General features: G+C 40.6%; 5 protein-coding genes across 5 annotated transcripts; 1 reads left to right on the forward strand and 4 right to left on the reverse strand.

The window, feature by feature from the left end:
* Positions 1–473: 473 nt before the first annotated feature.
* On the reverse strand, positions 474–1,846 carry LOC128255423 (uncharacterized). Its single transcript, XM_052985025.1, has 2 exons — positions 783–1,846; positions 474–722 (listed from the first exon to the last, which is right to left on the reverse strand). The coding sequence occupies exons 1-2, from the start codon at positions 1,807–1,809 to the stop codon at positions 526–528; spliced, it is 1,224 nt and encodes a 407-aa protein (XP_052840985.1). The 5' UTR covers positions 1,810–1,846; the 3' UTR covers positions 474–525.
* A 5,021-nt stretch (positions 1,847–6,867) lies between these two features.
* LOC128262830 (uncharacterized) lies at positions 6,868–8,377 on the reverse strand. Its single transcript, XM_052997377.1, has 3 exons — positions 7,887–8,377; positions 7,486–7,608; positions 6,868–7,424 (listed from the first exon to the last, which is right to left on the reverse strand). The coding sequence occupies exons 1-3, from the start codon at positions 8,272–8,274 to the stop codon at positions 7,012–7,014; spliced, it is 924 nt and encodes a 307-aa protein (XP_052853337.1). The 5' UTR covers positions 8,275–8,377; the 3' UTR covers positions 6,868–7,011.
* Positions 8,378–11,288: 2,911 nt separating this feature from the next.
* LOC128261896 (uncharacterized) lies at positions 11,289–14,475 on the reverse strand. The gene is made up of 5 exons (XM_052995837.1): positions 14,257–14,475; positions 13,709–14,047; positions 13,099–13,536; positions 12,359–12,511; positions 11,289–12,298 (listed from the first exon to the last, which is right to left on the reverse strand). The coding sequence occupies exons 1-5, from the start codon at positions 14,462–14,464 to the stop codon at positions 11,289–11,291; spliced, it is 2,148 nt and encodes a 715-aa protein (XP_052851797.1). The 5' UTR covers positions 14,465–14,475.
* A 2,189-nt stretch (positions 14,476–16,664) lies between these two features.
* LOC128266539 (glutaredoxin domain-containing cysteine-rich protein CG31559) lies at positions 16,665–24,377 on the forward strand. Its single transcript, XM_053003125.1, has 3 exons — positions 16,665–17,459; positions 17,500–17,803; positions 23,508–24,377. Exons 1-3 carry the CDS (start codon positions 16,843–16,845, stop codon positions 23,979–23,981), a joined length of 1,395 nt encoding a protein of 464 aa, XP_052859085.1. The 5' UTR covers positions 16,665–16,842; the 3' UTR covers positions 23,982–24,377.
* A 30,691-nt stretch (positions 24,378–55,068) lies between these two features.
* Positions 55,069–57,028, reverse strand: LOC128266506 (V-type proton ATPase subunit F). Its single transcript, XM_053003078.1, has 4 exons — positions 56,875–57,028; positions 56,738–56,819; positions 56,047–56,252; positions 55,069–55,991 (listed from the first exon to the last, which is right to left on the reverse strand). Exons 1-4 carry the CDS (start codon positions 56,926–56,928, stop codon positions 55,959–55,961), a joined length of 375 nt encoding a protein of 124 aa, XP_052859038.1. The 5' UTR covers positions 56,929–57,028; the 3' UTR covers positions 55,069–55,958.
* Positions 57,029–63,416: the final 6,388 nt, after the last annotated feature.

Genomic DNA, 63,416 nt, shown 5'->3' on the forward strand with positions numbered 1-63,416 from the left:
AAACATTCTGCTTTGTACCTCCGTCGATAGTAATTTAAGCATTGACATTTGTCATGAACTAAGAGTCCTGCAAAACAAATGAAGTGGATTGTCCTAAATTAATTCCAAGCCAACTAAGCCCTCAAATGTAATCATTATTGACATTTTAAATTGCTTTTTTATTATTGATATTAAAAATTCGAAGTCAAATCTGGATAAAGACTAACAGTCATAATCATTTTCTATTTAATTATTGTCTTAAAGTATGCGCAAAAAAAGTGAAAGTATGTTCAATCCGTATTCGATCTCTGTCTAAAGACGTTTCCACAATTATTGTCATGAAATAAAAGTCCTGAAAGATTGCTCAAGTGGATTGTGAACAGAATTAAACCTTTATAATTACAAATTTATTTCGTTAACATATTTATTCAGCTCCCAAGCAAATATCTAGTCTACAATTAAAGGTACAAAATAGAATGGCTAATGGTCCCAAATCGTATTGAATTATTTTTTGTTTATTTCTTAATACAAAATACCCGTCTTAATTTAATGAGCTTCCAAGAAGCCCTTGGCATCGAGGATGGGTAATATTCTGTCAATCCTTCTCTGAATCTCTTTGCTTTCGTACATCGAATCCTGGAACTTAATGCCTTCTGGAGTATCCTGATAGAGATTAACAAAATCACAGTCCTCGCTGCCTTGGTACACCATAATCGGTTGAAATACGTTAGCAATTATAACACCTTTAAAAAAATAGATGTTAGAAAGATTGAGGGCATGAGGAACTTTGTTTCTGAACTTACTCAAGAATCGACGTCTTTCGAACTGAAGCTGGTACTCGAACAGACTGGGAAAGACCCCCTTATACGAAAGAGCTTCCAAGGTCCTTTTCAGAGCGTAGTAATGATACTGCACGAGCTCTGTTTCCTTCGCCAACACATCGATCTTCAGCGACGTGCTGAAGAAGTAATGCAGATCGACTACCGGAGATGTCCAAGAACTGAACTGGAAGTCAATGGGCAGGACTGTGGTGGGGTTGCCCTCATCGTCGTGCAGGTACATCACATTGGTGGTCCAGCAATCGCCGTGCACCAGTGTCTGCAGGTCCTTCTCCCCGACATCGACAGATCGGGCAGCATAGCCCATCAAGTTGCCGATGATGTCCTCCAACTTGTCCGCATAGCGAGTTCTCAAGGTCGGCTTGGTCTTCACGTATCTGATGAATGCTCTGAACAAGCCGACAAAGACCTCTGCGTAGCCCTTTTTTCCCCGCGAAAAGAAGTGCGATTCGTAGTTTCGGCTCAGGAGATCTGGCTCGCGTTGGTTCAGGATAATGGCAGAGGCATGGAACTTGGCCAGCATGTCCAGGACGAGCTTGGTGTGGGCCATGTCCAGTTGCTTCACTCTGTCAGCATTCGTGTAGCGCAGCGGAGCCAGATCCTCGAGGATCATGATGGTGCGCTCCCGGTCAACGATAATGGCCTCGGCCATCAGCTTCTCGTTGAAGTCAGCCTCTCGGAGTATCTTGGCCATCTTCGGCAGGACGACATCGTACATCTCCAGTTCCCTGTTGTAGACATCGTATTCCTCGAAGAGTTTCGCCTGGGGAGCGTCCGACGATACGGCTTGCTTCAGGATGTAGGACTTCTTCTGCTCAGACCCATCTCCCTGCACGAAGTCCACATAGACACGGGTCATTACGCCCACGAAGTTCTCGCCTTTCTCCGTCGCTGGCTTGGCCCATACTTTCTGGACTCGCAGCTTCGGGTCCTTGAGGAAATCCTGAAGGGCCTTCTGAATGTACTCCTCTGTTAGCCAACTCGGCAGCATAGTAACTGTTTCTTGGCTGCTGCGATATTCTGAGCTTTTATATTCTGAGCTATCCAGCACCAGTTTTTTATCAGTCAAGTCACGATAAGCTTGGTAATATTATAATATGCCAAGCACAGCCAGGGCTAATTACTATATAGTCTCCTTTTAATCAGTTCTCTGTTCGTCTGTTCAATGGCGAGAGCAGCTTTATGGCCAGATGACGGAGCAAATTTTATTATAGCATTTACCTACTACTAAAATCTGGTGGGCAAGATTTGCAAATGTTTGTTGTTTATACGAATATGGCTATACTCTCCCCGAAATTTTTTAACATTATTCTCCTTTTAAAAGAAAGGAGAAGAACGAACCCCTATGTTTTTATAAAATCAACACATCAGAATTCGTCGAGCTAATGGACATCCCATGGCAAATACATAATAACATTTATTTGCCTTAGGATCATCATGGCTTTTTGGAAGCATTTACCCTAACAAGATTTCCAGAAAACGTAACTTCAATATATGTATAAAGTACTGGTACTGTAGGATTAATTAAGTCAACAATTATACTCTTGCAGAGCGTACACTTATTCCAGACAGAAGTTTTCAACGCAAACGCAACATTTTTGACCCATTAACGTATATTCTTGATCAGCAGAGAAGTCGACCTAGCTATGCTCGTCTGTCCCTCCGTCCGCTTTTACGTAAACTAGTCTCTCAGATTTAAAACTTTCCTAATCACACTTTCAAAAAAGTATTCTTTCTATTGTAGGAAGTACCATATATATTTCGGCACGGGCCGGATAAGACGATTATAACATAAAGCTCGAGTGGAAACCAACGGAAAAATAATTGACAAACAATTAAAACTTTAATATATTTAAAAATATTAATATTAATATTTCAGAATTTTGGTTTCAATTTGATTATAATTGGTCAACGATATGTTAAAGTTGCCATAGGAATATTCAAAAATTCCTCAAAAGCTCGTCATAGCTTCATTGTTAAAACAAACACGCATAAAAATCGAAATATAGTTGCTCTTTAGTGAGTGAATAAAATTATTAAATCTTCTCAGATTTATTAGTTTATAGTCGTAACTATATTATATGTATATATGTATGCAAATTGTATTATAAATTTGTTTTTTTTTTCTTAGCAATAATGTAATACCTATTTAAATTATTAACCTCATACTTTTTGGTAGGCAAAAGCCTAATGTTCTAGTGTTTTGAGTTTTATGTACGCACTCATGACTAAAAGTTGCATGACCCAATAGCCTGCCAATCGTCAAAGGTCATTGATTTAGCGCGTATTTCCCGGCACCCTTTTTTTTTAACCAATGTATTAAAATGTATACATATATCTGCCAGTGGTTGGAGCGACACTTTATTGCAGCCTTTTGTCTGGCTTTGCATCAGGCCATATATGAGAGCAAACAGATGAATGTGCGCACCGATATTTGCTGGGCTAAATCATTTACATGTGTTGTCGGGAGATAGCAGCCAGTTGGCCCGAATCGGACTTAAGTGGCATTAGTTCGTCCCATGCCGGCGAAATATTCCAATTGATTACGGGGCGTGCGTAGTTGGCTGGCTAGCAATCGGCATGGCTTCTTGGGAGTCCGAGGCAAATTGTATTGCAAACAAAGGCAGGCCTCTGATAAGGAGCTGGTAAACATCGGGCCAAAAAGAGCCGCCCGCACATTTTTGGTCCGCGCCAGCTGTTCGAGGGACGGAGCTGCAGGGCGCGTCTGTTTGCGGCATAAATAAAATGTAAAAATAACAAATAAATCTATGTTGGAAGCCAATGTGTTTCATTGTATTCGCAAACAGGGAAGTTATTCTTGGAAATCTATTTAACTTGTGAATCGATAGTGCTGGAAATGAAGATGATGTTACTTTGGGGCTGTGAACATAAAAATGCGTACAATAAAACCATTTGGTTTCATAAATTTAGACTATTATGTAGTTTACTTTTTTTGGGTCCCATAAAATGAGAGCCTTATTTTTTTTTTTTTTTTTTTAATTTAATTTTTATTTACAATCTGTCTAATGACAATAAGTAAATTGTATCACTAATATTTACATAACAGGAAGAGCAGATTTCCAGTGAAACCTGCTATTAATTTAATTTCTCGTTTACTTAAATTTACCTATCAGGGAGATCAAGAATGTGGAATCTTTTGAGTCTTCTGAATGTTAATCTATTGTCTACTAGACCTAGGGCTAAATTATTTACATGATTGTGAAGTCTGTCTGTATATTTCTTACTATATTTTTTTATCTTTTCTTTAACAGTTGGAATATTTAGATCGTTATGAATATTTGCATTGGTTATATAATATGGAGCGTTAACAATTTGTCGCAAGGTTTTTGATTGGTAGCGCTGAAGTATTTCAATATTTGAATTGCTAGCTGTTCCCCAGAGTTGGATAGCGTAGGTCCAAACAGGCTTCAAAATGGCTTTGTAGAGAAGAATTTTGTTTTCCAAAGTGGCTGCTGATTTTCTACCTAGTAACCAGGACATTTTCAGTGTTTTCAGTTTGAGTTGTTGTCTTTTCGCTTTTATGTGGTGTTTCCATGTTAGTCTGCGGTCGAGGTTTTAAATTTTTAAATTTAGGTATATATAAGGAAAATATAGGTATTGGAAAACAAGACACCTTTGCAGTCATATTAAAAACTTAAGAATTTTTGCCTAGATCATTACCGATCGGCAATATTTTTAAAAGTTAAATTTACAAAAATGGCGGTAAAGAATGAAAAAATCATCGTATTAGCTAAGAACAGCAAGAAAAAAAAATCAATTTTGGGACGTGTTTTAGCATATCAATTTATATATTACAAATACGATTTGGAAAGTTTTATGATGATAGCTTTTACACAATGGTGATAATCTGCAAGATACTTGTCAGCTATAGGATATAGAAAAGGATTAGATATCATGCATGAACTATGCATTTAAGAAGACGAAAGCGAAAGTTTCATGGCTGTAGGTTTTATTCTTAGTCGTCTCACGCTTTCACGCGATATTTGATTCGTTTAAAACTTATGATTAAAATGCCAGAACATGCTAGACTTTTTGGCATAATTCTTTGTGAAATTAACTTATCAAAGCATTTTAATTTTTTTTTTGTTGCTCAAACACATTAGCGGTAATTGTTCTATCAGCTTTCCTTTCAGCTTTACTCAATTACTACAAGCGTACTTCAAATATTTATGTAAAGTGTCAGCCATAATATCTAAAGTTAATTGCCAATTCCAAGGGCTAAATATTTATTTCCGAACTGTATAGTTTTAAGCATTTCTAGACACAATTGAACTTCCATATTTTGGCCCAGGATTGAGCGTTAGTAAACAAATTGATTCGACCAAATTGAAATGGCTTCTCGGAAGGCAAATCCCCTTTGTTTGGTAAACAAAGGCAATGGCACTGATAAGAGCCCGGGTAAAAACGAGTGCCCAGCGCCACTCACACGTTTTTGTTTTCGTTTTTATTTGGTCAGCAGTGTTTGTGGGAAAGTGCTTGTTTGCTTTCATCATAAACAAATTGCTTTATGCCTATCCGAGAATTGTTTACGTTGGTGAATCCAAGGGGCCAGAAGGAAAATTATCTCAGGAAAAATCTTTTAAACTTGTAACATAACATCTGCAAGAATTTAAAACATTAATAATCTCGTAAGCAAAAATCGTGTGCAAATGTACTATTTTGATTTACAGGGGATGGCTTTCAAACAATTATATATGTTTTAATTTAATGTTTAGTTTTTTAGGTTTTTGGTTTGTCTGAATTAAGTTTAAAGAAATGTTTGATTACATTATGAACAGGGAAAGAAAATAAACACTACTTTTTTTTAACTCAAAAATTAGGCACTTATAATATCAGCAAAACTTATAAATGTACCATTTGGTTGCTACTTAGATCATCCTTTGAAGAACGCAATTATCTATTATTTGTATACCCTTGCAGAGGGTATTATAATTTCAGTCAGTTTGCAACGCAGTGAAGGAGACATTTCCGAACCTATAAAGTATATATATTCTTGATCAGCATCACTAGGCGAATCGATCTAGCCATGTCTCTGTCCGTCCGTCTGTCCGCCCGTCTATCCGTCCGTTTCTACGCAAACTAGTCTCTCAGTTTTAAAGCTATCTGCATGAAACTTTCCCAAAAGTTGTCTTTATATTGCAGGTAGTATATAAGTCGGAACGAGCCGGATCGGACGACTATAGCATATAGCTCCCATAGGAACAATCGGAAAAATAAATGAAAAAAAATTTTAACTTTGCTGTTTTTTAATTTTTTTTTAGTCCGTCGACGTATAGTAGTCGTAAAATATTTCAGAATTACGGTTTAAATTTCATCAAAATCGGACAACTATAGCATATAGCTACCATAGGAACAATAGGAAAAATAAATGAAAAAAATTATAACTTTGCCGTTTTTTAAATTTTTTTTTAGTTCTTCGACGTATAGTAATAGTTAAATATTTCAGAAATATTACGGTTTCAATTTCATCAAAATGGGACGAATAGCATATAGCTCCCATAGAAACAATCGGAAAAATAACGAATATTTAATAGCTGCAAGGGTTCGGTTTGCCGAAGATTGCTTCCTTTCCTGTTATTTTTATGATTAATGATTATTTTTGAAGTATTATTATATTAACTAATGACAGAATTGGGTTGCTCATTTCCAAAAACTTCTTCAAGTGTTTTGATAACGAATTTTTAGTATTAAACACTTTGCTTACCCCAAGCTCTCCAGATTTTTATTTAAGCTCTGGATCGATTAGGGTTGTAATAATTTTTGATTGTACTGACTTGAGTTTAAAGGAATTTTTGATTACATTATGAAAAGGAAAGGAATATATTAAATTTCTTGATTTTTTTTAACTTAAAAAGGAGGCCCTTATAATAGCAAAGCAATTTTTAAATATATCATTTGGTTGCGATTAAGATCATCTTTTTAAGTACGCAATGATCTTTTTTGTTATTTTTATTTATGAATTCATTTCCCAAAACCTCTTCTTTGTTTCCCCCAATTTCTCCAGATTTTGATTGTAGCTCTAGATCGCTTAGGTTTGCGCGATAAAAATGTAATAAATAACTTTATTAGGATACAAATAAATTACCTAAGCTAATGACGATGTCGCCGTCGGGTAACAATTCACTAGGTTTCAATGTTGCTGGCACAAGTCCATTTGGCTCCCTCGGACCCCCTACTGTATTCTCTTGCTGATCGTGTCCAGATAATTGTGGGCGTTGTAGGCCTTACTCGTGGCCCAGTCCTTGCTGTAGCTATTGCCGCCGAGCTCGTGAGGAGACCCGGATCCGGAGCTGTACGGGGAGTAGGAGTTGGAGTAGCTGCTGCTGCCCACGAACTGGGAGTAGTCCGTGGGATCGTTCTCGTAGACGTGCGAGTGCGTCTGCACCAGGTGCGGATGGATCTTGCACATGGTCTTGTACTTGAGGTAGTGGATCAGCCAGCCCACGCCGCCCACCAGCAGCACGTTCATGCCCAGCACGCCCATCAGCATGCTCACCAGGGTCATCTTCAAGTGGGCGATCTTCATCAGAATGATCAGCGGCAGGATGATGAGCCACTTCTTCTTCTTGCGCTTCAAACGGGCCTCTAATGGGGGAAAATATCTAAATGAATTCGGGGCTGGAAATGGTATTTTGTCAGAACCCACCGGATTCCTCCATGACCCGCGCTCCACTCTCGCTGGACAGCTTCAACTGCAGTCCGTGATTGCGCCCGAACGTCTCCATCGCCCTCTTCAGGAACTTCAGCACCAGCGTGAGCTCGCTGTCACCTGCAAAACAAACACGGCGGCGGTTAATTAACCGCACGAGAAATGCGAAAGAGCCAACGGCTATAATTGCTCAAATTAATTTACAGCCGGATGGGTGGTAAACATCCGCGCAGTGGGTTATCCATTCAAACAAGCGGTGAGTGCTTCGGATACTGACCAGGCGCAGGTGATCAATTACAGTCCCCGACCGCCGCACAGAGATCCGAGCTGTGGATTGGCCCGAAAACAACTTTCGATTGCGGACCCAGACGCAGACGCAGACCCCGACTAAGACCCACCTTCCAAGCTCTTGGCGTCGTTGAAGACGACCACCTCGTCGGCGGGCTCTCCCAACTGGACCAATCTCAGCCAGCGGCCCTTTTCCGTGCTCAAATCGCGTCCGTACTCGTTTGGGAAGAAGCCCAGGCTGTTGGTGGCCAGCTTCCAGATGAGCCTGCTGGCCTTGTACTTGATGCAGGACACCAGGCTGCGGGTCTCAAAGCACTGCTTCTGGTTGCGGGCAATGTAGGCATCGCCCTGGATGGCCCTTGCCGCCGAGGATCCAGCCGACCTGGCCATCGATTCTGCCAGGGAAACAGGCAATTGCTTTGTGGTTTCTTCCTCGGCGTGGCAGTAGTGGAGCAGCACCAGCAGCAGCAGTGCCAGCACAATGCGACACAGCAGCATGTCTTGGATGTGATTCGATGTGACCGCGTTGATATGACTGGGATCACTGGGGCACCACCGCACGGCTGAGTGGACGAGTCGCAAATGGCAGCCGAGTTGTGCTGGCTACTCCTTTTATCGCGCAGCCGCAACCGCAGGCCAACTCCAGCTGCAGCTCTAGCTGCTGCTCTAGCTGGTTTTCCCAGCTAATGTTCATGTGCATGTGCAGTGTGCAGTGTGCACCGGAATAGCAATTCCTGCTGCCACTGCCAATGAAACTTTCTGGGTCAGAGTGGCTCCAAGAGGCGATTGCTCCGTGGCGATCAGCTATCAGCGGTCCGCGATCTCTGATCAACGCTCGATCGGCAACAAATTGAATCGCATTGTCGCGGGATTATGAAGCCAATGTCGAGCAACAGGCAACCGCCAATTGACCGCCTTCCCGCTGCGTGTACGTAGTGCAGTGTAGTGTAGTGTAGTGAGTCGTCCCAATGAAAGCCAACGAAAGTGAATCGTGGTGCAGAAGCATAACCATATCGCTGGCCTGGCGCCACTGGCAGTGACAGGCAAACAGGCGATCCGACGAACGATGCCAATCAGAATAAGTGCAAATGTGCATTTATGCGAGTTTAAGCTGGCCACCGAGTGGCTATTGCATCGTGCAATTTGCATACTTCAACTAGGCCTGGGAATGATTTGCCAGAGCTGGGCAAAGACCGTCTTAATTACCGACCGCAGACACGGGATGCTGAATGCTGAATGCGAAAGTTGTTGTTGTCGGAGATGCTTTGCCATTGCCCCTGTTGCATTATTGACTAGTGAAAGTAACAATTGGCGCAGCTTGTTGACTCTTTTTGCTTCGAATTCTCGAGCGGCGCTGACTGACACCGCTCGCAATGCAATTGATTGGCCTGCAGATGGTGGTCCGCTGCTGTCAGTGGTCGCACTTAATGAGAATGAGGTAATCGGATAAAGTGACTCTGGGCTGGCTTTCGGCTAGAATCCATTGGCCCCGCAGCTGCGAAGAAAGTTGTCCGTTTTCTGGTGGCCAATTGGTGTAACCATTGTTGTTTCAAGCCAGCCTCTAAAATATTTGGCCGGCAAGCGGCCAGCAATAATTGCCAAAACCCACCCCACATCCAGCCCGATTTTATGGCTACATATTAAATCACGAGGCGCACGCAAACGTGCGGATATTCAGAGGATTTCGGATCTTGCTCTGCAATCCACAGCCCCGAAACCACTTTTACGAGAAATTACAAAGGCGGTGAGAGGCTGAAACCGAGACCGAATTGCCTGGGCAATTAAGTAAATCCAAGTGCCGAGATTTTCGGGCCATTTGGCTGTTGCAGCAGGCGGCCGGATGGGCTGATAATTGTCAAAGTGCCAGTGGCCAGGGAGAACTGGCCACCAGACAGACCTGGGTCGTAAAGACGTGGTAATGGCCTTGACCAGTTTGATAGTGAAATTTTCGTTCGGGGGCACCTGTCCGATTGAGTTGATCCTCAACTTTAAGTACGAAGCTGTTAAGCAAACGAAGAATACTAACTCTTAATCGCTCTTTATTGACGGCATTTCTCAAGTGCACCCGTTTAATTTATTTGCTATTAAAGCTCGGACAATAAAATAAAAATGCCTTATCCTTTCATCCTTAACATTTTATGGTATATATACATTATATTTCCATTAAACTGTTGAAAATAATTTTTTTATATAGCCGGTGACTATGCAAATTAAACTCGTTCTTCTTCACATAAATAAATTAAAAAGTTTCGGTAAACTGAACTGAACTCGTGTTCCAAAGAATTGTATTCTATTTCAAATTGGATATAGTATAGATACATTTTAAAATTGACAAAACTGTACAATCCAACAGCCTGTTCCAAAAGTGGTCCGAAATCTGAAATCGTGACGATCTAAAAAATCTTAGGCTATAATCGTATGCGTTTCAAACTTTTGACTGAAACTATAAAACCCTTGCTTATTCAATTTGATATCAAATATTTTATATGTTGTAGGAGCGATCGTTACGACTTTTTTACCTCGTTAAGTAGTGTTTTTGTTTGACATCAAAAGCGTTTGTTTTAAATAAAGTCAAAAACCCCAATATTGGGACCATGGTTTTTACAAAAAAACTTTTACCTATACTTGAGTAATAATTTTTTTTAACAAACTACGTTTGGCAAGACTTTAAAGCTAAACTAAAGGAGAAGAATTAAAAAGATTTCGAATGGTTTCTTATTATTTATCAATTGTTTTCTCTCTTACTGTTTTAAGATAACAGCCCAACTCTACTTCAACAGGAGTTAATTGATTAATTTCATTACTCTTACTACAATTGTGACTGTAAATATATATTTGGTGATAATGTTTTTGGAAACATGTAAACTTACCTATACGAACATAAACTGTTTACATGTGCACGCGGAGTCTGAACATATATGTATAAATATATTATATTATATATATAGTCAAATAAAACATGATTTTTAAATTACCTCAGTAAATTCCCATTTTAGTACATTTTACTCTTTTCGTACATGTAGTACTGCCGCCATCTTACGTTCACTATTGAAAACAGCAAAGCCAAGCCTTGCCACTTCAAATTTGCTTCCTTGACCTACCAAAAGAGGGCGTCATACAACTCATGTAGAATACATGTCATACTGCTGTACTTATTTTATATCGGTTGTTCGAAAATAAAATTAAACAAATAAATTGTTTACTATATTGCAGTGTCCGATTGATTATGAGCTTAAAACAAAACTAAAGTAGGCTACTTTTATTATTATTGCTCGAAATGTTCATCAACAATGAAGATCCGTAAATCCCATTAAACTTTTAGCTAAATAGTCCCGACTGTAGTTTATCGTTTTAAACTTGAGAAATGTAGGAAATGTTTTTAAAAGCCATATTTTTCATTTCTTTTTAAAATAAATCTTAAAAAAAAACAGTTTTATTTATTCTAAAACAAGTAATAGGAATGAAATGTATTTAACAACTTAGGAATAGTTTTTTAACAGACCTAAAGCCAACTAAATGAGCACGTTTTGATTACTTCTAGCTCGTAACAAACGCATAATCAGAGAGTTCTTGTCGAGCCCGTAGATGGAGGTCTGACCACTGGACTCCGAAAATGACTCATCCGCCGCGTAGTCCGCGTTCGCGGTAGTAGTTGGCAACTGGTTGGAGGCCACTGTGGTGGGCGACTCGCTGCCAGTGGTTTGGCTATTCAACTCCTCGGCTTCAGTGGTCGAAGATGGCGGTGCAGCAGTGGTGCTGGAGTCAATGCGGATGGCTGGCGGACCACTTGTCTCCTCGGACTCGGTGGTGGATTCTTCACTTGCCATTTCCGCATTCGAAGAGGCAGTGTCTAAACTGGAGATGGCTAATTCCGTAGTCAAATGCTGGGTGCTGCTGGACGGCTGAGTGGTGCTTGGAACAGGTGTGGTTGAGGTTACCTCTTTGGCTGTATTTGCAACATCCAAATTTAGTAGCTCTGTGGACGCCATGCTCAAAATGGCTGGAAGTTTTAGTGGCGTTGCTGCTGTGGTTTTGCTCGTTGAGGTATTAAGAGTGCTTGCTCCTTTCGCTGGAACAGTCCAGTAAGGCAGTGGATATTTCTCGCTATGCGCTTTCTTGAAAGACGTAGGTTTTTTGCGAAAAAAGTCCTTGACATTGTCGAGAGTTTTCCGTACCAGCCAGTTGTCACTGAAGGACCAGGAAGAGTTTTCATCTGCTTGCACGTGTTTGGAACCGCTTGGTCCACCGAAACCCGAAAATCCCGCAGTAGCCAGCTCTATTTTGCGAATTTTGCGATTATTAACTTCTAGGGAAGGGGAAGTGGCCTTAAAAATTCTCTTATATGGTGTGGTTGGAGCCTCAGTGGATGTGTTCTTCAGCACAGTTTTTCCAGGTATGTTGTGCTGTGTTTCGGTGGTGTTCTTTTTACTTATCCTAAACACAATGCGTGGCAGTATTCGACTTCCCTCAGTAGACACTTTACTGGGCTTCAGGCATTCACCCTTATGGGATAACTTCCAAACTGCAGGACAGAGTGTGTTATACTTTACTCCATATATACCATAAGAAGGACTGAACTTACTGCTGTTGGGGTCCTTGCAGCGCACTCTCTCCAGATAACACTCGTTGACGATCGTGTGATCGATGTCATTGCGAGTGGCACAAATGGGCTTATAGACTGCAGGGCAGGGCTTCTCACAGCGACGACAGACGCCATTGTGGGAAACAGTCCATGCTGTAGGGCGGGCAATGATAATTAGGATATGCTTGAACAACAAAGTATTAAAAGTCTTACGCTTAGAAAAAACTAGTTCGAAAAGTAAATACATTTAACAAGCAAAGGAGGGAGACAAGAATAAAGGGAACACAGAAAGCTAAATTTTAATTTTCGGAACAACTATAGAGGTAAAAAAGTACTATAACTAAAACCAATAAAATAAAATATAATGAACATCTGGAAAGTTAAGTGGAATCGCGTGTTGGCATAAAATGCACATTTAAAGTTAAGTGGCTTGCTAATTCCGTGGATTATCAAAATCAATATCAGCACTGACAAGATTGGGATTGAAAATAGTATCAAACTAAATTTTAAGATTTACATGGGTAGGCATTACATTTTGACCCCAGGTTTACGTTGGGTAAATTAAGACTTATATAATTATTAAGTTAGGACAGACAAGGGAATTAAATAACGAATGATTTAAAAAAAAAAACTCATTGGGTCAAGTCGGCCTTGTTAACAGTTGAGCTAATGTGGCAGTCGAATTGCAATTTTTTGCCAAATTTAGTCTATTCGGTCAATAGTGCCCCTGAAAAGCTTACCGTTTCCCACTTTTTGGCTATACTCCATCAGTTCGCAGACGTTGGTAAAGGTGCGGGTCTGTCCCTTAAAGCTTCCGCAAACGGACCCATTGCCGAAAACGCACGACTTTACGGGGCTCTTCGCAGTTCCCTGGGGCCGTCGCACCTTCGGTTTCGGGGGAACCACCACGTAGGGCTTCCTGGCGGGCAGCGAGTAGCTCTTCTCCATGGCGCCCGTGTGGCTGATGAACTGCGTGTGGAAGGTGGAGGGGGCGTAGATCTCCACGGCGTCCTCCGGTATCTGGAAGTCTTCCGCCTGAGTGGACAACCTTCTGCTTTCGTGGCTCCGCTTCGTGCGCTCCGCATCCAGCTTGGGCTTGGCCTTTGGCTTCTGGTTGCGGCTGTGCTTCATCTTGGTGCTGTCCTCGCCACAAAGGCCCTCGGAAACGATGCGCCAATCTGTGCGCAGGAAAAACACAGGAAGTTATAGTCGATCGCAATCGCATTTCATAACAAAGGGGGCGGCGATATGGGGTACGTTTAAACAAAATTGGGTCAAATCTGGTCTTGGCCGCCATTTGTTGCCGTGGCAAAATAAAACTAGAACACTATGAAAATAAGTACTACTCACTTCGCTGGGTCTTGATGTTCTCGGCATTTACCAGGCACTCGTTGGAAAAGGTAGACTTGACACCCGCGTACATGGCGCACACAGGGCGATAGATCCTGGTGCATGGAACAGGCACAGGTGGTTTCTGGCTACTGTGGGGCACCGTGTTGGCCTTAGGACATACTCCCCATTGGTGCACCAGCCAATCCGATCCGGTCAGGCAGGCGGTACGCATCATTTCGCAGCGGCTTTTGAAGGTCTTGCGTTCCCCTGACTGCGAATTGACACCACAGACTGGCTGGTATCTTGAGCTGCATTCGAACTCGCAGCTGGGGAAACAGTATCGCAGGGTCACATCATCTATTAAGAAAACAAATAATAAGAAAAAGGTATGTAAAATTAGCGATATTGAAAGACATAATTAATTTCTAAGCTTAAACAATCATGTATCAGCAATGTATTTTATTTAATCTTATTGGTAAATATTTTCATTGTTTTGATAGTTGTCCGCATTGAAGCCAACAAAAGTTCTCATATGCAAATCGCAAATTAAAATATTTATTACTCACATAGCGGCCCGTTCATGAGGTTGCCCCGCTGGGCCTTTCGAAGGTCACACTCGTTGCTGAACAAGAAGTACATTCCATTGTGCCGACTTTGGGCGCAGGCTGGAGTGTCATCGTCGGAGCAGAGCATGCTCATTTGATTGTGATCCTGGGCGGCGGATGCCAGCAGCACTTGTATAAATAGCCCCAAACAGATACGCAGCCCAGCCATGTTCTTGCAGTTCTGAGACAGTTGCGAAACTTAATGCAATTCGATATGCGTCCGGGCCTTTTATATGCCGGCAATGGCACGCGTCATGTCCACAGTTCTTCGACGAGATGATATAATCGCAGCCGAAATTCTGCAGACATCACATTGCGCGATAAACACGCTTGGCTTGGCATCGGCATTCTGCGAAATTTGTCACTGCCCGATAGATGCTTCGATTGTCCGGATTCGCCCTATTGATAGCGCCAGCCGTCAATTAGAAGCATCCAATGTGCGGATTGCAGACTCTGCGGCTACGTGATATTCGCTCGATTTCGGAAAGCCCGCAAGATAAGCCGCAAATCGGCATTTGCATAGATTGTGCGGCGACAGCTTTATAGTTAGTATCTTTCCGCTTCGCCTCTAAGCCGATAATGTGCTCATCCTCAGCCAGAATTCTGGCGTAAATACAAATAATGTGTGCATAAAAAATGCGCACAGCAGAGATTCTTTTTGGCCAACTCATGGCGAGCTGCCAGCACATTTCGCAGACGAGTGAATGAATTATAGTAACTTATGTTATCTGTGCAGGAAGTTGTCCAAGAAGCGGCGGAAAGCTGCCGATGACTGCGACTCATTCAATGAAAAAAATTCAGAAAATTGTCACGCGTATTGTGTTCAGATAGTCGGTATATCATTAGCAATTATTTGTTTAAATAATCGTTTAATTATGATAAATTTGGGTGGTCTAAATCGCTCGCATTATGTTTAAGGAAGTTGTTTTTGATTTCAGTTATAGGTTCACTTAGTTTTAATTTGACTAAGGCTGATTTTTTCTATGCATATTACTTAAATACTTAAATTACTTAAAATTTAAAAATCATTAAGTAAAACAAATCAACCCTGAAAAACTTTGATAGGATAAGCATATTTTCTATGATATATTGTGGGCTGTTAAAATTGTCATTTAATTTTGATTAAATATTGTTGGTAATGTTTTAAGCAATGTGTTTTTCATTCAAATTTTTTGCTCCTCTGAGTTTTCAATCGGACTAAACCCAAATTTTTTAAATGCATTTTACAAGATATTTGGCGAAGGTCATGATTATAATGTACTTTAATTATGTAGTATGTAAACAAATCATTTAGTAATTTAAACCAACCCTCATAACCTCAAAATATTATGGGTTATTAAAATTGCATTAAATAGTCATTAATTACGTAACAAGTTAACAAATCATCATATTGTATATAAAATATAAATGGCCATGATAATATTATTAAATAATCAATTAATTCTCATTAATTCGGGTTGGTTGTAGCCTTGGCATTGTGTTTGAGTAAGATGTTTTTGATTTAAATGTTTTGCTACATTAAGTTATATATGCATTTTTCGAGATATTTGGGAAAGGTCATGATTAAAATGTTCTACGAACATTAAGAAGTATAATTTTATAATTGTGCAAAAATTTAATAAGTTAACTGACACATCCATTGAAAACTTTTCTAAAAAAAAAATAAAAAATTGCTTATGACTTTTAATTTTAAATTAAACCAAAACATATTGTTTGATATATTTAAAAAAATATAGTGATCTATTGGAAATTACAAACAGTGTAAATTATTCGAATGGTTTGTGTCGTCTTAACAGCAAAGAATAAAAGGTTATTTATAGTTTCCCAAGCTCTGCTGCCAATAGCAATTGGCCAACAACCGCTAGCTAAAAAGTGGGTCAAGTAGGTCAAGTTCTGCCATTGATGGCACCCATAATTGAAAAGTTATTTAATAACCGCTGAGGAACAGAAGGCGCTGCTGGATCCGCCGCTAATTCGTGTTCTTGCGGTTCTCCGCGTTGGCTAATCTGGCCGGGCGATCGGGCCATTTCACAGTCACAGTCACGCGCAGGCGTCATGCCAACTTTGGCAGCGGCTGCTGCCGCTCCGCACCACAGTTGGCCAATTGCGAATTTCTCGAGGCGGCCAGAAACTTCTTCCCCGGCTAATGACAAACAATTTGAGCCCCGGCAACGGGTGCTAAAATTACAAAATCTAATAGCGCGCTTCAAAGGTGCAACCTGGCCGAAAGAAAGCCACGGAGTTGCTGAATGCCCAGCTGAGCGCTGAATGAGTAGATGAAGTGGCTCAGAGAGCAAGAGAGCTCAGGGAGCTGAGAGAGCTGAGCGCTGTGATCGTCTTGGCCAGAAAAAGTCGGGGCAGTCTAACGACGAGATCTGAAGCAGAAAGACATGCGACGTTTCGGGTGCAACGGCCGTCAGAGTCATTGAACGCTTGCATTTTCCTGGGCCAAAACGCAGCTCATTTTCTAATTAACCGAGACAGTGCCAGCCGAAAGTGAGCTTACTCCCAAAACTCCAAAATAAGTAAATAAATAAATACATAAATATGGTGCTGGCCACGCCCCCTGTGAGCAAGGGCGGAAACGCGGGCGGCTGCTTCATGGATCAGTTCCAGCAGTACTCGGCCCACTGCGAGACGGCGGACAGCGGCAATGGCAGTGACCTGGAGAGCACCGGGTTGCCCACCAAGCCGGACGACAGCGAGGAGAGTGGACCCTCCTCCCTGGGCAGCGACTCCGTCCACAGCAGCAGCACGGAGTACGTGCGGCAGGCCGCCTCCCAGCCCAGTGGCCAGCGGCAGCGCCAGAAGTCCTTGAGGGTCCTCGGAGCCCTGCTGCCCGACAGCCTGCTCAGGGACATTCGCGATCGTCGCGGCACCGAGTACGTGGTGCAGTTCTCCCAGCCAGAAGCGGAGGCGGAGGCGGAGGCGGAGGCGGAGGAGGAGGAGGAGGAGCAAAAGGTCAAGGACGTGGTGGCAGAGAAACCCAAGACCAGTCCGTTTCGCCTGGCCCGCGAGTCGCTGAGCGAGGAGAAAATCGAGGAGCTGCGCGCCGCCGTGGAGCGGGCCAACTTTGTGCAAACCGGTGAGGAGTCGCTGGACAGCATCGAGGCCGCCTCGCAGTCGCTGCCAGTTAGCAGCAGCATCATCGGCGGCGGACACCGCACCAACAGCACGCAACAGCAACGGCAACAGCAACGGCAACAGCAACATCAACTACAAATATGCAGACGACCAATACTACAGCTTTCACATTAACGAGCACGAGAACTTCGGCAGCTTCTCGAGAAACAGCGACGAGGTGGACACTGCCGGGGGGGCGGGGTCCGAAGGCGGGATCCTAACGGAGCAGCAAGACCTCTTCGCCGGCTATCGGGATGTGCGCTGCGGGGCCAGCTCCACGCAGTCCACCATCCGGTCCGCCAAGGGAACGGTGCGGGGCGTCAAGAACCGTGTGCGCAATGGAATAGCCACGTTCTTGCAGCTCCAGCAGCAGCCCAATGCCAAGGTGAGTACCGGGGTCAAGATGGGGATGGGGATGGGATTGGAATAGGTACAATATTGAAAAACTGTTCAGGTCCCAGGCCAGGCATTGCCAATCAGTTTGCATACAGCATTTACCGGTTTTAATAATTATCATCTTGAACTAAGATTGCGTGCAAAATCTCTACGCACTGCATTCTATAGAGACTGCAGATATCCTACAAACTTTGATCACAAAGCATAAATCAGAAAAGTCATAGTTTTAGACCAAAGAAATTTTTTAATTCTTATATATTTTGAGATACAAACTGCTTTTGAATTTTGACAGTAGCTAAAATAATTTTATATTTTTCAAAAAACTCTTCAATCGATTTAGTCACTGACCAAATAAGTCACTGGATACTCTTTAAACAGTTTAAGATTGTCATGGTATCTGGATTTTCTTATTGATTTCTTAAAGCCTTGCTTTCATTATAACTATGAACTTGGAAATTTGTATGTCTTTGCCAGCAATTTATAAGTCTATCTTAACACAAGGCTTATATATAGTAAACCATTAAATTTAATGTATATTTCCATAATTACTAAAAAAAAAGGATTTAAAAAAAACTATTTAGAGAAAGAAACAAATGTATACATATGCTGTAGCTTTTATTTTCAACAATGGTTTTTAAAAGCGGTAATGGAGAGTTAGGAAATTGTTTGTTTGCTTACTATTAAATTATGAGAAGAAGAATTTCGACCGCCGCTGTAGTTACGATTTCGAATATGAATATTCAGTTATTGATGGTTATTGTTCAGTTCCCACGCTGCTGGGCGTCGGCCTCCAGTGGCGTTGAGTCACCTGCTCGCCCAAATTATGCAATTGGCCCGGTGCGAGCGAGCATCTTGCCAATTGTCTGCATTTCAGGCGGTGGCTGGGAGAAAGTGCTGCTGGCCAACAATTGCGACGGCCTATGTGCATGCTGTGGCGTTTTCAATATATCTTTCACATTTCGTATTTTGTATTTCGTCTTTCGTATTTCGTTTTGCCCGTAATCTAATGGACTGTTCGTGGTTTTCCCCCTGTCCGAGAAGCGAGCTGCGCTTTCAGCGTCTCATTCGGTTTCTTCTTCAATTATAATGGAAACCGTTAAGTGGCTTATTTTGTCTCCGCCGATGTCGCTTTGTATGCGCTTAGCGCGCGTTTACAACTTGCCCAGATAGCGCTTGGCTTACGCCAGATATCTGAGTTCGGGCTTGTATCTCGCTTTTCGTTCCCAGAGACATGTAGTTTGGGTGCGCGGGATTGGGATTGACACGACTAATCGCAGTTAATGTCGGGCAGTTGGGGAGCTGGAAAACAAATAAAAAGAGACAATGGAACTGAGTGAAATTGTCATCGTAAAAGTGGCCTTTGCAATCAATGGCTTCTTTTTTCCAGAGGCGGGTTCTCGGAACTAGTTTTGCATAGAGCAATCTTTGATTGTGGGGCTAATTAATTCAGTTGGTAAATCAATATCTCCCGCTGATTTATGATGACTGGCCTGAAGAGCTTTCTAGTATTTTGATTTAGCATTTTCACCTCCAAGTATTTGGAATTTATTTGCAAATACTTCTCGAAAACTCTTGACAAATCGATTGATTTAGAGGCGATATTCCCATGTATTTATTTCAAATAAATTAGCAAATCTTCTTATTAAATCATTTGACAAATCGGGGTAAGGTGCGCTGCCTAATTTATGCTTTCTAGTTTCTACTAAATTAGTATCATGTGGTTTTAAGCTTTTAATTACTGTTTATACATTTATTGCCGCCATTTCGACTTGTTTATACTTATGCTGATGCCTTTGTCTAATGCTGATTTATTATTATGGGATTGCTTTCTAGCATTTTGATTACGCAAAGCGCCTCGGAGTTTTTATCAGAAATCAAACAATTTTGGTATTTTAATATCGCAAATTATCTGAATTGCCGTCATTAGGAATCCCCCTTTTCAACTCGTAGCCAACATTGGTGTTTCGAAATAGTTGTGATTGATTTCGAGTCTTTCCACACCGATCGCCATCTAAGACGGGAAACCTGTCCCCATTTGATGGATTATCACTCAATCGCTTTTCCGCCTGCCTAAACGCTTTCCTCCCGTCTTGCCTTTGTCAACCGTGACGGGAGTGGAAATCTTTCTGGGCCGCATACGCATTTACGGCCAGGTATGATATTTTTTTTTATGCTTTTTAGCTTTTATTAGTTGCCCGCTTCGAGATTTCCCTTTATCTAATTTAATGAGCAGATTTGAGATCACATTAATTGTTTTGTTTTGTGTCTCGGCCCGCGACTCTCGCGCTTTTCACTTTCTGAACCTGACGAATTGATGGAATGATAGCTTAGCTGGCTCGCCGGACTAGAAACAACGGCGGATCAGCATAACTTAAGTGGATGCTAACTGAATAGAAATGTTTATGGCTTTATAGCGGCCCGCATGCAAATGAGGGACCCGGAGAAGGAGCAGCCACAATTCAAAGAGCCACAATGAGGAAAGTGAGATGCTGCTAATTACAATGCAGCCGGTATGCAGAGCAGTAAAAATCGAAAGTGAATAGGCGGGCCGGCGTTGTCTTGGCCCTTTTCGGCGCATTGCCTTACGACTTAAGCCATAATTGGAGCGTTCACCGAATTTCCGATGGTCGGCCACCAATTGGAGGTGCTGGCCACAAATCACCAGTTCGGAAAACACACAGCTCACTTTGTCACCTTCGAGAAGCATCAGCAATATCGGCTGGCTCGGCATTAGCCTCCATCTCGGCGCTGTTGCCCAACTCTTCGATTGCCAATCACTCCGTCGCTGGCTCTTGGTCATACAAGTGACCTGCTTTCTCTTTTGTCCACTTATATGTAGCAGTTGCTGCTGCGCCGATAATGTTGCTGCTGTTGCTGTTGCTGCTCGCGTTGATGCTCATTTTGCTGCTGATGTTGCTGCTGTGACAAAAGTCGCGCCGAGGTCAACCGTGCAAGTCACGTGTGGTAATTGTTAATTGCCGCTGTGTTTATGTTTTCGGCAATGCAAATTATCAGCTCGAACTGACATTGAACCACTGACAGATGAGAGACCACCTCCCGGTGGCTAATAAGACGGGCTCCGGGGCTTTTCTTTTCGCCAAAGACAATCGCTGGAATTGAGTTGGAAAAACAGCTCGGCAACGTTCACTTAGAGCTGAAGTTGACTTTCCATTTGACCGCAGCTCGCTGGATGGTTGTCTGTTTGCCAGCTTGTTTATTTGTCGATTTGGTTCGTGCTGCGTGGCTTTGAACTTTTTCTCTTTAGTTTTGTCGTGAATTGTTTTTCTCGCTTTGGTCGCTTGTCGTTGACAACGGCACTTGCAGCTGCTTCATCTCTTTCGGAATGCTGTGTCTCAGTGGCGGTGCATTTTCCATTTCCCTGCCTCCACCAGCTTATTAATTTTTTGTCTTTCTATTTCCATGCAAATTCTTGTCTCACCGGTTTAAAGAGGTTTTTCAATTCACTACACGGAGAATAACAAATCATTTACTACTCCACAATGCGTACTGCAGTAGTATTGTTAACAAATCAAACGAAAAACCATAATTAATCTGCATTTAAACACCACATTTTAAATCAGGTTTAGTAAAAGTTATCGCTTTGACTTTACAAGTCTTCGTTAACTGATTTAAAACGTTTAATTTTTATTTAAAGTCTCTTATTCTTTTTGTCAAAAGCATCTTTTTATTATTAAAAACATTGAAGCTAAGTCGAATTCCAAAGCATTTTTATTCAATTGCAATTACTATGACAACTACATATATACGAGTATAATCAAAACTGCAAGTCTAAGGTAGTGAACCATCACTAGACCTCGGAAAGTCTTCGTAAAAATATCACTTATTTTTCCGATGGTTTTAAATAAGGCTATATAATAAAGGAATCCAATCGCGCCTCTTGCTTTAGAATAACTTTTTAATTATAATCAATTTTAACGTTCTTTGAAGTTTTTATACATTTAATTTTTGCATATAACAATAGTGTGCATCAACATTAAGAATTCAGCTTACTTTACATTTTGCTTCAAATAAAAATTTCAAGACCATTTTTGCTAAACAAGAAATTTAAAATGTATAAAAATTGCAATTCGATTTTAAACTCTGGTTGTTTTTTCTTTTAAAAATGAATGTACATTTTTTAAACCCTCAATCGTTTTAAGTGATTAATTTTGGTTTGATTTAAGGGCAATTCCCTTTTGGTTTCATAACTAGCTCGTAATTATAATCTGCTCTATGGCCAGAATCATTAATTTTCAAACAGTCGTGTGTTAAGAAAACCCTTACTTTCATGGAGTTTTAAGGTTACCCGCATTCTTGTTTATGTTGTACAGATTTTTAAACAACGCAAGTTCAAAATGAGTTCTCTTAAATAATTATTTTGAAAACTCGATGTACCTTTTTTCGTTATGAACAATCTTAGGTCGAGGAAGGGCTAACCAAAATGTCAAACTATAGACTTATCGATGGGAGTCTTAAGTCCGATTTCAACATTTTCTTTCTGTGTACGAAGTGCAACTGCATGGTTCATTGATACCTGAAGAGTGATGCAGGTGGGGAACCGGGATCAGATCGCATTGGTTCGGTTCGGTTTCGTTCGGTTCGGCTTGGTTCATTAGCCAAAGCAGACGCCACCAAAGTTGGCCAACTAACGGAAATGTTAATTGTCAAATGAAATGAGCGATCCCCCGGCTGCGAACCGGTTCGGACTTACAAAATAAGAGATCATAAATTGTCGGGAAAACATTCCAGGTTTCCATTGTGCCGCCATCGCAGTCCGACTCTGGTTGCTGGCGATTGTCGATTGCCTAGCAGTTTTCCTATTATTGCTTAATTGTATTGATTAATAGGATTTTGAGTGACATGCAGAGTTGTCCGGTTACGTGACTCCGGGCTGCGAGCTAATGAACTGAAAGCCCCGTCAGAGAGTGGCCGAGGTTTTCCACCAGCCGCAGATCGAGTTTCAATTTCCAACCAGTTTTCAGCACCCGAATTCCAACTCCCCTTGTGGGTTTATGGCCAAGACCTGGTTCTAGCTTCAAGTACTGCTATAACAGTTTGGGAACAATGAAAGGGGAAATAAAGCACTTCCCAATCTCAACTGAAATGATTGCCATTACCCAAACTGAATCAATAAGTCGAGTTTCACGTGATTAAATAAATCAAATTAATAATTAAAAATATATTGTTAACTATTCCGGTTAAAATGGTATTACAAATACAACCCATTGTTTATTGCTAGTGTCTAAAAACCATTGCATTTGCATTGGCCAACCAAAGTAAAAACAAACTTTATAAGCGTAAAGTCATCTGTTGCTTTGATCTGAATGCATAAAACATGAAATATTAAATTGAAATCAACAGTAAGTCACCCGTAAAGTGGTCCATAAAGTAGTGTTTCGAATGCTGAAGTCTCTATTGATTCAGTGATACGCCTGCACAGCGGCTTCCGCATCGCCTTTGTCTGCGGTTGGCCTTCATCCTCAGCCGGTAGAGACCCAATTTGGCATTGCCATTCTTGCCTGACCATGACAGACTTCGAAATCCGCGCTCTGTGGCGAATGGTGCGCCAATTTCCAGTTTTCGGTGGCCTGCTTTTCAGCAGTTCAGCGTTTCAGGCCGCCGCCAAACCAGAACCATAACTCGAACTAATCTCTGATCTGCTTCTGCCCCCCTCCCCCCGTTTTTCCCCGCAGAATTTCAAGGAGAAAGACCTCGGCAAGGTGGTGCTCTACACGACCAGCATGGGCATCATCCGGGAGACCTACACGAAATGTGCCAACGTGAAGCAGATCCTGCGCACCCTGCTGGTGAAGTTCGAGGAGCGGGACGTCTTCATGAGCGTGGAGTACCAGGCGGAGATGCGCCAGCGGATGCAGAGCGGCCAGGTGCGGGTGCCGCAGCTCTACGTCGAGGGCCAGCACATCGGGGACGCCGAGACCGTGGAGCGGCTGAACGAGTCCGGCGAGCTGCGGCAGCTGCTCAAGCCCTACAAGTCCATGTCCAGCACCTTCACCTGCCAGACATGCGGCGGATACCGCCTGCTGCCCTGCCCCTCCTGCAACGGCTCCAAGAAGTCCGTGCACCGCAACCACTTCACCGCCGAGTTCGTGGCCCTCAAGTGCATGAACTGCGACGAGGTGGGCCTGGTCAAGTGCCACAGCTGCTGAGTCCCAGTAGCTGTAGGCCCTGTTAGTCTTAGCCACCAATTACCGATTTTCAGAACACCCTAGGCCTAAGTAGTAAATAGCTAATTCGTACCAGGGCTTTGTGTTTTCATTTGCGGGAGGGGCAGTAGGGGACACTTACTTTTAAATAACTTAAGATTTCTGCATAAGCAATTGTAACTAAACGGTACATTTAACCTTGAATTAAGTTTTGTCTACTCCATTTTTTCAACGCTTCTACTTTCGGAACATTCTAAGCCCAGTAATTGAAAAGTAAAATCATTTTTTGTTTTAATTTGCAACTTTTATTTAACTAAGAAATTAAACCAATTCCTTAAGTAGGTAGTTGTTTTCTTGGAATATTTCATTTTCCTTTGACCTATCAACGCAACTACACTGGTAAAAAAAATAAAGTAAGTCTGAATAATTTGTACTCAGTTTAATTATTTTTCGCTTTGATTTTTATCTATTTTTATTTAATAACAATATTTTATATGTTTGTATGATCTAAAATTTAATTTACAATTTTAATATTAAATTGTTAATTAATAGTACAATATTTATTTATACTATAACATTTTTTATCAGTGTATGTTGTGTATATATCAATTATTTATGAAGCTAAATTTCCGTCTTCGGCTCCGAGTATATATAAAAATCCACACTCATGCGAATTCTAAAGATCACAATTTTATAGAAATAAAATTAATTTTATTTTAAAAATGAACTAGATAACTAACTGGCTAGTAAACTAAAAACAAAATGTAAAATTTAAGCTTACTAAGTACCTATACGTAAGTCCATCTAATTGTATGCTAGTGTAACTATCAATAACCCTAAGAATTCGGCAATAAATATAAAGTCAATGAAGAAGCCACTATGTCTTCATCTGTTCCTATGTGTGTCAGAGGGGGGATAATAATTTTCTAGGTGCTTAAAATATCGCAATGAGCATTGAAATATTTTGTGGAGGACAAACGAACATTTGCCGGCGAATTAATATTTAGCCTGAAGTGCAGAGCATTTATTTCAGATGCAATTTAACCAGTTTAGCGCTTTAATTAATACCGCAAGGTATGCAAAGCCTAATACCAGTTTTGCGTTCGATTAAATGTAGCAGGTCTCTTGAATGTTTGGCGGGGCTTAAAATTAATTTGGATATTTGTTGATTGCATTGCATACTTTTGGGCTGGCAGTGTGCTAGGGTTGCCAGCACACATTAAAGAGGGGCCTCTGGTGATTATTTGTGTTATGATCGCTCGCCCAAAATGACCTTTACTACCACATCACCCGGACCATTGCTCTTCTGCCTTCTGTGGAAGTGACTTACTGCCCAACTAAAGCAAAGAAGCAGCCAAAACTATGCCACCGCAGAGCAGGCCAAGACAAAGAGTATATATTTCAGGAAATAGTTAAATGTTATAGAGGGGCAGCAAGGGCCTACATGCACATGAACGATGTAGCAATGATTGCTTTTCACTCTGGGCCTCAGCCTCCGGCTCATGCATCTATCCTGCTGAGTCTGCACTGTGAAAAATACCTTAAGATCCAAAAAAAATTTTAAAATGCACATATATATAAAACTATCCTTAAACATTCTGCGACATTTCAGGTTGGTAAATGTTACACTACGATGTTGTATTCAAAACTGTAGAAAAGAAATTGGTTTAATTTTGCTTAAGCCTCATCCCGTCCAACTAAAACTGAAATGAAATTGTTAAAAACAACCATATGTACATTATTATTATTACACTTGTTTAAAGGTCAAAATCAAAATTATTCCATATGGTCTCAAGTTTTTAAGGAGTGTTTGTATAGGAACCCATTCTGGTATTTGAATAATGGGCTTACATTTTGTATTTTTGAGTTGACTACTTTTATTCAAGTGTGTCTTCTGGCTCTGGGCAATTATGTAAACCGGCTTTTCTCTCTTTGCACCGCACCGACCATGCAATTTTCTCGCGCCATTTAATTTTTGTCGGCCTGCTCCTGGTCGAGTCGGGAAAGCGAGTGGAAAGCGAGTGAAGAGCGGGGAAGGACCGTCTGTGCCCTGGCCTTTCTGCCAGTTAGCCAGCCATTCGGCATTGCCATTTGCTTTTGGTGTCTTTGTTAGTTATTGTTATGGCTCTTTTTAATGTTATTTTCCACTTGGCTCACACTTTTGTTAACATGCCGCCCCCAAACGCACAGCCAGCAGCCCGCAGCCCGCTGACCGACCGAACTGACCAAAGGAAAACCCTTTCCTTCGGGGCAGTGGCTGGGGTTCTTGTGTTTCCGCCAGCACAAAACACCCAGATCGTTAAATTCACAGGCGGCTACATTGTAATTACCGAGCGGAGCCACCGTCGAGCTGTTGGCCCAAATCCTCGGCCAAGGCGGCTTGATTTATGGGCCAACAGCGGCGTCGTCATACGCAATTTTTCATAAACAATTTGGCACAGTAACGCACACACACCATCCCCCCAGTATGCCTGGATTGGTCCTGGAGTTGGGCTGGCTGAGAGTGCGGGACCCCGAAAATATTAAAATATATATTGTAAATACCGGTAATGCTGACAAACGGTGGCCACGTCATGTGAGTGCCGACTGGTGGCCAAAAGCAGCGGGATGGCAGTCGAGTCGGGAACCGCTGTGCCACACTACGGCAGCTGGTCGCCTGGCAGTTAAGCTGGAGCCAGAACTTAACCGTGCACTGAAAATAATCTACGGAAGCTAATACAATAAGTGAATGACAGCTAAGTGAACTGCAATTTGAATGAAACAAATTTAAGATGTCCGTATAAAGTTTAATAGCCAGTGTTGGTATATTATGTTAGTGAAAATTAGTACTTAGGTAAGGTAAATGGTACACCGCTTGTCAAGTATCTAGGTAAGGAATAAGGTACAACAAAGAGGTATATAATTTTTTTTTATAGTTTCAAGTAATTCTATTTTTTATTTGCATATTGGCGAAAATACTTCAAATATGATTTTTTTTACGTCAATCTTATTTGAAGAAAAAAAAATATATTTTAGTACCCAAATGCCTAATATAGCATATTCTTAAATACAAATCTTTACCTTTGTAAGGTAAAAGGTAGCCTCATATTTTTTACCTATGTAAGGCGTAGGGTACTAAATAATGCCTCAGTAAGTACCTAGGTATACCAGTACCAGTAAGTATCTAGGTACACATTAACTTTCTTCTAAGCCCATACTTCGAAAACATTGTTCCAAAAAACCTTTAAAACATTCATATTAAGATATAATTTTCCAATAGTTCCTTAAAATTGAATTAAAGTTTGAATCCGAGCTTTCACAATTCTTTATTTTATTTTATTTTATTTTAAAAATCAAAGTTTCTTCAATAAATGTGCTAATAGTGCAATAATAAATTTTGAAACCAAATTGTGGTTCAGTATCTTTCTCCGTGCACGGAAACACCACACCGTGCAGAACCCGCTCCTGGATGGCGCTGCCTTTGTTAAACTTTATCCGCGGTAATTAGTTTATGCGCGCAATTTCATGTGCAATTTGGTCATTAAATATTTTTTGCGTGTGGCGGGGGCGGGTGCGGCTGCTGTGCATTATTATTTTGCCATATTTTCCGCAGACTTCGGTGACTGGGTCCCAGGAAAACGAGTATCTAAAAGCGATACTCACAGCCGGGAGCAGGTGGTCCGGAGCTCTGGCTCACTATAAATTAGTGTGTCAAGCGGACGGCGGCATCGCTCCCAATTGGCGACAAATAAAATTAGCCACACATTATGTTTTGGCAAAAACTTTCAAATTGTTTTAGGCCACCGCTCCCGCAGCTCATTACACTGTTGTTCGGCGCCGTTGTTTTATTTTCCGGACTGCCATGTTCTATCCTGTTCTGTTCTGTTCTGTTCAGTTCCCGGCGAATCGGGTCGAATCGGGATGGCCACAAATCACGGGCAGCTACTCAACGGATTATTAAGTGAAAATTATGGCACTCCGAAGGCTCATAAAGCATTTACAATGCCTCGACCGGGGCAGCGGCGGTTAGTTACATTTTTTATTGTCACTGGGCTCGGGAGCTGCCGTAACCCATTTGCCGTCTGTCTGCCCTAGCGCAACTAGCGCTCACATTACCACCAACTTGCCGTTCTGTGCTGAGTGTGTGCATAAGTTTTAATCTGCCTTCGTTACAATCAGCTGGATTCTGCAGATTCTCTCAGAAAAAAAGTACACAATAATCCCTTGTCCCACGGAGATGAAGGAATACTCTCTTAAAGATTAAAAACAAAGCATTTGGCACTAACATTGATTTAAAAAAATATTAAAATATTATACATCCCTCAATAAATACTTATTAATATAAATTTTAGATAAAAAAAAATCCTTTAATGACTTTTTGACACATTAGAATAAGTTTGAAGTCGGAATGAAATTGTCTTAACAGTTCCCACATAATTTGAAATTATGAATTTAACTTAAACTACAAACATATCGTCTCAAAGTAAGTATTGCAAATTAATACAGCGCATCAAAGTTTAACTGTTAAGAAAATGATTAGAAATACTTTGAATATTAATTGAAAAGGGTAAGCGCTACCAACTCCGCCGCCAAGTGAATATTCTTCTTCGAAGTTTCCTCCAAAAATGGAAAGTGCATAACATTCGAGAATGGTGCCCTCCGTGCAGTAAATAAAATAAAAAGTCAAAGTGCGGCCAAGAGATAGCAAAAGTAAGCAAAGAATTGATTAAAATTTATGCTCCCCACTTCCGCACCCGAAGACAGCCGGCACATGTGCTCTATAAAGATATATCTCCCGGACAGCCATCGTCTTTATCGAAATCTCGCCGGCGCCTTGTGGGATGCACTGGGTTGAACAACATTTTGATTAAATTATTTTAATGGCGAGTGCGAGATATATGGTAAATATATGCGCCGGATCTATCGTCGGCTCATCTTGCGCCTCTGGCGCAGCAGCCAATTAATTCAGCTGCGAACTATTAAAGCACACACTGGGCGCTCATAAATCGAGGCATGAGTCGGGGTGCAGGAGCGGAAGCGGCGGCAAAAACAGAATCAGGAGTTGGAGGAGCTGAAGTATCAGCCGAGAGCATCATGAACCAATCCTCCGGAGTGAGCTGCAAATGAATGAATATTTCATAGACGCGGATCCGAATAGATGCAGAGATGCAAAGGCACTGCCAGCGCGGTGTTAGCTAAGCAACCAACTGATGGACGGCTCGGGATTCAGCACGGATTGGAAAGAGTCGCTGAACTGGGAGAAAAATGTAAAGAAAATCATAAATTTTTTGAATCCGTACCTACAGATGTTTCAAGAAAAAACTCTAGTCATTATCTACCATTACGAAAAGTGATTTTTTTTAAATTAATTGTATTTCCAACATTTTCATTTTATTTAGATTAAACAAATTTATTAGGAACAATTGAATCCTTAAAGGAACTTTAGGCGTTATATAACAAAACAAAAAATTATTTTTTTTTTAGTTAATTGATATGCAAACATTTTTATATTATTTATTACAATTTGAACAAAAAATAATATGTTAAATAATATAGCCATTTCCATTTATTTAGTTGCCTTAAAAAAGAGAATGTTTTGTGTAAACACTGGTATACCATAGAATAATATTCCCCTTTGAGAAATTCATTTGCATTTTCAGAATTAGAAAATTGCCTCAAAAATTTCCAGTGGCATAACACTCCCAATTAGGACATGCGGTGTAAATATTTGAAATTCCAGGAAACGAACTGGACTTTTCGCCTAGTGTTTGACCAAAGTGTGTTCCTGTTTTGGGCACCTGCCCGCATAGAGCGTCTCGGCACCGTCTCCGCTTCCCAGCGCCCGCATTTGGGGCGGATTGGATTCCGCACTCCTCCGACGGTTCAGGGCCGCTCTGACTGACTGGTAAATATTTATTGAACACGATTCGCTCGTTAGGCGGACGCAGCACACACAACACACACAGCGCACATCGGGAGCTGAGTCCCCCATGTCGGTTGCTCTGCCCTGATGCTCTGTCTCGCACATTCGTTTTTCACTTTGATTCATTCCGGAGCATTTTTCAGCTTCTTTGTGTGAGTCGGGGGAAGAATACCCTCTCGAAGGGCTGCATTAGCTGGGCGGTGAACATTTTGGGGGCAGAGGCAGGGGCAGGGGCAGGGGCAGGAGCAGAGACATGGGTGGGTAGAAGGTATTCCCCATTAACTGGCTCAATTTTCCTGCTCAGCGGCTATTGTTATTTTCCTGCTAGAGAGAGAGCATACATTTTGCCATCTAGATTTTGCCCTGATTCTTATCTAGGAAGCTTTGCTCCGAGTCAAGCGATCTGTGTGCAAATTTCTACTACTTCCACTGGTGTGCGTTAGTTTTAAATTTCGGCTTAGCCTAGCCTGTCCGTCGGCTCAATGGAGCGGTCCAAAAAGAAGCAGTTAATAAAATCCCCTGACACGGAGGCGTTTACATAAGCTTTTAGCAAATAATTGAGTGTGCGTGCCTTTGTTGCCATTGTTGTAGCTGTTTGCACGTGTATCGTGCGATTGGCTAAATTGCTGGGATTCGAGTCCCAAAGGATATCGGGCCTGGTCTCCTTGGGTTATGCTCTCCGTTTCATTTCCACAGCTCGAAATTCAATTGAATTTGCAAAAATTGTTGTTTACATGTCGATTTGCTTGTTTGATTTATGCAAAAAGAGTGTGCTCGTGTGTTTGTGTGTGTGTGTTGGAGGGACCCACACTCCTGATGATGTGTGCCTGGAGATTTGGCCAAAACAATCTTGGCCCGAAATTATAGGAACTGGAAGGCTGGTCAGCGATGGGCTGTTTCTGGCATTAAACGAAATTAGCTGCCAATGGGCGAATGGCAGATTGCATCTGGGCGGTGGGCGCTGTTCTGTGGGCGTGGCATGTGTGCCTAATAGACCTGAGAGCCCAATCTTTTGTTCGCTGCTTAGGGATATATGCGGCGATTTCAATCTTGTTTGATAAATTTTCTATTTACATACGATTTTGTTGGCTCCTCGTTCTCCTCGCCTTATTTCCCTCTTGGCATGGCCATCACGTATACGCATTACGCATACGCCGCGTTAGCCCAGGAACTAAGAGCTTCGCCTCGTGGCCGCTAAGTGCAGCCCTGGCACTCTGAATTCCATCAACGTCAGCCCACATAATGACCTGACCAGCACAAGTCCGTTGCTGGCGGAGAGCCCTACAATGCAATACTCGAGGAGAAGGAAATTTGTCTTCCCAACAAGTTGCAGTCAAGTTTGCCGGCGAGCTGGGGCGGATAAACATTTTTCAGCAGCAATAAATAATAACGCTGGACAGCAAGGGCGGTGGGGGGTGGAGGAGGGGTAGAAATATTAATAATAAAAGCACACAACAGCAGTGCGCATAAAGGGACAATGGATGCGAGCTGGACAGAATCTGGGCAGCCAACAAGAAAAGTGCATCCACGAATAAAATCAAAGCCATCAACTGCAATTGCGGCAGCATCAGCGGAGGAGCAAGAGCGGACGGAAAGGCGGATTGAATGGTTATTGGAAGTGCTCGGTGGGGATGCTGAAAATAAAACTTTTGCGCTTCCCTCACGGCCATAAAACTATTACGCAAGATGCATAAAGACTTTGTCAAGTGGAAAAATATGAAAAAGTTTTACATTTCTATGCAAAAGGCAGAAGGACGTAAATTGCTTCCCCAACTCGATGGGTATATGTATGCATGAATATCTGAAATGTGGGCTAAAAAGGGGCAAGCTCCATATGCGCCGTGTTATCAGCTGCATGCTGTGTGTGCGGGAATCGACTAACTTTTTAGATCCGCACTAATTGCCCCAGAGAGGCCATAAAATTTGGGCTTATTAGATGGCGCATCAATATGGGGCACTGCGTTATTAAATTACAGTTAATAAAAACCTTTAATGGCCGATTTAAGGATTACAGCGATTCCGAAGGCGAGGGCAAACAATGTGGCAAGTCACCAGGAACACTTTCAATTTTCGGAGAACACATAAAACTTGATTATCTTGATTAAATTGCAAATCAAAAACATGTTTCAAGGATTACTTGTGTGCCACACAAACACACACACCCACACATATAGTGAGAGCTTATCAAACCACACACAAACACCAGCACACATCGAAGGATATTTGTACACACATGGCAACAATGTGAGGATATAAATAATAATTGTAAACTGCAGACAAGATTGCCAGGCATCCCGAATGTGTGGGTGCGCACATGTTAATCTGTTAACAAGGAGCTTAGATCGATTCCTATTTCAAAAGTGTTTATATCAATTTAAAGTAATTACAAGCAGCCACAATCACAAAGCGAATGGGCAGACGTACCAAATAGAACTCACTCGAACATGGGCCTGCGTAATGCGGATGTTGTGAAACTGAAAACTGATTATAGCCACGCTCCAAGGACTCCTTTTAGAGGAGCAGTTCCTTGGGTGGCTGGAGGAATCCTTTTGGCTGGCAGGAAAACTCGGCTGACAAGTGTGTTGACAAATGCAGTCGGGATTGTTTGGATTGCCAGAACTTGCTTTTCGCAATTAATATGATTATTGATCCGGGTGACAAGAGTTGGCAAGGATTCGCTTGTGGGCGTTGATTAATGTCAATCAACTGATTAGTTGCAGCTCAAATAATTGAATTAAGGTCCTTGGGGAGTGGCAGGCTGTTTGCGACAAAGCATAGAATAGTTAAGCTGCTATATTATTGTCAAACGATTGATATTGCCTAGACAGCCAGAAAATAAATTATATTGCATAACATGCAAGACACACGTTATTACGCATCGCTGCTATGTAATTTGCGTAATTTGAAAAGGGAATCCGTTATGTTTATCTTGTTTTCAACAAAAATCGGTATGTGCAAAGTTTATTTGCGGGTCATTATTTGGTCAATTTTCACAAAGATCACAATATGCAATCAAACTTTGCCTTTATTTGAGTTGTACCTATGGATAATGGTTATTGTTTGACAATCAATGCTTTTTATTAAGCTCAGCTTGAGTTCCTTTGTTATGTTTGTGTTTTATTTGTAACCTTTTTATCATTACATAAACTATGCCATATTAGTTTATACTACTTTATGCGATAGACATAACTTCATAAAAGAATATTTCTTTGGCAACATGTAACATTGAACATAAAACTCAATCATGGAATAATTACGATAAATACATTATTGACGAACATGAATTTTCAATCAATGGAAATTCAAATAATCTCACTTAATTTTAATATGAACTTTTAATATCTACCAATCTCTCAAATCCACAAAGCTTGTCAGTTACATAATTATAAAGTAAATTTAACTCATAATTGATTATTATGCTCAGTTTGAATTCCGTTTGCACTTTTCATAATAATTTCGATGGTTCTGAGTGGGTTTTTAGATGTTTTTTATTTAGAATTCGTTTTTACTTTTTGTTATGTTTTATGGAATTTGAAAAATGTAAAAAAATACATAAATACATACAAATTTAACATAAAGACATGAGTATAATTGTCATTTAAACGTGTAAGTACATGTAAAATCATAAATTGAACTAGTTTTTAATGGCAGATGGCTGTTTGAGCGATTGAAGTTTGACTATACTTTACACATGAGTTTAAATTTGAATTGTAGGACCTTTATAGATTCATCTCAATCGTTTTCGCATCGCATTCTTTTGACAGAGCTTACACCAAGTGCCACAGAGATGGGACACATATGGGCCAAAGTCCGGGAAAATGTCTGTTAGCTCTAAATCTGCATATTATGTGAGCTAATTAAACGTCAACCAGAAAGCGACGACCCAAAAACTTAGATGTGCCACTGCTTTCGCTGTTGTTAAAAATGCACGAGGCACGGGTAGCAACTTTTGCAGAAGAAGCGCTTTCAGCTGGGCACCTGGCTCAGGCAAATCTCGAAATGTCAAAGAGATTAGCCGGGGCAGAGGCGGGGGCGTGGCCCGGGGGCGGTGGGTGGTGGGCGGTGGGTGTCTCTGTGTGCCGAATGCCCAAACTAATCTTACCAATTCTAAGCGCATTGTCTTGCCAACTTCTGCGGGCTAGTTACGCCTTTTGTCCGTGTTCTTGCTGTCATTCCTCGTTCTCTGCCCTCTGGTTTTTTGCCATCCCTCCCCACCCCACCCCCTTTCTTGCTGTCCAGGAGCCGATGTTTGAGGGCGTGGCATGGGGGCGGCAGGGATAAAAACCTGGTGTTCGTACGCTACGTGTGAGCAAAAAGCAAAAAGTGCTAGCGGCTTCGTGTCGATGTGTGTCTGCTTTTAACTGTGTGTTGGTGTCGCTGCCGCAGTGTATGTGTGTGTGTGTGTGTGTGGGAGTGTATGTGGATGTGTATGTTTGCACTGCACTTATGCACATGTGTACAAACAGACAGGAGGGAAAGGAGCGAGCGGCAGGAGTTGAGTAGATGACGCTGTAATAGCATTCAAAACTCTTACTAATGAGCAGCCAAAGTCTACTGGAGAAAGCGAGAGGGAAGACTGGGAGAGGGGCGGGGCTGGGAAAAGCGGGGGCGGTGGCGAGCTTTTCCGGGCAGGTGATGTGTTGTTGCCTGCAGCGCGTTGCCAGCAATGCTTGAACCAATTTTACATTGTACCTTGCAGAGTGAAAGGGAGAGGCGATGCACTCAAATAAACTATGATTGTAATTTTAAGCAGATTTTAAAGTATAACAAAAGTAATCAATTGCTTAAGTATGTAAATAAAGTAGTAATATTTTTAGGTTCTTATTTTATGTTTTTAAATGATTGAACGATACAATCTATCAACCACAGTTTTTAACATTTGTTTTTAAAATTAGTTATTATATATAGTTTCCAATAGTTAAGGACCAAATTTTTTTTCACGAATTTTATGTTATACTTATTTAATCAATTTAATAATTATAACAAAGTCGATTTAATATTGAATTTGTAACTATAATTCATTTGATACTTTTCTTTTTCAAACAAGTTTTATTATATAACTATTATGACATTTTTTGACGAAAAAGTAAGTTGTAATGAACAAAAATGTAATGGTCAATTTACTTTGAATTGTTTGATAATTGTGATTGAGCGAGTTTAGTTAAGAAGATAAGTCTGCTTAAATTATATATCTGTTGTACTTAGTTATTTATTTTTTTCAGTGAGTCAAAGGGGCTGAAAAAAGGAAGGCAGCGGAGGGCAGAGGTCATTCTGAGAAGGCAGCAGCAGCGGCAGCCAGCTTCAAACTAATTGTGCAATTATTTTTGCATAAAGTGGCATAAACATGGCTAGAAGAGGCATTATGCGAGTGGCCTGACTCTTGCAACACAGGAGCATATGTGATGCTTTTCTGTGTTCTCACGAGCAGTGGAGTAGGCGGGGAAATGCGGGAAAGTGGAGGGAAATGCGGGACAGGGACGGGGAGGCGCGTGCCTAAGTGGCACTCGTAAAATTTGAATGTAATATTCATTATTTTTTGCACATGGTCTGTCCGTCCGATTGTCAGTTAGTTACATTTTGGCTTTTCTTTGTTGCGGCTGCCGCCGAATTGCTGCGTGGAAATGAGACTGTGAGTGGAACTACTGTTTAAGGATAATTAAAGTGGCTATGAAGCTGGCTACGTTACTCATACGTCAAGTGGGACGTGTGTCTAGGTAATTCACGAACTACTATAACTACTCTAATTATTGCTAGGCAAACTTATTCCTAGAAATACAAATTGTTAAATTGAGTTTTCAACTGATTGCGGTTTCCCAACGCCAATTAAATATGCTTAAATTCCTGAGAACTTCTCCGTGAAATTGTAATGCCTTAATAATGCTTTTGTCTTGCTAAAATATGGCTTTATTTATCAGACAAATTCTGACTATTGAATCAATTTTTTAATTAGCTCATGGCATTAACATTTTTCCAAGGGCTGGCTTACCAAAAAACATATTAAAGTACTCCAAGATTTTAGGTAGCATTTCAAGTGGAAACTTGAATTTGTATATCGCATATTATAATTATGTAATCAACAACGTTTTTTTTAAAGGTTTGGCTTAACCGAAATATAAAAAGTAATTTTGTTGCATATGGATCGCTTTTAAATACCAATGCTTTGATATTTTATATAATTTTTGCGTTTGATTCCAACCATTCGTCTGCAACGGCGTTATTTAAAATAATTATTTGCAAATTAATAGGAATATATGCGTCGAGGCTGGTTTTTTATTATGTTAATTAAAAATTTCAAACATTTTGTTATTGTTATTTTGAATTGGGAATGTTAGCCGTTTGATATTATTAGCAATACAATACAATACAATAATTTTTATTGGTTACAAAAAAAAATCAAATCTGGTATACGTGTTAGTAAGAGGATTAAACTCCTTATTTTATTTTATTTTATTGATTTATCGTTACTGCTTTAAAATTTCCAAACAGACTTAAGACAAATATATATGCACAAAATAAGATCATTTTAAAATGGGGTTTTATTTATTTAAAATGTATATTACAAATTTATTGACTTGTGTCTGCATTACAGGGAGTTGTCAGCCGGCATGCTCGCATGTAATTTCGGTCTTGGGACGAAAACTTAATTGAAGTTTAATTTTTTACTCATAATAAAATCGTACATGTTTGTAAGTGTGGGTTTGAGGTTTGCGTTTGTCGATGAGGACGACGCCTTTTGAAAACCAACGATGCGAGCTGGCCAAACAGACCAAACGAACTTGGCCAACTTCTCCGATGGCTTCATGGCATTTTTTGACAATTAAAATTAAAATTTCAATGAAACGAAGGGCGGTGTGTGTGTGTAGTGCGAGTGTAGTGTGAGTGTTGTGTGTAGGAAACCACAACAGAGAGCGGGTCTTGGCAAGGACAACAGCAAAGCAGACCGCAGCAACCAGAAAGCCAAACAGAAGCGCTACGCAGCAAGGAGTCGACTTGCTCGTTGACGGCGTCGTCTGGGCAGGAATTTGCACAAATATGTAAATGAAATTGTGCGACTCGGCACACACTCGTGCACCCGCATATGGCAGCTGCAACATCCGAGGCAGCAACATCCACAGCAGCAGCATCAGCAGCAACACCAGCACTCGAGCAACTAGCAACTTGCAACTAGGCGAGGTGCAAATGGGACTGTGTGGCTTGCTTTCTGCTTGTAGTTCGTTGACTTCTGAAGTTCCTCGTCGGCGGAGGGTGCTGCACTTTGGCGTTACATTTATTACATTTGTAATTGTTGTCAGTCGTAGTTGCCGCTGCAGCTGCTCCGCAGCGAACGCCACTGCTTTAATTGCCAGACCATTCTGAATTTCGCTATCCTCGAATTCATTACCGTTTCAGCGAAAGTGAAAAACAAAGATTTTTATAATGAGCTTCAATTTTCTTATTTATTTTAAACCTAATTAATATTAATTAATTGTTTCATGTTCTCTTACGGCTCTTTTGAATTCGTCTTCAGTTTTTGGTTGGCAAACGACTGTCTTCAATTTTGCTACTAAGGTATCAACCAGTTACACGTTTTGCTACTCACAAAGTTTAAAATAATGTGAAAAATATCACATTTTCTTAGAATTCTTCTATTTTTTTGCATAAAAATTATGAAAACAAACACTTATACCCATTTCATTTAATTGTCTAAAATGAAAACATCAAAAATGTTTTTAATTGCAGATTTGCTTGAAAGGCGAAATAAGAAACCGAAATTGTTTTTTTTCGCGTATGCAAATTTGCCATTGCGGAACCGACCTGTTCGCTGTGTCAACTGCAATTTCGGGACGCGTGTTAGCGGAAGTCGTTGCCAATCGAAGGCGCTTCCGTTTCGCTGGCTTTTTGCCGTACTGCGCCTTCGCCCCTAGCCGGCTTCTTTGACTTTCACTTTTAGCCTGCTTGGGTGCCGGACTTTGTGAGCCTTCCTGCATGCGAGTGCTGTATTTAAAATGGCTTTGCATATTTCATTAACATTTTAAAAATGCATGAGCTGCTAATTGAAAACGTTTGTCGTGCCCGAACGCACACTAACGGACCCGTACGAGGATATCGCAAGCTCAGCGATGCGTAGAGGGGGTCGGGGTATGAAAGCGGAGTAAAAAAGGTTAAAAGGTGCCATCGTGGCACTCAAAAGCCGGGCAACATAGTTTAGCACTTTGCTCCGCCATTGCCCAAGAAATCAAAGCCTTCCGCCCCTTTGCCATCGGTGCTAATGTATGCGACCTGCACTCAAAGTTCGCCTATACCCTCTGACATGGCCAGTCTTTGGGTCGTCGGGCCTGAGTTCCCGGTATTGTGTGCTAGAATACCTAGACACATGTACACACCGGTTCCTCGGGTTCCTCGGGTTCCTCGGGGTCAGGCCCCGCACAGTCGAACCCACACACACACTGGCACACCTTCAATCACTTCCGCCGAACGATGAAGTAGCTCCTTTGCACGCTATTATTTTCCTGGATCCCGCCGTAGTAGTGTAGTGCCGTCGAGCCGTAGTCGTATGTAATTGGAACGTGTGGAAATTTCAAGCGACGGCACAAGTCAAAGCGAAAGCCGGCCTACACTCGAATAAAATAATTGCTGGGGCCTAACAGCTCGAATTATAGTAATTCAAAAATGAAAGACTATAAAATATACGAGGGCGATGCAAAAATTCTTAGAAATTCAAGCTTGGATCTACAATTAGTAAGTGGATTAATAGAAAAAGTACATTTAATAAAAAAAAAAACTTCGGTTCGTTATTTTTAGTATTATTTTATTTTAATTAAAATTTATTTCATTTAAATATTTATTATAATTTTTTTAAATAAAAATATTTGATATTTAGAGAAGAGACTTTTAATTCACCTCAAATAAAATATTGTTGTGCGTTCTCATTTTTAATCCTTTTGTTGTCCTGTTACGTCCCTCATTATTAAAATGCACTTTTTATTCATGGTGTATCTCGAGCAAAAGTAGCCTTAGCTGCGGCCCTGTTTGCCGGATGTCCTGTTGGAAGCGTAAATAGGCATAAAACAACGAAATGAACATTTCTATTACCCCTTCGGTGGCCGCCTGGCATTTGTCTGGCCGAAGCCCCCAGCCAGCCGTGAAAACTTGTCTAAAGTCCCGCGGCTGTGAGGCGGAAACGCTGCCAGGAGCTGTCTAATGGCTACGCAGCAATGGCAATCCAACATAGAAATCCAACAGCCATCAGCGATCCTTTTGCCTGGACATTTCAACTCGCAGGCAATGCAAATTTCCATGGAAACGCGAGCTCCAAAACGCCACCAACGGCAGCTCATTATGCCAGCCGAGGCTTTTGTTCTGCCTTGGCAGTGGAAATGGCTGGAGTGGCAGTGGAAAAACGAGTTGGCTGCCACCTCGTCCACTTGACACCTGGCTTGGCTTGGCCTGGGCTACACCGCTCCGCAGTCCTGCAACTGCAGCAAGAAACTCCTGCAAGCCGCAAAAGCTTGCTTAGCCGGTCTTAAAGTCGCGAGTCGAAAAGAACAAGGAGCTGAGCCGGAGACAAAGCAAAAGCCAAGTCAGCCGTGGCCAAGTGCCAAATACACGTGCACCTTGCACGTACTGTCCTCCTTTCAAAGACCCCGCGCAGGACGATAAACTGCTTTTAGTCAACTTTAGTTACTTTGGTCAGTGCCCGTTGCTGAAGCCGGACAAGAGCACTGAGAGAAAAGTATTACCAAATAAGACAGTGTCTTTGAAACCTGCTACAATTATTTTAGATGTAACTCAGGTAACTAGTCATAAAAGTCTTGAATCGAATATTTCCTAGTTATATTTTGATATGGTGTTTAGCTGAACATTTGTTTTGTATAGATTGGTGTAAGATTATTAACACTGATGTTTTTAAAATCTTTAATAGGTAAACAAAAACCCAGAAAAGAGATTCACACAAAGTTCAAGAGCCTTTGAATATTACATATTTTAGAAACCTCGCTTTTATATCAAAAACATCAAAGATAAATCCAATAAAATGTAGGGGTCTTACTTAAACGTAAACATTATTATTTTTATGTGAAAACTTGATGATTAAACAATCAATCAAAATATAGACAATTTGTTCGTGAACCATTTTGAAACCCAAGTCTTTTTAATACGAATTTAAATTCTCCATCCTTATCCCCAGTGCTTATTTTATGAAAGTTTCCTTTGCTCTTCTGCTGAAAAAAAGCAACTCCAACTCTGGAGCTGCTGGTCCACTATTTACAGCTTTAGTTTTGTGCTTTTCGGCGTGTTTTGTTTGTTTGTCTCGTATGTTTTGTCATGCCTCTTATGTCCTGCTCCGAAATGTGTAAACAACTTTGGGCGCTCAGCCAAGTGCAAGGTGTACAGTGTGCAGTAGTCAGTACACACTCTACACACAGTGGCGGCAGCATCACGTGCCACGCTCCATGTCGGACCCACACCCATGCCCACACTCAAACCCAAACCCATGGTTCCCAGTTTCCAGTTGCCTTCTGACCAGCGTCCGCCGTTAATCCGTGATGTTTGTTTACCTTGGCGCCGGGTCCGGGTCCGGGTCCGGGTGTCTACGGGTCCGGCTGCAGTTTCGGCCACGGTTACTTGCTCTTGCTGCGACTTCGGCTACGACTACGCCAAAGGAGCCCATTTATCTTGCGAACGCAATAACAACGACTTAGCCGAAGATTTGGTGCAGCCAGTGTGCAAATCCATTAAATGCATTGTCTCGATATGGAGTTGGGCTTAACGAGTTTGTCACTATGTTTGAGTAGTTCAGAGCAATACATTATTCATACCATATTTGCCAGTTCTTTTCCCACAAGCGACTGTTAAATTACAAAATAAATGAGCGGCATTTTTAGAATGCCTTATTTAAATAATAAGGATAAAAACAAAAAATTCAAAGTATTGATGGTTATTAAAAAACTAGATTGAACTAAAAGTTAACCAATAAAACCCTTAATGAAAATAGTATTTTAAATTACAAATAAAGTGAGAAACTGTATTGTTGATTAAATATTTTTTTTAAATGATCATTTACATTCTTCCTTCTGTACAATAACTTACTCTACTTAAACTACACTTGAATGCATAAAAAGAGTTTTAAGTTATAATTAAAGCTGATATTATTAAATGAATTAAATGATTTAAAGTGATTTAATTCATTTATTAGTTGGCAATTAAAGACACAGCAGCAATCATTGACTTTTGAGCTATTTGCTCTGCCAATTAATGGATTCCATCGAATTTCGAATGGTCTGAACAAATCCACAATAGAAGGTAGGGGATGAAGGCGCGACAAAGAGCCGAGAAAAGGTTTTTCAAATTAAACTGTGTTTCCCGTGGCGGTGCAATTTTTGAATTTTTAATCGGTTCAACCGCTTTAATTCGTATTTAAATTAATTAAAATCACTTGCGACCAGACCGAGGCTACAACAACAACAACAACAACAACAACTGCTCAACAACGGCGAGGGAAAAACCCCAAATTAACTTTGCAGCGATACAGAATACAGAATCGGAAAAAGCCGCAGCTGGGGCTTGAATCGCGAGGAATCGGGGCATGGGGCATGGGGCATGGGGCATGGGGCATGGGGCAACCAAGGGGATTGGACTGAGGGCCCAGCAGGTGGCAAGCGGCGGATACAAAGAGCGCGACCGCAGATACGAGGGGCTGGGGGATGGGGGCGTGGCCAGGAGCACGGGACAGGGACTTCATGTTGCATTTTATTTTAATAAAGACTTTTAATTGAATTTTCAATTGTTGCGCGGGCTTCGATGGAGCCGTGCCATCGCAGCACTTGTTGTTGGCCGTTGTAATTGTTGTAATTGTTGTAATTATTGTTATCATCATTACAATGTTATGTAGTATCGGCCACGGTCGCTGTAGTTGTTGTCGAACGAGCAACGCAAAAAGCGCAAGTGTGTGGTTAAACAATTACACGAGGGGGCAGCGATAAGGGTTGTCCGTCCGGTCGATCACTCAGCCCACGTGTCCGGATGGGCTGTCCTGTCCGGCCCATCGCAAATCACGAATGGCGTTCGCCACTTCCGCTTCCGCTGGCGCTGCTGTCGCTGCTTAGCATTGCAATGCCATAAAAATTAATAAAAAGGATTCTGGCCCGCCGCTTTTTTGCCATTTTACGCGCGCGCACCGCGTTAAATCAATGAACGTGGCAACAATTAAAATATTCTGCCTGTTTCCGTTTAACCAGCGACAAAATTCTCTGTCCACATTATTGGGCACGCAATTGAGGGTATACCGGATTTAACATAATTTAATTTAAAATAAAATTAAAACTTAATTTAAATTAAACACTTTAAAAAAAACATCTTTTTTCTGTTGTTTAGTAAGTGTATTTTAAAATAGACTGGATAATCAAGGAAAAGAGATCTTACTTTGACGATGTATTTTTAAAATTAAAAACAGATTCTTCTACTCAAATTGCTTAAATAATAATTTTGAATTATGATCAGAGCCATTTTAAGAATTTATATTTCTCGTTTACGCCTGTCAAAAAGTATTGGGCAACCAGCATTCGCATACGTTAAGATCATCCACTTTTTTGGTTTATCTTGTATAATTGCGGAATTTCAATAATTTATTTATTATGTGTAAATAAAATACAGAGCCCAGTTATTAATTTTTAATTTTCTCGTCAATGTTTCTTTTGTGAACGCAGGCGCTTCATTGTTTAATGTTCCACATTTTTTCGCTTTATTTTCAAGCGCTTTATTGCACTTAAAGGCAAGTTCTCCCACCCACTCGTTCAGTATAAAATCGCTAAAAACTGCGAGTGCATAAAATGCAATGGTTGTTGGAAATGCATTTGAACAACCATTTATTGGCTAGTATTGTGTGGGCCGAGAATTTTGTTTTACAGCATTTTCAATTAGTTGGCGATGCAGTTTATTGGCTATTGTTTCCACGCTAAGAACCTCCAAACGCACCCGCAAATGCAGCGAGTGCATCGGAACCCAGACATTCTTTAGTTGTATTTGCTGTTGGAAACAATAAACAAACAGAAATATTTAAACACTTTAATTGTGATAGTAAAACACAGAAAGAAATTTCATGGCATAGACAGCTTTTATAATAAATTAAAACAGCACATATAAAATCGTAAAAAATAACAATATATTGAGTAATATATATATATATAGGCATAGAAGCACAAAGTGTTGATAAAAAACAGGGGTATTAAAATACAACTATGATACAATTATCAACAATTTAATTTAATTATAAATAAAAATATATGCAAATAAATTTATTTTATACTTGACGGAAATATTTACATTTTTCTTTTTTCTTTTCTTTCTTTTTCTTTCTTTCTTGATTCACAATTAGGATTTACAGGTATGACATAGGACTATTATTAATTTTATTTCGCATTCATAGATTATTTTTTGACTAAATTACAAATACCAAACTTTCAATTTATCGTAGTCGTATTTACTCATAATCGGATATTGTTGACGTAGGTAGTTCACTGGTCAGTTGCTTTATTTTAATGAACATTTTTGCAATCCGTTGCTCACTTCAGCCTGCCTGAGTTGATTTGAAAAGCCTGCTCACTTCAATGGCAATACTTTTCATTAAATGCAGCTTAAGATGGGGCTTTTCAGCCAGAATTCAGTACAAAGGTGTTTGCAGCATTGAATTAATTGGGTGCAATGGAGACGTCTTCCTGTGACGTGCAATAAAATTTCAAATTGAGTTTCAATGACTGCAGGGCAGAGGCTGGAGCCCCGCAAATGGTTCAAATTAGTGCTGCTCGCACATTTGCACATTTGCATCTGCTGCTGCACACTGCACACTGCACAAATGAGATAAATCAGACGATGGAGTTGGGCGAGGGGAAACCGTAATTACCTTGCCAAAGTGTGCGAGCCAACTTTGCTCATTTCCGGAAGGAAAACGTGGAGGGCGCAAATTAAAAAAGATGAAGTGAAAAGAGCCCGGCGTCTACAGTTTGTCCATTTTCCGCATTTGCCCTTTCATTTTTTTTTTTGGAAGGGTCGGGACGAAACAAAACTCAGGAACCGCAGACCAAGGGCGTCCAAACATAAGACTCTCGTTTGGGGTCAGAGTCGGAGCATGTGAAAATCGAATTTCCACCCGAAAACCTTCTGCACTTTCTGCACAGCTGCCGGCCAGAAGCGAGTGGCGGGGCGGAGCGGGACGGGGAAAAGCTGCATTAATTAAAATTTGAATGCAAGCTCAAAGGAAAAACGCAAATCCGACAAATTTTTCATAGGCTAATAAACTTGAATGCCACTCTGGCAAAAAGAGAGCAATCCCGGGCTGACACCTGCCATCTGAAAGGCATGGGAGCTAGAAGCTGCACCACAAAATCTGGCCAACAGTGTTTTTCGTTTTTCGCATTTCGTTTTTCGTATTCCGTTCTTTATTTATTTTATTTATTTATTTTTTATTCTGCCGCACTGTCACCCAATTATGTCACACTGTGTACAACAAATTAATGCCTCGTTGCGTTGATTGCGTCGCCGTCGCCGCTGCGCGCCAAAGTATGCAATGCGAAATGAACGCGCAAGTGAAATCACTAAAAACATTCCCAGCCTGAGACTGCAGCTCGCAGACTATGGCCTACTGCTGAATCTACGGCTATGGCCCCAGCCATGGCACAGCACATCGCCTACTGCCTGCCAGTTGTCTGTGTTGATGTCTGCCTGGCTGCCTGACTGCCTGGTTGCCTGACTGCCTGACTGGTTGAGTGTGCGTGAATGTGACTGCGTGACAATTTCAAACAGATTTAACCGCCAATTTAAAATGAAGTCAATACGACCGAGAGCTGTCCAACGGCGAATACATTGGAGGCCAAATGAAGCTGCAGGCCTTTAAATACCCAGTAGTACACGGAAACGGGAACGAGAACGAGAAAAGGCACTGATTTCTCATCGATTTTGAAACTACTCATCAAAAATAGTTAAGACCCTTATGGGTCTTCTCACCTAGGATATTACAGTTAATATTAACTTTTAATTAACTTTTTGAACAACTTGTACCAAGGGAGTCCAAAACTAACAAAAGGTTGGAAAAAAACATATTGAATTAGTTGTATCTAAATACCTTTTTTTTTATTTCCCCTGCAGATGTTTTCTTTTACTGTTTTGACAAAGTTTCATTGACGTTTCTTTTAATAATTTACAATGCTAAAGACATAAACGTGAAATTTGAGTTATAAACAGAATAATTGTCAGAATATATTGTTAAATTTTTATGTTTTATTTAAAATGTTTAAGAACATATTTATAAGCTAACTATCCCCCTTAGAGACATTGCCGATGTCAATCAAATGTAAACTATTTTCTTTGAGTCGCCTTGAAATACCCAAGTCGAGTTGACAAACGCAGGCAACACATTTTACGCAATTTATAACTTTTAACAAGTCGTCTAAATTATTATTTCGTTTTTGCAAGCCAATCTGAGGTCTCTAAAGACTTTTCAGGTATACTTTTAAATAGACGACGTCCTGCTAGGGATTTTGCAAAAGTTTATTTGGACTCAAAATAAAAAGGGGTTTGTTTTGTTTTGGTAATAAACTGAATTGCAACGCGCTTTTTTTGCGCGTACCTCTTGACATACAAATAATAATTATTAACTGAGCTGCAACAACATTTGAAGTCAGTTTAAATGTCACAGATATTGTATAAACAACGGTCTTATAATTTGTTTGTTCATTTTAGGTGTTAATGTGAATGTAAATTTATAAACATAATTAGCTTAATGTTTTCAAAACCTTAAAGTTGTTAGCTTTTAAGTAATCCAGTTTCCTGTACTTGTTAGTCATACAACCCGTATGCCCGACGACAAAATGGCGCCTAGTGGCAAACAGATCAACGGCCCGTCAGCGGTGAAGTTGACGTCGAATGCTGCTCGGTGTTTTCCGCTTTTCGTTTGCTGCATTTAAATGGCGGCGAGGGCTGATGCACCGGACCGCTCTGATGTGCCACGGACTAGTTGCTGGAAAGCGACAACGGTGCGTATGTGTTTTCAGGCCATTGGCAGTTGAAAAATACATTGTTAAATTTACGATTTTTTGCGGGTTGGCTCGGTCGGCTGACTGCGCAGGCTTTCCTTCATTGTTTTTAAACACTTTTTTGCCTTGTTTCACTGAGCTTGTGTCAAACAAACGATTTAAATGAAATACATTTCGATGAATCGCTCAATCGGTTTAAATAAAAATGTAGTGCTTGTAATGAGATACGATGGACATAAAGTGACGGGCAAACAAGTGTAATTCAATGGACTTCGACTCACACTCGATATAGTCCGGCCTATGGCGAAAACTCTTTGGTCGTAATCGTAATCCCGGGATGTGGTCTCACACCTAAGCCAAAAACTAAGCTCTTTTCGGACTAGTGCGAATCGAATAGGGTTGGATATTGCCTAGGAAAAACCGCCTAAATACATTTGCCGGCACACTGAACCATAAACCAATTGACAGGGCAATCATTTGATACAAAACTCAAATGTTCGAATCAAAGCGAAGTCTCTGCCGTCCGATCCATACCCATTTTGCTCTCTATAGTTTTGGCTTAGTGGCAATCAGCAGTGCATGTAAATACCATGACAATGCAGGGGATACTGGGGCTTGGGTTTGGGAAAACTTGAGGGCATTAGCCGCTACAAAGGGATACACACACTCACCCAGCGTTTTGTCCACCTGAGTTGTCAACAAACCGTGAAATTATCAACACAAATTGGACGATGATGTCGAGAACGAGGAGCAGATTCGTTTCTTCTTGTTTTTTCATCTACTTTTTCTGTGCCACAGCTTCGACGCATATGTAAAGCTTCTTCGCCTACGAAAACCTTTTAATACAAATTGAAAATACTCGGAGCACAAAAAGGACAAACATCCAGCACTTGTGATAAGTGAAAAGGTAACTCGGGGAGCTGCCAAGAGGTCACACTAAAAAAAATTGAAAAATGTTCGGATAATTTCTTGCAGTATTGCATTTTGTACATATACTAAAACTTTATTATTTATAAAGTGCAGTAAATTTCTTTAAAACATGTTCAGATTTATAAATTATTGCCGAAATGCATTGCCCTTCGGTTTTTTTTAATTTAAAAACAAAAGAACTTAAATGTCATTCATTATTTTTATAAGAACTTTAAATTGTTTTGCTTAGTTGTTGTTGTGTGCATTGGTCCCCATAATACTTTTTATGGCTATATTGTTTAGGGCTATGCCTTTTAATAAAGCTTTTACTCGAAATCTTACAATTTCTCCAGCTATTTAATTTAATTTATTTTTTACATATTTCCTAGTGCTACAAGGATTAAGCTTCCATTTTTTATTTATTCCTGCAAATTTAGTTATTTATTAAATTAAAATAACTAGAAACTGTTTTGTAAAAGTCATATTATTCTTATCTATACATTTTCTTAATTGTGTTTGGATCTGTCACTTCTGAAACCTTTATTAGATTATTTGAAAATTAAAGCTCATAAAAAGAGTGACTCAAGATCGATAGACTTGTTTTATAAGAATGATATTAGAACCAGCCTTAGCTCAGTTTAACAGCAAATAAACAAATATGTATAACAAAATATAGGTCTCAAGAACCTGAACAGGTGAAAAAAACATCCACAACCTTTTAAGCGTGCATTCAAATACACAGATGAGTGGCCAAACGAGTGGGCTTCACGATTGTCCGGTTGAATGGCGAAGGAAATGGTTGCTGTCGCCTGGAGCCTGGTCTTAGATGGGCCAATTGCGTTGCCACGGCGACGTGGGGATCTCACTTGGTATTCGGTTAAATCCTCAGGCTCAGCTCCTTCAAAGTCCCGGGATCCCGATTCCACCCGGTGCATGCATAAATGTCAAGAGAGTGAAAAATTTCCGTGAGATTTACTGCGACGGCGGCTATTTATCTTTGCAGCAGGCAGATGCAAAGGCCGAGATACGGAGACAGGGCCGGACGGGCGCCGGAAGTGGGCTTTATGCAGCATTTAAATGCCCTCGTTTCCGGCGGACGGACGACCTTCAGGCGGCCGCCTCAATTAGTTCATTACGCTAAACGTTTGCATTTCACCTAATTTGGTCTGGAGGTCTGGCCTTTCGGCCACATCCGCTGCACGCAAAGTGCAACTGGGAGCTGGAATTTCGGAACCAGGAGCCAGAAACGAAAACGGAATTTATTTCTCAATTCCCACTTCAATTTTGTAAATTGAATGAAAAAGCGCTTAAAAATATACAAAAGCAGACCGAGCAGCCAGACCAAGCATAACCCAAATAGTGGAACAAAAGCACACGGAACCTGGAAATGGAAAGGATACGTTCGGGGGGAGGGCGGTAGCAAAGGGGGCGTGCCAGGGCAAGGACAGCCAGTAAAAAAGGCAAACGAACGACGAGCAGAGCGAAAGGAAATCTTACAAATAAAACGGAAGTTAATTTACTACGTAAACCGAAAAGCATGGCGCAGCCACATCCGTTTGGAAAGAGTAAGCGAGAGGGGCGGATTGGTGTGGAGTGGAGTGGAGCGAGCGAGACGGAAGGCAACACCGAAAATGCTACACTGTAAGGAATTGCAGTTGGCCATTTAATTGGGCGACTTTTTGCAGCCCAGCGCCGCTTAAGGTGGCCAAATATTTGCTCTGGCAACAGAAGCCAGCCGAGAAACGATGAAGAGGTATCGGCCAGATATGCCCAAGAAAAGGATCAGGACAAAGGACTGCTGGACTGCAGGAGTGCAGGTGGCAGGTGGCAGGACAGGTGCAGCTCGCACTTAAACCCGCTTATTACGTTAACAATTGCAAATATCGGCGCGGATTTCGCCAACGGGCGAGACAGGATTACTTTGCATAATTTTAGGGGCATGCAAATAACAGCCAAGAGTTTCCTCACCACCACCACACTCACGAAACCACACACACTTGCACAGAGAGAGAGAGTTGCTGGCATGCCAATGAAAGCATTTCGCGTCCTGGCGAAAGCGGAAGGAAATTTCACTAGCTGACTGCAGCAGCCGCAGTTTTAGCCGCCTACGAATTGTTAGAACATACACTTGAGGTGGCAACAATAGCACTGAGAATATTGGATGTTACTTAAAATGAGATCTTAAACTAAAAACATTTGCCACCTTCTAATGAAGAAAATTTGTAAATGTTTCTTCCGTTGTATAAGTTGAAATGATTCAAACTTCATTCATTGTTAGGTTTAATGTTTGACTTAGTTAGGAGACAAAAAACGTAGTTTAGCAGATAAAATACTTGATTATGACATGCTTACGAACTCGTACACCCAAAAAAAATAAAGTTTAGTTTAAATAAGTATGACAGTAGTATGCTAAATAATATCACCAATATACTTTTTAGTTTAATTTCATTACCTAAGACTAAAAACTGTAGTCTAGGGCCTTATTTTCAAACTAAATAAGTTTTGTTTTGATACTTTTGTGGTGTTTATTTAATACCCAACTTATTGAGAAATGTTTTTATAAAAAATTGTCAAAAAATAAACTAAACTATTGTTACAAAAATTGTAATTGTTAGTTTATGTTTCTATACAGTTTCTGCACAGGCCAAGCACAGTCATATTTTCAAAGACTGAGATACTCGTTTGATCAGTACTTTGCACCAAATTAAAACATCATAGCGTATGACAGATATATTTTGAAAATCATAAATTTATGGCGAAATTTGAAATAAAATTTAATTAATAAAACAAAGAAAATACTCAAAATTCTCAAAATTGTCTGAGACGCGAGGGTCAAACATCCAAAAATAATGTACCCTAATATATATTTACGAACAACATTTTTTACGAGTTACTACGATAGCTGCGGACTATAGTTTTATCCCTGGCTGTAAGTGTGAAAGCGTGTGTGGGCGTTAGGCGTGGCCAAGCCACATTAGACCAGAATGTAGGTGGCTGCGGGCAACAAAAGTATTTGTTATGCGGTAAAAATGCATAAAAATCCTGAGACCGGCATTTATTTAAATTTATGCCGTTATAACGTAATTTTGCATTACCCGAAAATGATGGCGAACCCCACCCGAAAAGGCAGCACCCCAGTCAGCGGCTCGCTGGTATTTTATTGTTGCACCAGCGTGTGTGGGTGTGGCACACTTTGCTCTGGCATTTTTATACAAATTTTTGCACATTTTGCGGCCAACGCCACCGACAAAGCCCAAAAGCCAGAAAGTTGCGCTGTGCCTTTTATGTTGGTTAAATAAGTATTTGGCAATTGTTATTTGAATAAACTATACTCGCGCGTCTTTTATCCTTTGTGCACCAGGCTCACTTGAATTCAGTTGCTGTTATTATTTTTTTATCGCATTTCAATTGTTTATCTGTGTTTACGTACGTTCTGCTTTTTTAATTTTTTTTTATTGCGGCTCGGTGGGATAATACGAAAGTTATTCATTTGTTATGCATATGAAGTGGATCCAAAAATGTGCTGTGGTTTATTGCAGCAGTCAGCAGTTGCTATAGCAATTTTTCGGGCCGGGGACAACAAAGGAATAGTTCCCCAGTTAGAAGTCTGAGTGCGGTTTCCGTTGCGAATAGCATGCCAAATTAATAGAGAGCGCTTTAAAGTTGGGACTCCAAGTCCACAGAAAGCTGTTTAAGTCCAGCTCGCAATGCAAACACCGTGCAGCCGAGGCGAGCTTCCATTTGTCACTTCCAATTAGAGCGAGTCAAAGCGATTCAGGTGAACTCTGGCCCGGCTGCTAATCTCCCGACATCTGTGCCCAGGTCTCCAGACTTCGGACCCGGGGCTCGACCCAGACTCATTCAATCAATTGAAACTCTGACACTGCTTTCTGTGTTTTGAATACAAATTAGCCAAAGCAATGGCCGCCCCGCAACATGCAGCTGCCACGCCTCCAATCAAGCAGACACACACTCTGCAAAATGGAGGAGGGGATGTGGTGGCAAACTTGGGTTATATTATAGTATCACTACTCCTTATATATTTTATATTAATTCTTTTACAAATATTCCCACAATTAAATACTTTCTAGCCATTTGAAAGGGGAAGTATTACTTTGAAACTGTTCGCAACATCTGTTTAAAATATTAATTTAAGTCACACATTGATTGAAATTTGTATCTTTGTAAGTCAACGCTTATTAGGAAAATCAATAATACGCAGCGTAGCCATTTTAATAAACAAATTCCGTGTTAAAAAAAATTGTAAATATGTTTTTTAATCTATTTGTTTTACTTAAACCTAAAACTATGAAAGATTTCTTAAGGTAATATTTACATACAGTACATAATACATACTAATTAAACAGTTTAATGCTAGCATTCTAAGCAACTAAATGAGGTTGATATGAATTATATAAGTAAGGAAGATGATTAATTTTAGCATTATTATATTTTCAAACATGTAAAATATAATTGCAGTGATTTATATTTTTGCCGAGTGCACGTCTCAGCTTGTGACACTGCCATCGATGTTTGCTCCGATGAAAACGGGGGTTAATTTAAATGCAAAGTAATTAATTAGACACTTGGCTGGCAAATCAAGTAATCCAATCTGGAGAAGAGGGTCCGGAGGAGGGTTAATCAAGGGCATCGCCCAGTGCAGTCTTCGGAAGGCACACCCAGACCCGCAAAGTGACCAGCGGGCTAACTAAATGTGCTACAACATTCGAACATTCGAGTATAGTGTGTGCCATATATCAATGCCCTGCTCGTGCTGCCGTGTGTGCTTATCCACTCAGTGCCCAGACAATGGCAATTTTAATGATTTTGTTTAGCTCAGTGATTCGGAGAATTGAGTTCGGCTGCTAGCTGTCCACATACGAATATACGTATTATCCATATCCTACGTGCCGCAGGAAAATTGAGAACGCACAAACCCACCGACGCACTCGACTCGAATGCCTTTCAATGAATTGCTGCCAATTTGCAATGGTTAATGAAATGCTTTGTGCCGTGTCGATTGCATTGCACGGGTGGTGGACCTCCATACTAACTAATCCAGCCGGTACTATATATTGACCGATTCCCTGCAGCTGCATCCGATCCGCTCCCTTCGCCGGTCCGCATCACTTTCCTTGTTTTCTTTGACATTCGAGTTACATTTTGGCCAAGTGCCATCGATTTCTGTGGCTCAGCAAAGTCGTTCTCGTGCACTGTGCAAAAAAAGGTCCATCTTAAGAACTCAGTCCTAACAGGCATTTTTTAGTTGCATTTTTTTAAAAAATAAATGTGTTTCAAGTCCCTTGAAGGATAATGATTATTGATAATAACAGCATCAGATCATCTTGCTAACATGTATATGCGTAATAATGATTCCATTCACTAATATCTGTTTTTATCTACTAAGGCTATATTTTTTGGGCTAGCCCCAATGGATGTAAAATAGGTTTAAATAATTACTAATGTATATAAAAAAAGAATATTATAATTTGAGTAAGAGTTAACATGTTATAACATGTTTGTCAAAAATGTTGTTAAGACTTAGTTACAAATTTCTTTAGGTTCTCAGAAATTCTTTTAAAACAGCGATATTGTGCACTATCGATAGTTTCGGCTTTTGCTGGTGGTAACTATCGATAGTATCGAAAATTGTTCATCCTTTAAAAACAAATCTAATTTCTTAATTTATTCTATGTGACGTTCATTAACAAAGACATTAATCATGATAGGGATGAAAAGAAAACCAATCCATAAATATTTTGAATGAATCTAAGCTAAGAACATAAAAATATTTGTGTATTAATACAACAATATGGATATGACGATCGTAACTCCGTTTTCCACCGCTTTCTTAGCCTTTTAGAGCAAGACTACTGAAATTGACCAGCACTTTATTTTCCAAGTGTGCTTCTGGTCATTTCAATTTTGTAATTGAGATTAGCTTTTTGGGAATAATGGAGATCAGATCATTTAATTAACTTTGTTTTCGAGCACGTACTCCCCACTGCGGATGTCAAGGGCCGTCTGAGTGGGCGTGGTCCTCAGACGTATGTATGCATATGCCCTCTATGTGCCCGAATTGCCGATTGAACTAACAAGTTCTCGAACGCAATAGTTTTGCGATGGCCGCCCAGCGTTAGTGGGCTCGGCGAATGCCCTCAGTTGTCTGTTAATTTGCCGAGCAACAATTCCATTTGTTAATTTCGGCCCAGCATCTTTTGCTCAATTTGGCAAGCAAATGGAGGAGCATCGGCAATCAGAGCCCCTGAGTCCGTGTGTCTCGATTTCATTTCCGAAATTGAATTGCCAAAAATGTGGCATCAGTGCATCCGCACTCAGGCCCAGGGTCTTCAGTTGTCAGAGCCCAGCTCTTGGCCCTCGGATCCCAGTTCCAATTACAATTATGCCAGTCTCAGTTGGTCTGACGGACTCCGTTTCCGTTTCCGTCGGCTGCCCGATGCGTTTTTGGGTCTATGCATTTCATTTACACTGGCTGAGCCCTGCAGAACCCGGACTTTTCTGACTATCTTCGTCATCGTCTGGCGGCTGCTGTTTTATTTTCACTTTTCCCTCTCGCATGGCTTAGAACGAGCCAAATTGCATTCAGCTGTTTGTTTTTATGCGCTGTCACGAGAATTCCAAACTACTTTTGAATAATTTCATTTATTTATGTTCCCCGTTGCGCGGCGCAAAAGTTTCGCTGCAGTTGCTCCGATTCCCCGCCTCTGCTGTCTTCAGTCAGTCAGTTAGTCGCTTATTTATTTAGTTTTCTTTCTTCTCCCTAAACTGCTGGAAAGGCGCAAAACTTGTCGCTGTGTGTCAGAAGTTCCATCTCGGGCTTTAAGAGGTTTCATCTCACTGCAGCCCCTCCTATTTTGCCGCCAATTGATGCCCCTTTGTGTTCTCCTGAAATTATTTTAATTGGTCTTAAGTTTGAAAGGTGGGTCAGGTGTCGGTAGTGTCATAAGCTCTCACTTTTTTGAAAAGTTGGTGAAAAGATAAGAGCTTTATGCACACCACTATAATCTACTTATTTAGTTGATAAGCTAAATTTATATAATGCGTTTTACTCTTGCACATTAAGGTACTCAAAGCTAAGCTGCCGGTTAAAAACACAAAAAGCGGTTAAATTCAATCCGTTTGAGGATTATTTGGCAAACAGATTAATTCTATGATTTATTAGAAAATCGATTAAATGAAATGTTGCGGCATTGTGTTTTAGCTGGTCGAAATGTAATACCACACATGCGAAAGCAGTGCACAAAATTATTTTCTTGCTGTATACCCTAGAGGCATAAAATAAATGGTGAATTTGAATATACCATGCCAACATAACTCCTAATGGAAAACCCTCCCAATTAGATACCGGCTAATCCTAGGCATCTGGAAATGCTTATGCCTTGACGCTGCAGCAAAGTCTCTTTTGACTTTTGGCAGCCTCTGGCCAGATTTGGCCTCTGCTGAATGCTTTTGGCAGGTGACAGTTAAGCTGCAGCAAAGTGAGCTTGCCAGACATCATGTAACGCAATTACGCATACGCCGCGTGCGCCCCGGCCATTGTGGCTGGCATGAGCGGCTAATTAGGTCTAAACGCTCCACGCCATTTTGATGTCAAAACCTACCTGCTGAAGAATAGATGGGTGACAAGTATACTACGTGTCCAGATTTTTGACAACCAGCCAGCTCAGTGTTCCTAATTGTCACACCTCATTAACTCACAATGCGTTATTACATAACATAAATGCGACGATAAACTTTTTTCTTGTGAAAAGCCGGAAAAGATGAAAATAATTAAAAGACTTTAACAGCAAGTTTATATTCGGAATGAATTATTTTCAATTGTGAAAATTTTCTGTTATAGGACAGTTTGTTTTTAACTACACCATTCACCAGCTTTGACAGATATATTATTTCAAGCCCTAAAACATTTATATATACATTTAATTATATATATACATTTTAATTAAACGTTATAATGAGAATTGTTTATTTCTTAATTGTATTGCTTAAAGATTATTAATTTAAATTAAATCATTCGATACTTAATGACGCCTAAAGGTTTAAATTTAACTTAAAATGCAAATGCATTGGACAATTTCGAAAACTATTGAAGGAAATCCTTAGTATATACGTACTAATTAGAAAAGGTGAGTATATTGGTTACATGATCACATTGACCTGTACTTGAATTTGTTTGTTTGCTGTTCAACAAATAATTTTAACATTATCGGGCACTCTTAATGATGATAGCTTTCTAACCCGAATGACAGTGCGCTACTTTGTACCAACTGTCTCTAAACGCATTTGCTAGTCGACTTCTACCAAAATCTTAAGAATTTTATAGCTAAGCTTCGGGCGGCCTTTGGAAGGCTGGAGGTCTGGAGGGCTGCCTGCTTTTAGGCTGCGCTTTTGCAGAGCCACCAGGGCTACGTCCTCCTCTATTTCTGGGTGGTTCGGTTCCAGCAAACTTGTCACTCGAACAGAAGTTTCTGAATGCATTCTCGGCGCCAACTTCTTGGTGCGAAAAGTTGGCGCAAAATACTTTGCTCGAATATTGTTTTCGCATGCTTTTGTTGCGCTAAGCAGCCCGTAAGAAGTCGCCTTTCCCCGACTTTCTCTGCAAGTCGGTCCAGAGCCATCCAGACAACGTAAATGTGCTGTCTTTTTAAGAGTTTTTATTTTGTTAGGTTTCTGTTGTGCCTTTTTTGGTTCGCTGTTTTGTTTTATTTGGTTTTATTCGGCTTTCTTCTTGCATTTTTGCCATGTATTGGCATTTCAGCGCTTATTTGTATCGTTTTCGTTCACTTTGTTGTTACTTTTGTTATAGCTTTTCTTTCTTTTGTATTTGTTTTGTGTGGTTGCTGTTTTCAATTTTGTTGCAAGCGCAACGCATTTTTGTTGTTTTCCTCTTTTCAGATTGTTGCTGCTGCAGTTTTTTGGCAATTTCCTTAAAACGCAAAAGCTGAAAAGTTGCCTGATTTACGTATAAGCTTTATTTTCCCCCATCATTTCTGTGTGAAAATATCTGTGCATGTTTTTTTTTTAAGCAACAATTCAAACGACTTTGTAGCACTGGTATTGGCATTCGGCATGCATTGAAGAACTATGCAAATCTTTCATTAAACTCTCCGTTCGATCCCGAAACTGATTGCCAAAGTTGAGGCGCTAGTAGCGCCTCTCGGGCGGGTTGAAAACGCTCTGGGGATGGATTGGTGTGAATAGGGGTCGAAGTTCCCACCGCAGGCCAACTCACTTGAGCCCGCTTCAGAATGGAGTCCTTGGCGGCATCGTATTGGTACTGCTTCGAGGGAATCTCCAGCACAGTGGGAATCTCCAGGTTGTGAGCATCGACAGTGGGGCGAATCATGTCCGCGTACACTTGGTTGATCAGGATAATAGCGATGTCAGGTCGGTTCAGGAATTTCTTGAAACATGCCTCAATCTGGTCGGGAGTAGTGTCTGCGGAAGTGTTTGTCGATGCGTAAATATAGCATATATGGCTAAAGGATTAAGTACGCTCTAACAAACATTGAGGAGATAATGTTTCACGTATGGTTTTTATTCCTACTTACACCCAGAGAAAAATGGCATATTATAATAAAACAATAAAATGTTTGAATGTATCATTGTTCTTTTAAAACATAATCTTATTTAAAATAAACTAAAATCATGATAATGTAATTACTAACATATTAAATTGGTTTACCCAATAGGAAAACTGTAGGCATCAATATTGTTTCATTATAAATTTTAATTTTTTCTTACTTAAAAATAAAAATGACTTAAACAAAACACCACTCCGCGCTATATCAGAACCAAAAATATGTATTTCAAAGTAAAATTATTTGAATTTGCCATGTTTTTTAACTTGGTGTTAGCTAGCCAAAATAATTTATAGCTACAATCCTTTTTTTTTTTTTTTGATAATCAATATATTAAATTACCCTTCTCCACAACCATAAAATTAGCTTCACGATCTTCGTTGACTTCACCAATGCCACCGAGCAAAAAACCGACACAAGTGTCCTTTGGGAAAGTGGGTGAATCTTTTGAGTTGGTAATGATATTATGAACCACCTACCTCATCGCCAATCACGGCAAAGAGACTTCCAAGTTCTTCCGAATCCAACGACATATTTCCTTAGCCTATAATTTTATTAACTTAAAAGTAACGTAGTCCCATGAAAGCAAACGCCTGGGCCAACTGATGATAAATGCTCATAGTTAAAAGATAAATACATTTGTCAATGGATTTGCAATAAGTAGATTACCGCACTAAATAAAAATAAATAAATCGCATTTATTTCTGCCATCAAACGATGTATGAATAAAATATATGTGCATCTGCCGCCGATGACAAAACAATTGTTTGAGTAAAATGGATGTGGAAAAATGAGAGCAGGAACTGAAAAACGGGGGAAAACTGCACTTGACAGCCACGCCGCATTTGATGGCAAAACGCTGGCTGCACTCCGCTGTTTGTAGTTCTGTCAAGCGTAAAACAAGTTTTATAATTGTTTAAAATGTTTGCTTTTCTGCCGCCGCCGCTGTCCATGGCAGTGCAATTTTATAACGAATTTTTGTCAGTTGCTGCTCAAAACTAAATCGAAAACAATGGCCGGCAGTCGTTGAATTGTGTGTCAACCCGCTCTCTGCTCCACCCAATCCCTTTAACTGCGTTGTTTACGTAATGCCGACAGCTCCTAATTGGATTAGATAACTTCCCGAAGGGCTGAGCCAACGAGACCCAAAGATACGCATAAACCTCCGCCCACGAACTTGACGCACTGATCACCTTTGTGGCCATTCTCCCCTCTTAGGCGAATCGCTCCAGATCTCTGGCCAAAATCCCAGCCAGCCGGTTATGTGCACCAAGTCAACCCGTCAACTCTTTGGCGTTACGTAGTTGCATGGTGACGGCATTCCCTAAAACCTAAATGCGGCTAATTGCCGAACATGACTTACGACACACCAGCTGCCACTTGAACCCAACACAACACTCAACTCCAGTTAACATTTTTCAAATCAGCTCTAATTGTTTACAGTTTACAGTTTACATATCAATAGCCATTGTTATTGTTGCCGGCGTGTGGCATAACTAATTATGATTAATGCTTCAAAGCCAGCCCCTGACATTTGCCATTAATTGACAGTTGGAGCAGCGGTACAGGCACATGCACTGCACAAAAAGACTACATGTATTTTGGCAGTTATATATTTATTGCACAAAAACATAGTTGGTGTAAAACCTTTAAACGATTGTAACTTCATTTTGGAACGTGCATTTCATGTTTTTTTTTGAATAAAGGTTTATGATACATAACGCAACCACTTTTTTTTCAAGGTTTTTAACTAACTTATAGACTGAGCCAGTTATTTGTTTACTAAATTAAAAAAAGATAAAATTACAAATTTCGGATTGAGTTTGATATATTTTTTTTCAAAAGAGTTGTGATATGAGTTATAAAAAATAAAATATGTGCATCTATGATTAAGATTCACATTTTGGCTTTAATCATTTTGTATTCATAATTAATTCATGAAAATATGTGTTTTAATATAAAAAAATTAACATGTTTAAATTGAGATCATCATTTAATATACACATTTCCATCTTATTCATTTATTTAGTGAGTTGTTACTTTACTTTACTTATCGCTTACTTTTAATAACCACTAAGTTGGTTGCCTTTTTAACAAAAAACATTTTATATAAGGTTTGAATTTTTGTAGACTATTATTAAATAGATCCCGTGGAAATGGAGAATTCTTTTTCTGTGCATGCATGCTTCGCCCGAGGTGCATTGAACTTTTGGCTGAGTGAAAAGAAAAACTGTCATTGCACACACAGACCGACAATGAAATTGCAGCCGTGCTCTCCACCGCAATCCCATATGAACTGGAACTAAAAACTCAAAGCTCCGAGCCAAAACCCAATCGAAATCCCAACCCAGCCAAGCCATCGACGCTTTGGCCCGCTGACCTTTTTCCACACATTGCGATTGCTAATGGCAGAGCCATCGAATCCAGCGAGTTGGCCAGCCCCAAACTCACAACCGGCAATTCATGCTACCGGTTTTAGTTTATTGACTACTGGCAAAATCAGACGCAGCACAGCAGCAACAACAGTTGCAGCTACGCCAGCAACATCATCAGCAGCAACAGCAACAGCAATAGCAACAGCAACAGCAACATCAACAACGGGAACGGGAACGGCAACAATGTGTCAAATGACTTTTGCTGGCCTGGCTTCTTAAATATGGTCATGGCGGCATTTAGTATGCTGCGGCTAGAAATTTTTCACTTATGCCCGACACGTTTTGCCTATTTTCTCGATTTGGTTAGCTGAAAATTGAAATTTCGATTTTGAGTGCGAGGTTCTGGGCTTCCCTTTTTGACGGGGTCCCATTTTCTCTTTTTGCCTAGATTGTGTGACACGCATGAGTTTCACACTTTAGCTAGAATTCCATCTTTAAAACTGTTCTTAAAAAAAACGTGGTGGATTGGCAAGCCTTTAAAACTTCGTTTTTGCATAAATTGTTATGTCTAACAAATACCCATATTTTATTCAAACTAAAAGTATTGTTTTTCAGTAAATAAAACTTTGTATGCAAAAGTTGTTATACAAAAATTAATTAATTAAATAGTTTTAGAAAGAGAAAAGGTTCAAAGGAATTCCCTTAAGTTCTTGAAATACTGATTTCCAATTCCGATGTTCTACATGATTGCGTGGTCTTGACAGCTTAATCATTCATGCATTCCGGAGTCATTCATTCAGCAGCTGTCAGTTGGATCGTCGGTTCTTCGGATTGTGCAACATCAGTTGGCTACAACCCCAGTGAATTCTTTCTCCTTCGTTTTTGCCTCTCACGTTTGAGTCGAGATTTCGCCTTCTGGCCGGGCTCTGCCAGCTCGCTTCGGCCTTTCGCCCTTTCATTTTGGCTGGGCCTGAACTTTGGGAAGACATTTGGAAGCATGGCTAAGTGCTGGCACGCCTCTTATTTATTTAGTGCTTAAAATACCATAACATTTGCGGGATTATGTAATCGAACCTGTCGCCGCCGCTGCTCCGCATGCACATCACGCAAATCAAGTCAAACCGAAAAAAAATTCGCAATACGCTTTCTTCTGAGCTGAGCTGAAATGAATCGAAACGAAATGAAATGAAGTGAACCTTTCAGTGCGCGTATCGCACTGCTGCTGCTACTGCTGTTTGTGATGTTTTCTGCCGCTGCCGTTGATTATTCAACAATTTTTATTGAAAGGTAAACAGGCGCTCACAAGAGTAAGAGCTGTAATCACAAGAAAGCCATGTGCGAAATGTCAAATGCAGGCGAACCGAGAGGCAGTACATGACATCGACATTAACGTCACGGCGCCAACATCGGCCGATTTATCTCACTGCCATTCACTTGCCAGCACAACGTACCATGCTACATACTGTACATATACATATGCACTCTCTTTGCGCGACTGCCAATCAGTTGGGTTGGAAAATAAAATTAGCATAATGACAATATAATAAACAAAGGCAAAGGCATCGTCAGCAGCGCCAACCGCAAATGATCGCTAGCCAGGCCATCCAGAATTACAGAATGGCGGGATGGCAGCAGGAAGTGCTGCTATTGTCCTCCTCCACTCCACTCCTAATTGGCAAAGGTTCTCCACCCAAAGTCCACCGAACCGCAGGTCGTAGTGTCTACACGGGAAAAAAACCATAAACAAAAACTATTTATTTAGTCAATCATAATCCAAAGGAAAAGAGGCAAATTGAAATCTCTGTATAATTGACTAATAATAGCTTGTCCCTAATGTAATCCAGTAAATACAACTGAAATGTAAATTAAAGCTTGGGTAATTCCAAAAATATATGAAACCTACTTGCCAATTTTTACATTATTAACTGACTTAACAAAAATTATAAAAATAGCGATATAAGCTAAATGGAGTTTTTATAGATTTGTGAATTATTAACTATTCTAATCAATAACTTTAAGCTTAACATATTTGGCAAGTGTAACTTATACATTCGAAATAAATATTTAGTAAATATCATAATATAAAATAAAATGTAATTTAACAACCTATTTTCCCTTAATATTGAATTTTAATGAAAGGGTTAAAAAGCTGTACTAAAATTGAAAAAGAACTACAAATTTCTTTAAATTTATTAGCAATTATTTAGTGCAAATTGATCAGTGGCTTTCATATTTTTGGGCAGTGTGCTGCCGATTGTGCGGGCGTTAACTGTTAATGTGCAGTTGGTTATTATGCAGGAGCGTAGCCAAAAATCGTGTCAATGCATTGAACGCAGCTCTTTGGGTTGATAACCTCTGCCGAATGAATCGAGCGCCCCTTCCCCGAATCCATCCCTCGTATTTGTCGATTCCACTGACGAACTGGGTCACCATGTGGCCGCTGAGTTGGCTTGCTGGCTGGCTGACTGGCTGGTGGCATTTTGGCCTTATTGGGCAAGCCGGAGAGCGGGTGTTGGCAGCCAGCGAAACCGTTAATAGAAATGCATTAAAATCAAAGCGTTTTGGCGTTTGTTCCAATTCTGAGAGCATGCCGCACATTAGTCGCCAGTAATGGCCGCCTGCAAATCACGCCACGAATCACAATTTATCAAGAAAACGTCACGTAATTACCAGTCGACGCCAACTACAAGATACATTGACAGTTGTCGGATACACACGGCGCAGACTTCTTTCCAAATTCCCAGCAGCTGCCTGCCTCCGCCGGCAGATGCGTTTGATTTGTGTGCTCCATCCACACTCACATCCACATCCCGCCCCCAATCTTCCATCTCCCATCTGCCCGATCCAAAAGCCAATGCCTCGTCTTCCACAGATTTTGTGGCTTCATTGTGCTGTGTCTTATTTTGTATTCCAATCACAAAAGGCGTTGTCGAAGCGGCGACAACAGCGACGCCAAGAGTTGTTGCCAGTCCTCCGGGCGAAAACAGTTTCTGACACACAGCGTAGGAGCCTCAGAAGCCAAGAACCGATCGACACGTCACTCTCCACAGAGTTTTTGACTCGAAAGTGGGCGTGTTGGGCGGTAGGAAGTTCAAGAATGGAATAGCAGCTGCTCCTCCAACATGGGAGTGCTGCCATTAGAAATCGGTAGACCTATAGCTACACAAAAGAAAATGAAGCCTACCAAAACCCAGAAAAACTAAAAAAGAGAATTCATGAATCACATTTAGAAATGTTGAAAGATCCGTTGGTAAGGTATTATTTTATTTACTATATGTGTTCTTAATGTTTAATGGTCAATCAGCGATTCGTCTTCATTGAATTCAAATAAATTTTAAAACATATAAAATTGATAAAAAAGTATATTAAAAAATAGGACAACAAAGAATTTAAGATTTAAAGTATGAAAACTGTGTGAGTTTCTATGTATGTGTATGAAATTAAGTGCAGAGATTCGCAAACCTTTACAAAAGACTATCGGCAAAAGTATAAAATCTTAAAATGTTCTAATGTATCAAGCTTTCTAGATATTTTCTCTCTCTGTAAACACAGATAGTCATCATTAGGCGTGTGTAAAAACCTTAATGAATGTTCGTTCCCTAAGCCGCCTTTATAAATAGTTTCCCAAGATGAACATGCCGAAGATAAAGGCTGATTGTTGCCAGATGAAAGGCAAGTACCCAAAGGTTGTTCTCAGAATTTATACACACTTTGAACGCCGGCAAACTGAAGACTTGCGATTTTAATTCCCTCTGCGAAAAGTAAAAAACCGATTATACTTATGCAACATTTCGCATTTTCGTTGACTTTCGATGGCATGACAGGGCAGAAATCGGCGATAAAAATAAGAGTTTTTGCCTGTTGCGGTTTTGTGTGTATTATGGGAGCTTACGCTAAACCTTTTCAAATATCTGCCGCTTAATTGCCCATTTAAATTAATATAAAATTCAATTTATGCACACGCACATGCTGCCGAAATGCAAAATATAACGCGCATACCACATGTGGGCCCCAGCCACGCCTCCTCAGTATCAACCTCAGCTTTTCGAGCAGGCGAAGCGTGAAAGAAATGCTCGAATAAAAAAAATGAAATACACACACTCGCCGACACACACATCAGATCAACGCTTATAATACGCATCAAAACGAAATAAAATCGCATTTTTTGTGATTGATTGAGGCATGAGTAATGAAAAATTGAACGTGCAACAGACGCAGACAGGCAATTGAATGTGGGGGATTGGGGGATTGGGGGAGTGGGGGTCTGCCATGGTTAGCGATATGTGTTCCAGGTCGGTATGACTCTGATTTTATGCGCTACATTACCTTTGATTTCGATTCATAACAAATCAGGCAGCAATTTACCTAAGAGAAGCGAAATAATAAATCGAAGAATGGAAATGGATGCGAAAAGCGTGAAAAATATTTAATAAAACTGAATTAGCCCTGTGCACACAGCTGGAAATCTCTGGGCAAATTGCCATGACGGTAAGGATGAGGAGACGGCGACTCAGACTAAACAAAAGTTACTGGCCATATTAAAATGTCATCGTGTCATTGGTTTAGGACACTGGACACTGGAGGAGCGGAAAACAAGGTCCGGGGACAGCGGCTAACGACGACATGATGAAGCGTAAACAAACATG

This window comes from Drosophila gunungcola, chromosome 3R (genome assembly GCF_025200985.1).
Source record: "Drosophila gunungcola strain Sukarami chromosome 3R, Dgunungcola_SK_2, whole genome shotgun sequence".
NCBI lineage: Eukaryota > Metazoa > Arthropoda > Insecta > Diptera > Drosophilidae > Drosophila > Drosophila gunungcola.

Bases quoted from the DNA above. Each gene is read 5' to 3' on its own strand.
- LOC128255423 (XM_052985025.1), bottom strand. From the start codon at position 1,809: ATGCTGCCGAGTTGGCTAACAGAGGAGTACATTCAGAAGGCCCTTCAG. The intron at 723-782 runs GTAAGTTCAGAA...ATTTTTTTAAAG, and splicing joins CGAAAGACGTCGATTCTTGA to GTGTTATAATTGCTAACGTA.
- LOC128262830 (XM_052997377.1), bottom strand. From the start codon at position 8,274: ATGCTGCTGTGTCGCATTGTGCTGGCACTGCTGCTGCTGGTGCTGCTC. The intron at 7,609-7,886 runs GTGGGTCTTAGT...TTTGTTTTGCAG, and splicing joins CGACGCCAAGAGCTTGGAAG to GTGACAGCGAGCTCACGCTG. The intron at 7,425-7,485 runs GTGGGTTCTGAC...TTCCCCCATTAG, and splicing joins GCGGGTCATGGAGGAATCCG to AGGCCCGTTTGAAGCGCAAG.
- LOC128261896 (XM_052995837.1), bottom strand. From the start codon at position 14,464: ATGGCTGGGCTGCGTATCTGTTTGGGGCTATTTATACAAGTGCTGCTG. The intron at 13,537-13,708 runs GTGAGTAGTACT...TCCTGCGCACAG, and splicing joins GAACATCAAGACCCAGCGAA to ATTGGCGCATCGTTTCCGAG. The intron at 12,299-12,358 runs GTAAGTTCAGTC...TCTGTCCTGCAG, and splicing joins CTGCAAGGACCCCAACAGCA to TTTGGAAGTTATCCCATAAG.
- LOC128266539 (XM_053003125.1), top strand. From the start codon at position 16,843: ATGGTGCTGGCCACGCCCCCTGTGAGCAAGGGCGGAAACGCGGGCGGC. The intron at 17,460-17,499 runs CACCAACAGCAC...CAGCAACGGCAA, and splicing joins ATCATCGGCGGCGGACACCG to CAGCAACATCAACTACAAAT. The intron at 17,804-23,507 runs GTGAGTACCGGG...TTTTCCCCGCAG, and splicing joins AGCAGCAGCCCAATGCCAAG to AATTTCAAGGAGAAAGACCT.
- LOC128266506 (XM_053003078.1), bottom strand. From the start codon at position 56,928: ATGTCGTTGGATTCGGAAGAACTTGGAAGTCTCTTTGCCGTGATTGGC. The intron at 56,820-56,874 runs GTAGGTGGTTCA...ACTTTCCCAAAG, and splicing joins TTGCCGTGATTGGCGATGAG to GACACTTGTGTCGGTTTTTT. The intron at 56,253-56,737 runs GTAATTTAATAT...ACACTTCCGCAG, and splicing joins TTTTATGGTTGTGGAGAAGG to ACACTACTCCCGACCAGATT.